The sequence below is a fragment of the Mercenaria mercenaria genome, chromosome 1 (genome assembly GCF_021730395.1).
Source record: "Mercenaria mercenaria strain notata chromosome 1, MADL_Memer_1, whole genome shotgun sequence".
Lineage (NCBI taxonomy): Eukaryota > Metazoa > Mollusca > Bivalvia > Venerida > Veneridae > Mercenaria > Mercenaria mercenaria.
This window is the reverse complement of record NC_069361.1, coordinates 47,750,888-47,811,330: the sequence shown is the minus strand read 5'-3', so window position 1 is coordinate 47,811,330 and position 60,443 is coordinate 47,750,888. Positions and strand designations below refer to the sequence as shown.

General features: G+C 35.1%; 4 protein-coding genes across 4 annotated transcripts; all 4 read right to left on the bottom strand.

Moving 5' to 3' along the window:
* Window positions 1-20,926: 20,926 nt before the first annotated feature.
* On the bottom strand, window positions 20,927-52,002 carry LOC123539466 (zinc finger protein 836-like). Its single transcript, XM_053545266.1, has 3 exons — window positions 51,765-52,002; window positions 27,955-29,231; window positions 20,927-23,842 (listed from the first exon to the last, which is right to left on the bottom strand). Exons 2-3 carry the CDS (start codon window positions 29,092-29,094, stop codon window positions 23,249-23,251), a joined length of 1,734 nt encoding a protein of 577 aa, XP_053401241.1. The 5' UTR covers window positions 29,095-29,231; window positions 51,765-52,002; the 3' UTR covers window positions 20,927-23,248.
* Window positions 22,687-23,031, bottom strand: LOC128557636 (early growth response protein 1-like). Its single transcript, XM_053545344.1, has one exon. The coding sequence runs from the start codon at window positions 23,029-23,031 to the stop codon at window positions 22,687-22,689; it is 345 nt and encodes a 114-aa protein (XP_053401319.1).
* Window positions 40,800-41,378, bottom strand: LOC123522938 (zinc finger protein 64-like). The gene has a single exon (XM_045300477.2). It carries the CDS (start codon window positions 41,376-41,378, stop codon window positions 40,800-40,802), a length of 579 nt encoding a protein of 192 aa, XP_045156412.2.
* A 4,088-nt stretch (window positions 52,003-56,090) lies between the features above and the next one.
* LOC128558010 (uncharacterized) lies at window positions 56,091-57,854 on the bottom strand. The gene is made up of 2 exons (XM_053546749.1): window positions 57,663-57,854; window positions 56,091-57,473 (listed from the first exon to the last, which is right to left on the bottom strand). Exons 1-2 carry the CDS (start codon window positions 57,830-57,832, stop codon window positions 57,104-57,106), a joined length of 540 nt encoding a protein of 179 aa, XP_053402724.1. The 5' UTR covers window positions 57,833-57,854; the 3' UTR covers window positions 56,091-57,103.
* Window positions 57,855-60,443: the final 2,589 nt, after the last annotated feature.

The following is a 60,443-nucleotide window of genomic DNA, read 5'->3' as shown; positions in this document are numbered from 1 at the left end:
AGGTCAAAATCGAGGTCAAATTTCATTTTGGTACACAACACTGTGCATGTTATCCATGCATATGGTCCAAATTTGAAATGTGAAAGTAGGTCACTAGATCAATTTCAAGGTCAAAATTCATTTCGGTACACAAATTTGAAGGCTGTAGCTTGAGGAATCAAATTTGAAGGCTGTAGCTTGAGAAATGTGAAAGCAGGTACTATAGTGGTAAAAATCAATGTCAAATTTCAATTCAGAACACAAAACTATGCATGTGGTCCAAATTTGAAGCCTGTAGCTTCAGAAATGTGAAAGTAGGCCACTAGGGTAATCTCAAGGTCAAAGTTCATTTCGGTATACCAAACTATGCATGTGGTCCAGATTTGAAGGCTGTAGCTTGAGAAATGTGAAAGCAGGTACTATAGTGGTAAAATTCAATGTCAAATTTCAATTCAGAACACAAAACTATGCCTGTGGTCCAAATTTGAAGGCTGTACCTTCAAAAATGTGAAAGTAGGTTACTAGGTCAATGTCAAGGTCAAAGTTTGTTTCGGTACACAGACCTATGCATGTGGTCCAAATTTGAAGGCTGTAGCTACAGAAATGTGAAAGTAAGTCACCAGGTCAAGATCAAGGTCAACTCGTGTCAAGGTTCATCTTGCCACTCAAAACTATACATGTGGTCCAAATTTGAATGTTGTAGGTAATGGACAAGAAGATTTAAAAAGTTTTTCCCTATACAAGTCTATATGAACCATGTGACCCCCAGGGCGGGACCATATTTGATCCTAGGGGAATAATTTGAACAATTTTAGTAGAGGACCACTAGATGATGTCGCATACAAAATATCAAAGCCCTAGGCCCTATGGTTTTGGACAAGAGGTTTTTCAAAGTTTTCCCTATACCGGTATAAGTCTATATAAACCATGTGACCGCCGGGGCGGGTCACATTTGACCCCCAGGAAAATAATTTGAACAATCTTGCTAGCGGACCACTAGATGATGCTACATACCAAATATCAAAGCCCTAGGCCTTGTGGTTTTGGACAAAAAGATTTTCAAAATTTTTCCCTATATAAATCTATGTAAATTATAAAAATAAACAAAGGGCCATAACTCACTCAAAAATTATTGAACCAGTCTGATTTTCAGGGAAACACAATTAGGGTACCAATATATCATTCTAACAAAGTTTGTAGATGTAACCCGTGACCATTCCTCATCTTCAGACATCACCTGACCTCAGTTTGACCTTGACCTTGACGTCATTTTGGACTTCCGTTGCTTTATATGGGCCATCTCAGTCTTTGTTAACCAAATGGGACCGTTTCGTCTAGCATCAGTACCCCTTACTAGAATTACTTGATACTAATGCAGATGTAACCTGTGACCATTCCTCATCTTCAGATATCACCTGACCTCAGTTTGACCTTAACCTTGAACTTGACCTCGTTTTGGACTTAGGTTGCTTTGTATCGACAAGGATGCCACCAGGGGGCATCAAGCGTTTATTGAACGCAACTTCTTCTTGTTTCTACTGGATGTAGTGTCATATGATTTTTTTCAGATTACTGCTTGGCCTACATGCATAACCACAAACATCACATTTAAAGAGTTTCTCTCCTGTTTTATTTCTCGTATGTACCTTTAAACACTACTTGAACGACATTCACAAACATCACATTTAACGGGTTTCTATCCTGTGTCTATTCCCATATATGTCTTTAGATTACTGCTGCTACAACATTTATATTTGCAAAAACTACATTTAAATAACTTCTTTCCTATCTGATTTATTCAATGTTTCTCGGTGTCACGGTTATTAAACGTACAAGGAATGTCGTTCTGATACATAAGTAGTTACGTTTTAATTTTCTGTATCTGTTCTGAACTAATCGCCCCTATTGGATGTACGCACGTATCGAGTGTACTTTATACTGACTATGGGTTAGGGTTAGGTTTAACATAGGTTTAATAGTGTACATTTAATGCGTGCGTACACTAAATGCGGGAGATTTAATGCCTATCACTGAACTTGTCACTGAAGTGTCCTAATGCTGACCGATTTCAAAGCAACTATTTACAAATGGACTTGGCCTGTCATCAGCATAGACCTATAATAGAAAAAAATGCTACAGAAAATGACTCAATGGGCAATTATATTTTTCAATTCTATCGCCAACATTAAATCGCCCCTATTGGATGTACGCATGTGTCGAGTGACAATATACTGACTAATGGTTAGGTTTAGGTTTAACATAAGTTTTAATAGTGTACATTTATTAAAATAAATGCATGCGTACACTCAATCTGGAAGATTTAATGCCGAACTCATTTCTATACAATTTTGGACAATAAATGTGATTCAGTTCTCAAGTTTTTGCTGAACATAATTGTATACATGAATGGCCTGAAAAATTGTTTTGGTCATCACTCAAAAATGACAAAATCATGTTATATTTCCTTGAACATTTAGCCTGCTGCAAGTGATTCTGCCTTTGCAGACATCGGTGCAGACTGACCTTGGTCTACACTGTTCGCTATTATACCAGTAAATTGTTATTGAACACCCTTTAGAGTAATAAATGGTACTGCTGAAATCCAATGAAATTTTAGAAATTTAGCAGGCTAAAGGTACAAAGGCAATACTTATTTACATGTTCCTGTTCGTACTATGTACTACGTTTTAACAAAAGCACCGCCTATACGGGTGCCGTCGCTCGTCTGCAAGTGTTGGTCAGAATGTAAGAAGTGTTATAATTCAGAATTTTTAAGTACAAAAAGGGCCATTATTCCGATAAAATGCAGGTGACAGTTGGTCTTCTTAGTCATCTAATGATGATAAACAAGTGTGCAATGTTTCAAAGATGTAGCTGTCACAGTTTCAAAGAAAAGACAGACGGATATATTTGTAAAAATCTGTTTATAACAAAGTTAATGCCAAACTATTAAAGTACATTTATGAGAAACAAATACAAATGCGGCTCAATTCTAAGATTAATACTGCGTAATCTAACATGAAGTTATCAAAATGGCTAACTAAAAAGCAGTGATGCTTGATCATTGTTGTTCATCCGCAAAGTTCATGAATGGAACTATTTTGTGAAGTGCAGGAACATCTTTTTGATGTGATTAGAAATAAAATAAAGAGTTTATAATTGTAATAAGTACACTTTTAACTTAGTTGGTAGTGGGTAAACACACCGACAAAAACTCTTTTCAGTTAAGATTTTTTTTCTTTTGATTGGTAGTTGTTTGCTTTAAACTGGGCAATGCCGAGCCTACTTGGCATTAGACAGGTATAAAAAGTTCTAAAAAAAGTTACTTTAAAGAACATTTTTGAAACTTTGGTAATTTTACTTTAGTAATCATTCTGCCATCTGTCACACTCCGATCTTTTCTAGTTGAAATACAGGATACGTTCAAGATTGAGATCATGGTTTGAATTCAGCCAGTATTTGTTGGCAAGTAAATATTGCTATCTTGAGCTAACAAAAATGTAAAAAAAAAGACAAACAGACGACTAGAAAACCCCTAGAGAACAGGCTAGGCATCCGGTTAAAGGACTGCTAGAAGCGGACTGAGCATCTGAGTATCTGACAGGTAGACACTTCAAAACTTGTTGGCTTTGCGGATTCTCAAAGAGTTTTCTTCACTCGGTAGTTAACATGGTCATATTGGAATAGCTTCTATCAATTGCTAGAATTACTTGTTCCGCTTATTGATAAGGCTTATTCTATGATCTGACATTTCATAGTTACAATACTTCTAAATTCAAAAGTTGTCAAATTATAAAGAGAAGTTTTACTCTGAATTAAAATCTTGGGAAAGATCAGCTGATAAGAATAAAAGATAGCTATAATTCAAAGTGTGCTCATAGAACACGAATGCCCACACATAGAATGTCATCGAGCAAGTGAGTGCGTGTGCCCATAGGACACGAATGCCCCCACATAGCGCCAGCAAGCAGGGCGTGTGTATGTGATAGGATACTGAAGGCTAAGAAACTAAATAAATTGTGTGTGTGTGGTGGTGTTGGGGGGGGGGGGGGGGGGGGGGGAAAGGGGGGTTAATGGGGGGGGGGGGGGTCTGGCGGTGGATGGCTATAATGTACATTGTTTCAAAGACAGAATATAAAAGGGCAAGAAAATAAATGTTTTTTTTATATGATGGACAGTTTTTTAAACCTATTTTTTTACCTTGACCTTTGAGCTACAGAGCCGGTTCAAGGGTTCTGCACATCGTTTCATTGCCATCTAACTGAACGCCTAGTTTAAAGTCAATATCTTTATTGGTTATAAAATTAATAGTTATAATGCTTATAAAGTTGTGACTGATGGACTGAGATACTGAAAACAGATTCACACGCTATCACATAATAAATACTGCTTTTTCAAAACGGACATATAAAAACACAAAAAGAAAACTAAACAAAGGAAAGAACAGAAAAGCTAGAGTACCTGAAAATCTGCAAAAAAAAAGCCCAAACAAATAACAGAATGCAAATGTGTTATGTTCCTGTAGCTTACCAAGACAGCTGGTACCCAGGTTATGTTGAATAAAATCTGTAAAATATTTGTGAAAACACTGTCAGTGGAAACAAAGATGTGGTGCAATTCATGGCGCCATACAATAAAAGTGAGTTTTATCAATGGCCCATGCGCGAAGATAAACATAGTGTAGATAGGCATGCAGTTTATCCTTTATCAGAACTTTGTACCAGACTGTGTCAGTTCTCGACGAGAATGGTTTGAGAAGGAACATGGAAACATTGACAAAGTTTACAGCAGGTTTCATGCCATGTACCTTTAATAAAGTTTATAGCAACTTTCATTCCATGTACTTTTAATAAAGTCCACAGCAAGTGTCATTCCATGTACTTTTAATACAGTCATACTAAGTGTATTACATAAAACAAGAGCTGTCAGTAAGACCGCGCGCTCCACTATTTGGCGATTTGACCGTAAAATGAATTTATATCTCAATAAGAGACCTCTAGTTTGAAAAGAAGATACACATAGATGATGATAGTAAAACTATATTCTGAGTTTCAAGTCATTATCTTGTATAGTACCGAAGTTATGTCCAAAAAACAAAGTTTGTAAAAATGTTTAAGTATGAAAGGGGCATAATTTGCTCAAAATACAAATCAGAGTTATGGGGATTGTTACCACACATGCAGATGATGATGACAGAGATACATTTTAAGTTTCAAGTCATCATCTTATATTGTACTAAAGTTATATCCAAAAAGCGAAAACTGCCGAAAAACTTTAAGTATGGAAGGGGCATAACTCCGTCAAAAATACAATTAGAGTTATGTGGATTGTAACCACACAAGCAGATGATGATTATAAAGAAACACTTTCAATTTCAAATTATTATCTTTTAAAGCACCAAAGATATGTCTATTAACGAAGCTTTCGAAAAAATTTAACAGGAAAATAATTCAAAGTATAACAACTTAGTTACCTTGACCTTAAATATAACGGGCCCAGCCCCTGCACATACATTGTTTTTATGCTGGATGATGTTTTTATGAACTTAAAGTAACATATAAGCGATAGTAACAAAGATTTGACAGAAAAGCAAAGGTTGCCGAAAAACTAACCTAAAAAACAACCTAAGTGTAACAACTTGGTGACCTTGACCTTGGGTATAATGGGCCCAGTCCCTACACATACTTTGTTTGTATGCTGGACAATGTTTATGTGAAGTAACAGTAAGATATAAGCTTAAAGCAATAGCAAAAAAGACATGACAGAAAAACAAAGGTTGCCAAAAACTTTTAACCAAGAAAGGGCACGCCGACACCGACGCCGGGGCGAGTAGAACAGCACCCCTATTCTCCGAATAGTTGAGCTAATAACTGTGATGCTGTAAAGCAAAATGTCTTGACTATTTTACTATTTATTAAAACATTTTGTTATGTTTACATGTATATGATGATAAATTTTTATAAAATCAAACTTTATTCCAATTATATTATTCCAATTATAGTAAAGTTTTAAACTAAATGATATGTTTGTTATTTACATAGCGCGCATAGGCGCTTTTAACCAACCAGCGTTTAACCCAAGGAATTCATATAACAGATACTGTCCTTATACTTCGGGGCCCGACATACATATAAGAGTTTTTGCTTGTGGTGTAGTAATTATCACTCAACTTCTAGTGAGTTATATGCTTCTCGCTTCTATTAAGTGCATACAAAATAGTTTTGTTACCACTTTTTCTACAACTGTGCGTTATTCACTGCACCTTCGGGCTACAGTGAGCCCTATAGTGGAACTATTATACAAAACTGTCCGATCAGTTATATAATATATCAGACATACACCAGTCGGTTGCAGTTGTTATCATCAGACATAGAGTTAAATCCAGGTCCAACAGAGGATACCAAATAAATACTTTATGCAGTTAAACAAGGTAATGAGAAAACAGCTAGTCAAATACAAGGTGATAAAAGTGATATACATGTGTTATAACATGATCTTCCTGAAATGAAATATGACATTGGTAACATTAAATCCCAACTGCGTATGATTGAAAGCAAACAAAATAGTTTTGATGAAGAATTGCGGAAGCTAGAAAATAAGATGGATAATCTTGATTACAAAACTGAAATTCTTGAATCTGATGTAGCTGCCATTTCACTTCATGATGAATCGCGGGATGATATCATAAACAAATTGAATCAACAAATACATTTCTTAGAAAAGAATAATAAAAGATGTAACCTTAGAATTTTTGGAATACCTGATAACGAGGGCGAATCCGAGGAAGTGACAAAGCGCAAAGTTATTGATCTACTGTTAACACCTACTTTTGATAATCTTAACACTGAGGAGAAAGAAAAACTGAATGACAGCCTAGAGTTTGCAAAAAGAGTGGGTTCTACATCATGGGAATTTCCTAGAATGGTTTTAGTCAAATTTAAAAGACAAGAAAACAAGTTTCGTTTGTTTAGTTTTCGAGATACCCTTCGAGAATCAGGAATAAAATGTCTAATGATTTAACGAGTCTGGAGAGACAAAAACTTGCTGAACTGAAATCAAAAGGTCAGAAAGGCTACATAAAAGGTGGAAAAGTTATCATTAACAGTGACGAATCAAACACAAACTCCAGAGTCTTTAAACGAGGTACTAGGGCTCTAAATAGAAGCAACAGAGAGCAAACTGCAGATAATCTTCCGTTAGAAATGGATTCAACCAATAACCGTAACGAAGGACCATCTAAATGGTATACTTGATAAACTTAAAAACTTAGACTTTATACAATATATCTCAACATTCGATGTTATAAGTTTACAGGAAACTTGGTTAATTGATTGTCCTAATTTATGATTTTTTTCCAGACTATACGCTATTTATATGTAAAGCTAAATCGTCTATAAGAGGTGGTAGAAATTTAGGTGGTGTTGTTGTATTATTAAGAAACTGTTTTCAAGCTTATGTGGAGAGGCTTTTTGATTCATTTGAATTCGGTATTGTACTTAAATTAAAAAAAAAAACACTTGTTTGAATATGATAAAGACATTTATTTGTTTCACTTTATATTCCTCCTGATGGCTCACCTTTTTATACAGATGGTGGTCGAAATGGTTTAACAGTACTAGACAATTATCTTTATAGAACCGATTATGACTTAAGTAGCAGCTTTATCTTATTGTGTGGAGATTTTAATGCACTTTGGAATTTTTTTTTTTTTAATATTTGATGAATATGTACCTGAATTACAAGACTATGAAAATTTGTTTAGTAATGATATCTGTATAAACAGAAAATCATGCAATACTCGCGTGAATACATTTGGTAAAGACCTAATTTCATTTTGTCAGACAAATACCCTAACTATTGTTAACGGTAGGTGTCGTGAAGACCTAGATGTTGGGGAATTTACATATTGTGATGCAAGTGTTATAGACTATTTTATATGCAGTAATAATCTATTCCAGAAAATTAGTAATTTTGCAGTTGATGCTAATGTGTTATGCGATAACATGCCACTAAATCTATCATTGTTAAGTAAAAATATTGTGAAACGAGATAAAACTGATGAAACTTTCGATTTCGATGTAATCAATGCTGAACAGAGTTCACAGTATCATGATATACTTTATAATTTTATTGTAAATTAGTTTTTTTTGTCCTAGATGAAAAGCTTAATAGTCCTGATACGAATGTTGATGACGTTCTAGAAACCTTTACAAATTGTTTGCTTAGGTTAAGTGATAGTTTTGTAATAAAATCTAAAAAGGACCGTAAACATTATTTTAAACAAGAGGGCCATGATGGCCCTATATCGCTCACCTGAGCACCATTGCTTTAACCAAAAACAAAAAGAAAAAATTCTTACAAGGTACAGATATGCCAAAATACCATCCATGTTGTACCACAGAAAAGTGGTCTCGGTTTTTCCCTACGGCCAATAATAAAAAAGTTACTAAATAAGCTATTTATATTAACATAAAAGGGAAATAATTAAAAAACTTATTGTTAGCGAACAAAAGAAAGATCTGCCAAATAAAAACAAGAGCACTGCAATGCAACGCAGATGCAGAGCAATATTCACACAAAACAAAGTCATATGACCTTTGACCCCTAAGTGTGACCTTGACATTGAAGTGAGCCATCCGAAACATTCGCTCTGCATGTTGTTTCAATGAGGTGAACATTTGTGTCAGGTTTCTCTGAAATCCATCAAGGGGTTCAAGAGTTACAGAGCGGAAGGAAAATTGCTTACCAACACACAGACAGACAGACGGACACCGAGGCGATAACATAATACGTCCCTGCGGGCGTATAAAAAGGAATCGAGATCTTATGGTGATACAAGTTGTGTGCAAGTTTGGTTAAAATCAAATCATAAATGAAGCTGCTATTGTGCAGACAAGGTCAAAATAGACAATTTTGGCCCTTTCGGAGACCATAACTCTGGAACCCATTATGGGATCTGGCCGGTTCAACAAAAGAACCAAGATCTTATGGTGATACAAGTTGTGTGCAAGTTTGGTAAAAATCAAATCATAAACAAAGCTGCTATTGTGCAGACAAGGTCAAAATAGCTAGTTTTGGCCCTTTCAGGGGTCGTAACTCTGGAACCCATAATGGAATCTGGCAAGTTCAAGAAAAGAACCAAGATCTTATGGTGATACAAGTTGTGTGCAAGTTTGGTAAAAATCAAATCATAAATAAAGCTGCTATTGTGCAGACAAGGTCAAAATAGCTAATTTTGGCCCTTTCAGGGACCGTAACTCTGGAACTCATGATGGAATCTGGTAAGTTCAAGAAAAGAACCAAGATCTTACGGTGATACAAGTTGTATGCAAGTTTGGTAAAAATCAAATCATAAATGAAGCTGCTATTGTGCAGACAAAGTGAAACTAGCTAATTTTGGGCCTTTCAGGAGCCATAACTCTGGAACCCATAATGCGATCTGGCCAGTTCAAGAAAGGAACTAAGATCTTATGGAGATACAAGTTTTGTGCAAGTTTGATTAAATTCAAATCATAAATGAAGCTGCTGTTGTGCAGACAAGGTCAAAATAGCTAATTCCAGCCCTATCAGGGGCCATAACTCTGGAACCCATTATGGGATCTGGCCGGTTCAACAAAGGAACCAAGATCTTATGGTGACGCAAGTTGTGTGCAAGTTTGGTAAAAATCAAATCATAAACAAAGCTGCTGTTGTGCAGACAAGGTCAAAATAGCTAATTTTGGCTCTTTCAGGGGCCGTAACTCTGGAACCCATGATGGAATCTGGCAAGTTCAAGAAAGGAACTAAGATCTTATGGTGATACAAGTTGTGTGCAAGTTTGGTAAAAATAAAATCATAAATAAAGCTGCTGTTGTGCAGACAGGGTTAAAATAGCTAATTTTGGGCCTTTCAGGGGCCATAACTCTGGAACCCATAATGGGATCTGGCCAGTTCAAGAAAGGAACCGAGATCTTATGGTGATACAAGTTGTGTGCAAGTTTGGTTAAAATGAAATCATAAATGAAACCACTATCGTGCAGACAAGAAATTGTTGACAGGCGGACATACGGACGAAGGGTGATCACAAAAGCTCACCTTGTCACTATGTGACAGCTGAGCTAAAAATGAATGGTATGATACTGAGTGCCGAAAACTGAAGCGTGATGCCAATAGCGCTTTGCGTAAATATCGTAAAAGTAGGTCTAATAGGAATTTTGAGGAATACGCTTTACTTAAGTCGAAATATAGGTGTTTATGTAGGGCTAAAAAGATTCGATGTAACTCATTGCAGAGTTGGAGCGGTCTTCTGCGCATGCCCGAAAGTGATTATCAATTGTAGTGCATATTTTTGCATGTCCGCACGCATTTAGTGTACAATATGCATAAAATACTGACTAAAGGTTAGGGTTAGCATCACCACGGTTACAAAATATATACATTAAATATAGTTTTTTGTTCAAATTTTGTTAATCCGGTATACTAGTATACCGAGTCTGTAATTTATACCGGCGCTCCAAGTCTGCATTGAGTCACAGTCAAAAAGATTAAGCATGAGAAAAGCATTGCAAATTCCCTTGAAAGTACATTGTCGAATCCTCGGTTATTTTGGCAAAAGGTAAAAGAATTATCAGGTAGTTCAATTAGTAATCCCGACATATATGATGATGCTTGGCTGCTCCATTTTAAAAATCTTTTCGGTGATAAACGTACTGGAAATGAGTTCTCTGATGATGCATCATATACTAATATGGATAGAGAGTTTGGTGACATTAAAATACTGACTAAAGGTTAGGGTTAGTATCACCACGGTTATATACATTAAAGATAGTTTTCGTTCAAATTTCGTTAATCCGGTATACCGGAGTCTGTAATTTATACCGGCGCTCCACGTCTGCATTGAGTCACAGTCAAAAAGATTAAGCATGAGAAAAACATTGCAAAATCCCTTGAAAGTACATTGTCGAATCCTTGGTTATTTTGACAAAAGGTAAAAGAATTATCAGGTAGTTCAATTAGTAATCCCGACATATATGATGATGCTTGGCTGCTCCATTTTAAAACTCTTTTCGGTGATAAACGTACTGGAAATGAGTTCTCTGATGATGCATCATATACTTATATGGATAGAGAGTTTGGTGACATTGAAAATGATATTCTCAATAACGAAATAACTTCGTATGAAATAAGTTCTGCTGTTAAAAGTTTAAAACTTAACAAATCAACTTGCGGAAAACTTGTACCGGCACACTTTGTTTATGGACTTAACTTTTTGTTACCATATTTAGATTTTTCAATAAGATATTTTTGTCAGGCAGCTTTCCGACGGCCTGGTCTCATTCAATACTCGTACCTGTCCATAAACAAGAGGGCCATGAAGGCCCAGTATCACCCACCTGACCTATTGACCTAAAGATTATCAAGATAGTTTCATTAAGATATGGTCATAAATGTGGCCTCTAAAGTGTTAACTAACTTTTTCTTTGATTTGACCTGGTGGCCTAATTTTTGACCCCACATGATCCAGATTCGAACTTGACCTACAGATCATCAAGATTAACATTCTGACTATGTTTCATGAAGATACAGTCATAAATGTGGCCTCTAGAGTGTTAACAAGCTTTTCCTTTAATTTGACCTGCTGACCTAGTTTTTGTTTCCACCTGACCCAGATTTGAACTTAAACTATAGATCATCAAGATTAACATTCTGACCAAGTTTCATTAAGATATTATTATAAATGTGGCCTCTAGAGTGTTAACTATATTTTCCTTTGATTTCACCTTATGGCCTAGTTTTTGACCCTAAATGACCCAGATTCAAACTGGACTTTTAAATCATCATGATTAACATTTGACCAAGTTCCATGAAGATATATTCATAAATGTGGCCTCTACAGTGTTAACAAGCTTTTCCTTTGATTTGACCTGGTGACCTAGTTTTTGACCCCAGATGACCCAATATCAAACTCGTCCAAGATGTTATTCAGGGTAACATTCTGACCAAGTTTTATTAAGATTGGGCCAAAATTGTGACCTCTAGAGTGTTAACAATCTTTTCCTTTGATTTGATCTGGTGACCTAGTTTTTAACCCCAGATGATCTAATATCGAACTTTTCCAAGATTTCATTGAGGGTAACATTCTGACCAAGTTTCATTATGATTGGGACAAAATTGTGACCTCTAGAGTGTTAACAAGCTTTTCCTTTGATTTACCCGTTGAACTAGTTTTTGACCCCAGATGACCCAATATCGAACTCATCCAAGATTTTATTGAGGGCAACATTCTAGACAAGTTTCATTAAGATCGGGCCAAAATTGTGACCTCTAGAGTGTTAACAAGCTTTTCCTTTGATTTGACCTGGTGACCTAGTTTTTGAACCCAGTTGACCCAATATCGAATTCATCCAAAATTTTATTGGGGGTAATATTCTGACCAAGTTTCATTAAGATTGGGTCAAAATTGTTACCTCTAGAATGTTAACAGTCAAATTGTTGACGACGGACGGACGGACGACGGACACAGGGCGATCACAAAAGCTCACCGTGAGCACTTTGTGCTCAGTTGAGCTAAAAAGGTAGTTTTAACAGTCCCGATAATTACAGAGGAATAGCTCTGCTATATGTCTTTAGTAAAATATATATCAGTATATTAAACTAGAAAATGCTTTTGTAAAAAAGCGCATGTCTCCCCCAATGCAAAGTCCTATAGGCAAGAAGTCAATAGGGGTCAGGAGCTAAAGTCAAAGAGACACTAATGGTTGGCTGCAATAGGGATCATCTACTTGGCATGTCCAGTCATCCCGCTAAATTTCAACACTCTTGGCCTAGCGGTTCTCAAGTCACTGTTCAGGCTCCTGTGGCCTTGACCTTTGATCAACTGACCCCAAAATCAATAGGGGTCATCTACTCTGCATGTTTAATCATCCTATGAAGTTTCAACATTCTGGGTCAAGTGGTTCTCAAGTTGTTGATCGGAACTGGTTATCAATGTTCAGGCCCCTGTGACCTTGACCTTTAACGGAGTGACCCCAAAAACAATAGGGGTCATTTACTCTGCATGAACAATCATCCTATGAAGTTTCAACATTCTGGGTCGAGAGGTTCTCAAGTTATTGATTGAAAATTGTTTTCCATGTTCAGGCCCATGTGGCCTTGACCTTTAACAGAGTGACCCCAAAATCATTAGGGGTCATCTACTCTGCATGACCAATCATCCTGTGAAGTTTCATCATTCTGGGTCAAGTGGTTCTCAAGTTACTGACCGGAAATGGTTTTCAATGTTCAGGCCACTGTGACCTTGACCTTTAATGGAGAGACCCCAATATCGATAGGGATCATCTACTTTGCATGTACAATCATCCTATGAAGTTTAAACATACTGGGTCAAGTGGTTCTCTAGTTATTGATCGGAAATGGTTTTCCATGTTCAGGCCCCTGTGACCTTGACCTTTGATGGAGTGACCCCAAAATCAATAGGGGTCATCTACTCTTTATGACCAATCATCCTATGAAGTTTCAACATTCTGGGTCAAGTGGTTTTCTAGTTATTGATCGGAAATGGTTTTCAATGTTCAGGCCCCTGTGACCTTGACCTTTGACTGAGTGACCCCAAAATCAATAGGGGTCATCTACTCTTCATGACCAATCATCGTATGAAGTTTCAACATTCTGGGTCAAGTGGTTCTCTAGTTATTGATCGGAAATGGTTTTCAATGTTCAGGCCCCTGTGACCTTGACCTTTGACAGAGTGACCCCAAAAACAATAGGGGTCGTCTACTCCAGCAGCCCTACAACCCTACAAAGTTTGAAGGTTCTAGGTCAAATGGTTCTCCAGTTATTGCTCGGAAATTAAGTGTGACGTACGTACGGACGGACGGACGGACGGACAGGGCAAAAACAATATGTCTCCTGGGGGAGACATAATAAACGCATAACATATAAACGCGTAACATGTTTCCCTGAAATATTTGATAAAATCTCAGAGTCTCAATCAAGATTTCGAGAGGGATATAGCATTATAGATAATGCGTTCATTTTAAAGTCTGTTGCAAGTAAATTTTCAAGTATGAAGAGAAGAAAACTTTACATCGCTTTTGTGGGCTTCCATAAAGCTTTTGATTCAGTTGATAGACCTTTCTTGTAAACGTTTTCTAAATGCATTTAATAACGCTTGCAATGCGGCAATTATGGGAGGTTTAGGTCGTTACCCTTTTTTGCATGTTTACAGCATCGGTACGATGTATTAAGTACTGGTTTAGAATTCTGGAATGCAATAAAGATCGTTACATATACCTTTGTTATTTAATGCTTAAAATGTATGATGAACTTGGTTACGAAAATTGGGTAACAAAATTACGTACACATCTTTACAGAAACGGTTTTGGCTTTGTATGGGAAGCACAGTCTGTCGGTGATAAAAATATATTTCTAAATGAGTACACTCAGCGTTTAAGGGATGAATATAGGCAATTATGGAGGAGTCTGGAATGTGAAAGTAATACTGAACTTAACAGCTCCTATAAACACTATAAAACAAATTTTGGTCTGGAACCATATGTTAATTGTATTGATTTTATAAAATATAAACGGTCACTTGCTAATTTTAGAGCATCATCCCATTGCCTTATGATAGAAGTTGGTAGACATGAAGGAATACCACGTGAAGAGAGATTTTGTAAATATTGTCAAAACGAAATCGGAAACGAATTCCACTTCTTATTTATTTGTCCTTTGTATTCAGAAATAAGGGATAAATACATTCCACGCAAATTCACGTTTCACCCCATTATGTTCGAAGTTTAATATACTTTTAGCTAGTAAAAAATGAAACATTAATCATAAATGTTTCCATGTACTTGTTTCATTCATTTCAACATAGACAACAGTTTTATACAGAACACTGATATATTATTATGCACCAATATAAATACTTTGTGTGTGTAACCATTTTGTATTATCGTTGTATATTGTGAATGTATACTATAGTGAGTAAACTACTGTTGGTTTATGTCTTGTAACTGTGTTGTAAATATGTACGTGGGCCGGAGACCTTTTGTACAATAAATTCTGAATCTGAATGTATGTTGTATACTGAGTATATGCAATATATTGCTACTAAAATACTATAATTGATGAACATTCACAACATTGTTTTATTATATTGTATTTTGAAAATTACTATATTATGCTGAGACAGACCAAAGAAAAATAAAATGTAAATGCTTTTTAACTTAATTTTCTTGAGTTTTCTTGTATTATGGCAGTGCCCGTTTGCACTACACTAAAACTGATGACACAGGAAAAAAACTATCTGACAGAGAAGTTAGATCAGTGTAACGTAAAAAATAAAATAGTTATGAAGATCTGGTTAAAAATTTCCCTTTCTTTGGTCTGCGAACGCAAGTCAATTTCCTATATGATATACTAAGAAAAATGTCCAGAAAAATGCAGCTTAGTTCAAACTTCAATTCTTCAAAACATTCTTAACTTTAAGATATTTAAAACATTCAAACTCATCTGGGTTGGGAAAACATAGCCCTTTATAAGGTTTACTTATTAAATTTGCAATATTTAGCTGGGGTAGCTAGAAATGTCACATTTTAAACTATTTTCTTGCATGTTTTCTCAAATGTCTGTCCAGATTTCTACTCGTTTCATATGCATAATCACAAGCATAGCATAAAATATCTTACAGAAGTCTAAATAGATCTGATGCATAATCACTATGTTAGAAAAACACTACTTTCAATACTGCACACAAATCTATACAGTCAGAGACATAAGGAAAGACTATCAAGTAAAAAAAGGTTCAATTAAACTTTTCTACTATGTTTATTAACAAATGTCAGAGAAAACAATTTCTGAAAAATAGCAAGAAATTAATATACATTTTATGTTCGTACAAAATCTGTTTCAGCCACATTTTAAACGAAGGCATTATGTGCCTTTCAAGCATTTCTCTCCTGTATGAATAATCCTCGTATGTGACTGCAGACGATTATTTGAATCACATGCATAATCACAAAAACCACATTTAAAGGGTTTCTGTCCTTTATGTTTTCTGATATGTATTTTCATTTTACCGCTTGAATTACATACATAATTTAAAAGGTTTCTCTCCTGTATGGTTCCTCATATGTCTCTTAAGATAATAACGTGAATTACATGAATAATCACAACCATCTCATTTAAAACATTTCTCTACTGAATGTATTGTCATATGTCTTTTGAGATTACTGCTTGACTTACATGCATAACCACAAACATCACATTTAAAGGGTTTCTCTCCTGTATGGTTCCTCATATGTACCTTTAGAACACTACTTGAACGACATGCATAATCACAAACATCACATTTAACGGGTTTCTCTCCTGTATGCATTCCCACATGTGTCTTTAGATTACCACTGCTATTACATTTATAGCTGCAAAAACTACATTCAAAGATCTTCTTTCCTATTTGTTTCGCTCCATGTTTCACAGTGTTACTACAATTAAAAGTACAAGGAATGTCATTCTGGTACATAATTCCTTCTGCAGCGTAGTTAAGTTTTAATGTTCTGTATCTGTACTGAACTTGTCGCTGATTTGTCCTAATGCTGGCTGATTTCAAAGCAACTATTTACAAATGGACTTGGCTCAGAAACATAAACCTACAATAGATAAAATGGTACAGAAAATGACTCAAGGGACAACTAGATTGTTCAATTCTATGCATTTTAGGCAATAACTGTTATTCACACTTCATAATTTTATAAAAGAATGTCCTGAAATATTGATTTTGGTCATGATTCAAATTTGACCAAATCATCAAACACTTCCTTGAACTTTTTTGCCTTCGGCAGAAGATTCTGCCTTTGCAGACATCGGTGCAGAATGACCATGGTCTACACTGTTCGCTATCATATCAGTAATTTTCATTGAACACCCTTTTGAGTAATAAATGGTACTGCCCAAATCCAATGATGGAACAGTCCATTTTAGAAATTTAGCAGGTACAAAGGCAATACTTATTTACATATTCCTGTTCGTGATGTGTACTATATTTTAACAAAAGCACCGCCTACGGGTGCCATCGCTTGTCTGCAAGTGCTGGTCAGTATGTAAGAAGCTTTATAGTTAATAATTATTTTTTAAGTACAAAAAGGGCCATAATTATGACAAAATACAGGTTAGAGTTAGAGTTCTTGGTCTTCATACTTATGATGATAAACAAGTGTGCAATTTTTCAAAGATGTCGCTCTCATAGTTTTAAAGAAAAAAACGGATATATTTTGTAAAAAGGTATTGATTACATAGCTTATGCCAAACTACTAAAAGTACATTTATGAGAAACAAATAATATTGTGGGTCAATTGTAAGACTATTACTGCGTAATCTAACATGAAGTTATCTAAATGGCAAGCTAGAAAGCAGTAAATTGTTATTCATCCGCAAAGTTCATGAATGGAACTATTTTGTGAAGTGCAGGAACATCTCTTTGATGTGATTAGAAATGAAATAAAGATTCTATGATTGTCAGAAGTACACTTTTAACTTTGGCAATAGGCAAACAATTATTTTCTGTTATGAATTTTTTCTTTGGATTGGGAGTTGTTTGCTTTAAACTGGACAATGCCAAGCCTACTTAGACAGGTATGAAAAAATCTATAAAATTTACTTTAAGGAACATTTTTTAAAATTTTGGTATTTTTACTTTAATAATCGTTCCGCAATTTGTCACACTCCCGTCTTTACTAGTTGAAAAAAGTAATTCAGTATTACGATTACAGTTTGAATTCAGCCAGTATTTGTAGGCAAGTAAATATTGCTTCCTTGAGCAAACAAAAATCATAAATTTGATCAATACATTACACTATTCATAAACAAATTGATAAACAGACGCTTAGAAAACCCCTAAAGAACAGGCTTGGCATCCAGTTCCAGGACTGCTAGAATGAAGACTTAGCATTTAAATATATGACAGCATGACATTTAAAAACTTAATGGCTCTGCGGATGCTCCAAGCATATTCTTTACACACTATTTACATGGTGATATTGGAATTGCTTCTGTCAAATGGCGGTGGATGGCTTTACATTTGAAGATTGAATACTGCTTAAGCCGGTGCTAGGGGGCGTGGGCGGTGTTGCATTTTCCATTACTGCTCATGAACAGACTCAATCAAACCGAGTCTGCAATTTTCAGTTTGCCTTGTTTTCGGTGTTTCCGAGGGATCTACTTTCCAGATTTTATTTATGCACATTGTTGCAGTGAAGGGATACAAAAGGGAAAGAAACTAAATGTTTTCTTGTCAAGCCCGATTGCGGAAGCGAAGACATAGTTGTCCAAGTTGTCCAAATGGCTATTTGGTGTATTTGTGCGTCCATCAGTGCGCGATTTGTTTGACTGGACGATAACTTTGACCTGCATAGAGTAATCTGATTTATATTTGGAATAAATGTAAACCTCAGTGAGATGGAGTGTCATGCGAAAACCCAAGGTTTCTATCTCAAAGGTCATTTCAGATCTTGTCCAGTCCATAACATTAACCTGCACTGAGGAACTTTGACTTGTGTTGAGGGATCTTGTTTACATTTGGTACCAATGTTTAACTCAATGAGACGGCGTGTCAGGTGCAACCCGAGTCTCCTATCTCAAAGGTCAAGGTCACATTTACGGATCAAAAGTAATGTTAGAGCTTGAACAGGCCATAACATCGGTAAGTATCTTAAAGGTCAAGATCACACTTGGAGGTCAAAGATCATTTTAGAACTTGTCCAGGCTGTAACTTTGCCACGCATAAGGCAATCCTTTTTTCTTTTGCATAAATATTGCCTTAATCAGACAAGAGTCACTTGCAACTCCCAGGCCCTTCAAGGATATACTTAGAGGTCAAATGTCAAAAATTGATACATTTTCTCTTCTCTGGACTACAACTAAGCCATGGATGGAGATGTTGTTAAATAACTTGGCAAAAATGTTTGCCGCAATTAGTATCATAAATGTTAGTCCTTCTGTTGGCTGGTGGGCTCGACATGTTGCCTTCGGGCATCTAATTTTAAATCTGATGGACATTTTTGACCTTTATACATTTTAGCTTCATTTCTGACCTTGACCTTTGACCTATAGAGCCGTTTCACGGGCTCTGCACATCGTGTCTTCACCATCTACCTATACGCCAATTATAAAGTCAATACCTTTATGGTTTTAAAATTATGTTCCTGACACAAATTATGATTGATTGTCTTTTATTTCTATTTTGTTGGCTTTAAAGTCGCACCGACACAGTAACAGGTCATATGGCAACTTTCCAGCTTTGATGGTGAAAGAATGCGTGCCTTATTTCATCACAAGCGTGCACCTGGTTAGAACCACCGACCTTCCGTAAGCCAGTTGGACAGCTTCCTCACATGACTGATGGATGGACAAACTGACAGACAGACTAACGCACATGTCATACTAGCTGTTTCTTTCAAAACGGGTTTATGAAAATGCAAGGAAAGAAAAAAAACTTTAAAAAAGGTAAGAAAAGAAAAGCTAAAGCACCTGAAACTCTTTCTACAAAAACAAGAGGGCCATGAAGGCCCTGTATCGCTCATTTGACCTACTGACCTAATAAAATGATCATCAAGATCATGTTTCATTAAGATATGGTCATAAATGTGGCCTCTAAAATGTTAACTACCTTTTCCTTTGATCTGACCTGGTGATCTAGTTTTTGACCCCATATGACTCAGATTCGAACTTGACCTAAAGATCAAGACTAACATTCTGACTAAGTTTCATGAAGATCCAGTCATAAATGTGGCTTCCGGAGTGTTAACAAGCTTTTCCTTTGATCTGACCCATTGACCTAGTTTTTGACCCCACATGGCCCAGATTCAAACTTGACCTAAAGATCATCAAGATTAACATTCTGACTAAGTTCGATAAAAATACAGTCATAAATGTGGCCTCTAGGGTGTTAACACACTTCTCCTTTGATTTGACCCAGTGACCTAGTTTTTGACCAAACCTGACCCAAATTTGAACATGACCTACAAATCATCAAAATTAACATTCTGACCAAGTTTCATTAAGATATGGTCATAGATGTGGCCTCTAGAGTGTTAACTAGCTTTCCCTTTGATTTGACCTGGTGACCTAGTTTTTGATCCTACATGACCTAGATTCAAACTGGACTTTCAGATCACCATGAGTAACATTCCGACCAAGTTTCATGAAGATACAGTCTTAAATGTGGCTTCTACAGTGTTAACAAGCTTTTCCTTTGATTTGACATGGTAACCTAGTTTTTGACCCCAGATGACCAAATATCAAACTCATCTAAGATTTTATTGAGGGTAACATCCTAACCAAGTTTCATTAAGATTGGGTCAAAAGTGTGACCTCTAGAGTGTTGACAAGCTTTTCCTTTGATTTGACCTGGTGACCTAGTTTTTAATCCAAGATGACCCAATATCAAACTCGTCCAAGATTTTATTAAGGGTAACATTCTGACTAAGTTTCGTTAAGATTGGGTCAAAATTGTAGAGTGTTAACAAGCTTTTCCTTTGATTTGACCCGGTGACCTAGTTTTTGACCCTAGTTTCATTAAGATTAGGCCAAAATTGTGACCTCTAGAGTGTTAACAGTCAAATTGTTGACTACGGACGGATGACGGACACAGGGCGATCACAAAAGCTCACCTTGAGCACTTTGTCCTTAGGCGAGCTAAAAACCAACAAATAACAGAATGCATTTTTTATGTTCCTGTAATTTACCAAGGCAGCTAGTACCCAGGCTATGTTGAAAACAGTAAGTGAAAATAAAGCTGTGGTGCAATTCGTGGCGCCATACAATAAAAAGTTTTATCAATGGCCTATGAGGATGATAAACAATGTGTAGATAGGGAGTAATCCTTTGTCAGAACTTTATACCAGATTTTGTAAGTTATCGACGAGAATGGTTTTTGAAGGAACAAGGAAACAAATAACAAAGTTTACAGTAAATTTCATTCCATGCACCTTTAATAAAGTTCATACCAAGTTTCATTCGATGTACTTTTAATACAGTCATACTAAGTGCAGTGCATGACATGAAGTAACTGTGATGCTGTAAAGCAACGCAATAAGGGCGTATCTACATGTACATATAATAATTATATGTAGATACTCCCTTATTGCGTTGAACCCTCGATATGTCTTGACCATTTTACTATTAATTACAACAATTTGTTACGATAACATGTATATTATAATAATGTTTTATAAAATAAAAATTTATCCCAAACATATTAGCCCAATTATAGTAAAGGTTTAACAAAATAGTATGTTTTATACTGAGTATATGCAATACATTGCTACTAAAACATTATACTATGATTGACGAACATTCAAAACATTGTTTTATTATTATACTGTATTCTGAAAATTACTATACTATGCTGAGACAAGACCAAAGAAAAATAAAATGTAAATGCTTTTCAACTTGATTTCTTGAGTTTTCTTGTATTATAGCAGTGCCTGTTTGCTCCACACTAAACTGATGACAGAAATAGATTCTACATGAAAAACCTATCTGACGTGAAGTTTCATTACTATGACAAGAAAAATAAAATAGTTATGAAAATCTGGTTAAAAAGTTGACTTTCTACGGCCAGCAAACGAAAGGCAATTTCCTATATGATATATAGTAAAAATTTCCAGAAAATGCAACTTAGTTCAAACTTTAATTGTTCCGAACTTTCTTTTAACTTTTAAGATACTTCGAACATTCAAACTCATCTGGGTCGGGAAAACATAACCCTTTATAAGGTTTACTTAATCAATTTGCAATATATGGCTTATGAACATTTAACTGTGGTAGCTAGAAATGTCTCGTTTAAACTATTTTCTTGCATGTTTTCTCAAAAGTCTGTTCAGATTTCTACTGGTTTCGTATGATTAATCACAAACCTTAAGTAAGTCTAAATAGATCTGATGCATAATCACCAGGCCCGGTTGTTCGAAACTTTAACAGGCGATTAAGCGAACAGCTGATTAATTTTTAAAGTTGTTTTTCTGCATTTCTGGAAATTTTGTAAAACAAATGAATGAGGTAAGCATTTTGATCCATGAAACTCTTTACAATATAATCAAAACATCATACTAGTGTTTCCCACCAAGTCTAGTATTTTGAATAAATATTTAACTGGCGGTTAGTTCAACAGCTGGTTAAAGTTTCGAACAACCAACCCCTGGTTAGAAAAACTCTACTTTCAATTCTGCAAATAAATTTATACAGTTAGAGCCATAAAGATAGGTTATCCAGAAAAAAAAATATTCAATAAAATTTTCTACTTTGTTTATCAATATTCCAACCTTTAACGAGTATTAAAGAAAACAATTATTGAAATAGGATTTAGTTTGCACAATCTGGTCAGGATCCATGTTGTTCGCTTTCAAGGCCTATTGCAATCATAGAAACCATTAGCAAACAGCGTGGATCCTGACCAGACGGCGTGGATGCACTATGTTGGTTTTCTCATGGTGTGGCTCATTTTAAGTTTGTAACAAAAACATTTTCAGTCACAGGCAATATGTGCCTTTCAAGCACATCTCTCCTAAATGAATCCTTATATGTATCTTACAACTGATGCATAACTAAAGCATAACATTTAAAGTGTATCTCTCTTGAATGTTTTCACACAATATTTTTATATTACTGCATCATTACTTGCATAATCACAAACATAATTTTTTAAATATTCCTCTTTTGGATGTGTTCTCATATTTCTGTTGAGATAACAGCTTGAATAACCTGCATATTTACAGGTTTCTCACTTAAATGTTTCTCTCTTGAATGCGTCCTCACATGGCTCTTTAGATTACTGCTTGAAATAAATGCATAACCACAAACATCACATTTAAATGGTTTCTCTCCTGTATGTCTTCTGTAATGTACCTGTAGATTACCTCTTGCATTACATGTAAAATCACAAACATCGCATTTAAAGGGTTTTTCTCCTGTATGAACACTCATATGTCTCTTAAGCTGACTATTTGACTTCGCTGCATAATCACAATCATTGCATTTAAATGGTTTATCTCCTGTATGAATCCTAATATGCATCTGCAAACGACTATTTGAATCACATGCATAATCACAAACGCCACATTTAAAGCGTTTCTCTCCTGTATGAATAGCCCTCGTATGTGACTGCAAACGATTATTTGAATCACATGCATAATCACAAAAACCACATTTAAAGGGTTTTTCTCCTTTATGTTTTCTAATATGTATCTTCATATTACTGCTTGAATTACATGCATAATTACAAACATTACATTTAAAGGGGTTTCTCCCTATATGGTTCCTCATATGTCTCTAAGATAATAGCGTGAATTACATGAATAATCACAATCTCACATTTAAAGCATTTCTCTACTGAATGTATTGCCATATGTCTTTTCATAATACTGCTAGACTTACATGCATAACCACAAACATCACATTTAAAAGGTTTCTCTCCTGTATGATTCCTCATATGAACCTTTAGAGCACTATTTGAACGACAGGTGTAATCACATTTAAAACATTTCTGTACTGAATGTATTGTCATATGTGTTTTGAGATTACTGCTTGAAATACATGCATAATCACAAACATCACATTTAAAGGGTTTCTCTCCTGTATGGCTCCTCATATGTACCTTTAGAACACTACTTGAACGACATGCATAATCGCAAACATCACATTTAACGGGTTTCTCTCCTGTATGAATTCTCACATGTGTCTTAACATTAAAGCTGCTACTACTTTTATAGCTGCAAAAACTACATTTAAAGATCTTCTTTCCTATCTGTGTCCCTCCATGTTTCACAGCGTCAGTATTATTAGAAGTACAAGGAATGTCATTCTGGTACATATTTCCTTCCATTATCTGTAGCGTAGTTAAGTTTTAATGTTCTGTATCTGTACTGAACTGGTCGCTGATTTGTCCTAATGCTGACTGATTTCAAAGTAACAGTCTACAAATGGACTAGGTCTGCCAGCAACATAGACCTACAAAAGATAAAATGGTACAGAAAATGACTCAACTGAGAAACAGTTTGTTCCATTCTATACATTTTAGGCAATAACTGTTATTCACACTTCATAATTTTATATTAAAGAAATGTCCTGAAATATTGATTTTGATCAAGATTCAAATTTGACCAAATAAGATCTAACATTTCCTTGAACTTTTAGCCTTCGGCAAGTGATTCTGCATTTGCAAACATCGGAGCAGACTGACCATAGTCTACACTATTATATCAGTAATTTTCATTGAACACCCTTTGAGTAATAAATGGTACTGCCCAAATCCAATGATGGAACAGTCCATTTCAGAAATTTAGCAGGCTAAAGGTACAAAGGCAATACTTATTTACAAATACTGTTCGTGCTGTGTACTATATTTTAACAAAAGCACCGCCTACGGGTGTCATCGCTCGTCTGCAAGTGCTGGTCAGTATGTAAGAAATTTTATAGTTCAGAATTTCTAAGTACAAAAAGGGCCATAGTTCTGATAAAATGCCGGTTAAGACTTCTTGGTCTTCATAATCATCTAATGATGATAAACAAGTGTGCGATTTTCAAAGATGTAGCTCTAAAAGACAGACATATTTTGTAAAACTCTATTCATAACAAAGCTAATGCCGAACTATGAAAAGTACATTTATGAGAAACAAAGATTAATGCGGTTCAATTCTAAGACTAATACTGCGTAATCTAACATGAAGTTACCTAAATGGCCAGCTAGAAAGCAGTGATGCTTGATCATTGTTATTCATCCGCAAAGTTCATGAATGGAACTACTTTGTGAAGTGCAGGAACATCATTTTGATGTGGTTAGAAATGAAGTAAAAATTCTGTCATTGTCAGAAGTACACTTTTTACTTTGGCAGTAGGCAAAAAGTTTTTTTCTGTTAAGATTTTTTCTTTGGATTGCGAGTTTGCTTTAAATTGGGCAATGCCAAGCCTACTTGGCATTAGACAGGTATGAAAAATTCGATAAAATTTACTTTAAGGAACATTTTTTAAATTTTGGTATTTTTACTTTAATAATCGTTCTGCAATTTGTCACACTCCCGTCTTTACTAGTTGAAAAAAGTAATTCAGTATTACGATTACAGTTTGAATTCAGCCAGTATTTGTAGGCAAGTAAATATTGCTTCCTTGAGCAAACAAAAATCATAAATTTGATCAATACATTACACTATTCATAAACAAATTGATAAACAGACGCTTAGAAAACCCCTAAAGAACAGGCTTGGCATCCGGTTCCAGGACTGCTAGAACGAGGACTTTGCATTTAAATATATGACAGCATGATATTTAAAAACTTAATGGCTCTGCGGATGCTCCAAGAATATTCTTTACACACTATTTTACATGATGATATTGGAATTGCTTCTGTCAAATGGCAGTAGATGGCTATGCACATTGCTGCAGTGGAAGGATACAAAAGGGAAAGAAACTAAATGTTTCTTGTGAAGCCCAATTGCGGAAGCGAAGACAAAGTTGTCCAAATGGCTATTCGGTGTATTTGTGTGTCCGTCAGTGCGCGAGTGCATCCGGATTTGTTTGACCAGACGATTACTTTGACTTGCATAGAGTAATCTGGTTTATATTTTGAATGAATGTTAACCTCTGTGAGATGGAGTGTCATGCGAAAACCCAAGGTTTCTATCTCAAAGGTCATGTCAGATCTTGTCCAGTCCATAACATAACTTGCATTGAGGAACTTTTGACTTAAATTGTGTTGAGGGATCTTGTTTATATTTGGTACAAGTGTTTAACTCAATTTAAAATTATGCTCCTGACACAAATTATGACTGACGGATCTTTTATTTTTATTTTGTTGGCTTTAAAGTCGCACCGACACAATTACAGGTTATATGGCAACTTTCCAGCTTTGATGGTGAAAGAATGCATGCCTTATTTCATCACAAGCGTGCACCTGGGTAGAACCACCGACCTTCCGTAAGCCAGCTGGACAGCTTTCTCACATGACTGATGGACGGACAAACTGACAGACAGACTGATGCACATGCCATACTTACTGTTTCTTTCGAAACGGGTGTATAAAAATGCAAGAAGAAAAACTTTTAAAGAAAAGAAAAGAAAAGCTAAAGCAGCTGAAAATCTGTCTACAAATAACAACAACAAAGAACAGAATACCTATTTTGTTCCTGTAATTTACCAAGGCAGCTAGTACCCTGGCTGTGTTGAAAACAATAAGAGAAAATAAAGCTGTGGTGCAATTCGTGGCGCCATACAATAAAAGTTATTTTTATCAATGGGCTATGAGCGAAGATAAACAATGTGTTGATAGTGAGTTAATCCTTTGTCAGAACTTTGTACCAGATTTTGTAAGTTATCGACGAGAATGGTTTTTGAAGGAACATGGAAACATTGACGAAGTTTACAGCAAATTTCATTCCATGCACCTTTAATAAAGTTTATAGCAAGTTTCATTTCATATTCTTTTAATACAGTCATACTAACATACATAACATGAAGTAACTGTGATGCTGTAAAGCAATATGTCTTGACCATTTTACTATTTATTACAACAATTTGTTATGATAAGATGTATATTATAATAATCTTTTATAAAAAAAATTCCAAATATATTAGCCCAATTATAGATCTAGTAAAGTTTTAACAAAATAGTATGTTTTATACTGAGTATATGCAATACATTACTACAAAAATATCATACTATGATTGACGAACATTCAAAACATTGTTTTAATATATTGTATTTTGAAAATTACTATACTATGCTGAGACAGACCAATAAAAAATAAAATGTAAATGCTTTTCAACTTGATTTTCTTGAGTTTTCTTGTATTATAGCAGTGCCTGTTTGCTCCACACTAAACTGATGACAGAAATAGATTCTACATGAAAAACCTATCTGACGTGAAGTTTCATTTGTATGACAAGAAAAATAAAATAGTTATGAAGATCTGGTTAAAAAGTTGCCTTTCTTCGGCCAGCAAACGAGAGTCAATTTCCTATATGGTAAATAGTAAAAATGTCCAGAAAAAATGCAACTTAGTTCAAACTTCAATTGTTCCTAACTTTCTTTTAACTTTTAAGATACTTCAAACATTCAAACCAATCTGGGTCGGGAAAACATAGCCCTTTATAAGGTTTACTTAATCAATTTCCAACATATGGCTTATGAACATTTAGCTGTGGTAGCTAGAAATGTCTCGTTTAAACTATTTTCTTGCATGTTTTCTCAAAAGTCTGTTCAGATTTCTACTGGTTTCATATGATTAATCACAAACCTTAAGTAAGTCTAAATAGATCTGATGCATTATCACCAGGGCCCAGTTGTTCGAAACTTTAACAGGCGATTAAGCGAACAGCTGATTAATCTTTAAAGCTGTTTTTCTGCATTTCAGAAAACGTTGAAAAACAAATGAATGAGGTAAGCACTTTGATCAATGAAACTCTTTACAATATAATCAAAACATCATACTAGTGTTTCCCACCAAGTCTAGTATTTTGAACAAAAATTTAACTGGTGGTTAGTTCAACAGCTGGTTAAAGTTTCGAACAACCAACCCCTGGTTAGAACAACACTACTTTCAATTCTGCAAATAAATTGATACAGTTAGAGCCATAAAGATAGGTTATTAAGAAAAAACTACTCAAAAAAACTTTCTACTTTGTTTATCAATATTCCAACCTTTAACAAATATTAGAGAAAACAATTATTGAAAACAGGATTTAGAATATGCACAATCTTATTTTAAGTTTGTAACAAATAAAATTTCAGTCACAGGCAATATATGCCTTTCAAGCACATCTCTCCTAATGAATCCTTATATATGTATCTTAAAACTGATAGTTAACATGCATAACTAAAGCATCACATTTAAAGTGTATCTCTCCCTTGAATGTTTTCACACAATATTTTTATATTACTGCATCGATGACTTGCATAATCACAAACATAATTTTTAAAATATTCCTCTTTTGGATGTGTTCTCATATTTCTGTTGAGATAACAGCTTGAATAACATGCATATTCACAGGTTTCTCACTTAAATGTTTCTCTCTTGAATGCGTCCTCACATGGCTCTTTAGATTACTGCTTGAAATAAATGCATAACCGCAAACATCACATTTAAAGGGTTTCTCTCCTGTATGTCTTCTGTAATGTACCTGTAGATTACCTTTTGCATTACATGCAAAACCACAAACATCGCATTTAAAGGGTTTCTCTCCTGTGTGAACACTCATATGTCTCTTTAGCTGACCATTTGACTTCGCTGCATAATCACAATCATTGCATTTAAAGGGCTTATCTCCTGTATGAATCCTAATATGCATCTGCAAACGACTATTTGAATCACATGCATAATCACAAACGCCACATTTAAAGCGTTTCTCCAATGTATGAATAGCCCTTGTATGTGACTGCAGACGATTATTTGAATCACATGCATAATCACAAAAACCACATTTAAAGGGTTTTTCTCCTTTATGTTTTCTAATATGTATCTTCATATTACTGCTTGAATTACATGCATAATTACAAACATTACATTTAAAGGGTTTCTCTCCTGTATGGTTCCTCATATGTCTCTTAAGATAATAGCGTGAATTACATGAATAATCACAATCATCACATTTAAAGCATTTCTCTACTGAATGTATTGCCATATGTCTTTTCATAATACTGCTAGACTTACATGCATAACCACAAACATCACATTTAAAAGGTTTCTCTCCTGTATGATTCCTCATATGAACCTTTAGAGCACTATTTGAACGACATGTATAATCACATTTAAAACATTTCTGTACTGAATGTATTGTCATATGTATTTTGAGCTTACTGCTTGAAGTACATGCATAATCACAAACATCACATTTAAAGGGTTTCTCTCCTGTATGGCTCCTAATATGTACCTTTAGAACACTACTTGAACGACATGCATAATCACAAAAATCACATTTAACGGGTTTCTCTCCTGTATGAATTCCCACATGTGTCTTAAGATTAAAGCTGCTACTACTTTTATAGCTGCAAAAATTACATTTAAAGATCTTCTTTCCTATCTGCTTCGCTCCATGTTTCACAGTGTCACTATTATTAAAAGTACAAGGAATGTCATTCTGGTACATAATTCCTTCAATTGTCTGTAGCGTAGTTATGTTTTAATGTTCTGTATCTGTACTGAACTTGTCACTGGTTTGTCCTAATGCTGACTGATTTCAAAGTAACAGTCTATGAATGGACTAGGTCTGCCATCAATAGAGACCTACAAAAGATAAAATGGTACAGAAAATGACTCAATGGACAAACAGTTTGTTCCATTCTATACATTTTAGGCAATAAGTATTATTCACACTTCATAATTTTATTATAATAAATGAATGTCCTGAAATATTGATTTTGGTCATCATTCAAATTTGACTAAATCATGTAACATTTTCTTGAACCTTTAGCCTTCCGGTGGCAACTGATTCTGCCTTTGCAGCCATCAGTGCAGACCATAGTCTACACTGTTCGCTATTATATCAGTAATTTTTAACACCGTTTCGAATAGTAAATGGTACTGCCCAAATTCAATGATTGACCAGTCCACTTTAAAACTTTAGCAGGCTATTATGTTCAAAGGAAATACTTATTTACATTTTCCTGTTCGTGCTGTGTACTTTATTCTAAAAATAAAATTCTATTACAGGACTCGACTCTTGCTTGCTATTGGGCCACAGTCACCTGAACCTCGACTTCTTACTTCCATGTAACAGCGGATATCATTTTCACCCCAGATTTCCAGCTTCAATGAAAAGGGTCTGTAAATCACAGGTAACTTTGCTTCCTGTAGTTTCTTTCTTGGCATCAATATACACGGCCTGACATAAAGCAGAGTTTCAGCAATATCATGTTCAGAGCCAAGGAGTCACCGATTCAATCGGGCTACTATGTTTACAGCATGCTTGCTAGGCTACCTTGACACTAGATTTGTGAAGCCGTTAATAAAAAGGTTGTTCAAACAAATCTCTATTATAGGTCTCTCAACCCCTGAAAGTGGCCCCATCTGACACAAAATTTTGAAAGGACAGTATAATGATGTTATTGACAAAACCTGTTGAAGACTCATCGGGCAATTCTTGAGAAGTTGTTTACACGTATTGCTACTTTCCACCATTTAGATACAATTAGGAAAGGACCATACAATAATGCTACGGATCATGTTTAATAAAGATCCATCAAACGTGTCATGGCAGAAAGTTGTTTAAATGTATTTCTATATTTAGCGTTTGGCCGAATGGCCTCACGAATATATTTTGGAGGGAACGTTCAGATAACAGAATCAAGCTCTTGAGACCTCTCTCTTATAAATTGTACCATTAATAATACACTTCCGATCTATTTGTAACAATCTATCTATAACAAAGCAAATGGTTAACTATTAAAGTATATTGATGAGAAACAAAAACAAATGTGCCTAGAATCTATGACCATCACAGATTCACTGCGTGACCTTGCATTAAGTTATCTAAACTGTCTGCTAAAAGCACAGGCTGAAATACCTTGCCACTGATAGACCTTATATAATCTTAATGGGCTATGTGAATAGAGACCAGTTAATTAAGGACTGCTTGACCATTGTTAACTCATCCGCAATGTTCATGAATGGAATTATTTTGTAAAGCGCTGGAACATCTTTTTGATGTGATTAGAAATAGAATAAAGATTCTATGATTTTCAGAAGTGCTCTTATAACTTTGGCAGTGGGTTAACACTTTTTTGTTGATTTTTTTTACTTTGGAATGGGAGTTGTTTCCTTTAAATTTGGAAATGTGTCTAATTGGCATTAGTCAGGTGAGAAAAGTTTAAAATATTTACTTTGCAGAACACATTTTTAAACTTCGGTATTTTTTCACTTTAATAATCATTCCGCAATTTGTCACACTCCTGTCTTGACTAGCTAAAATGCAAGTTGTTCTACATTGAGATTATGGTTTGAATTCAGCCAGTATTTGTTGGCAAGTAATAACTGCCATCTTGAGCAAACAAAAACGATAAATTTGATCAATTCATTACACTATTCATAAACAAACTCATTAACAGACGCCTAGAAAAGCCCTAGGGAACAGGCTAGTCATCCAGTTACAGGACTGCTACAATGCAGCCGCAAACGAAGTATCTGAGTATCTGACAGCTAGACACTTCAAAACTTGTTGACTATGCGGATTCTCGAAGAGTATTCCTTACACACTATTTTACATGGTGATATTGGAATTGCTTCTGTCAATTGCTAGTATTACTTGCTCAGCTTATTGTGATGGCTTATTCTATCATCTGACATTTCATAGTTACCATCCCTCTAAAGTCAAATTATTTAATTGAACTGGTAACTGAAAATAATTGTAGAATGAAACCTTTATAAGTAAGGTACTGTTAAGACATTTTCATCTCTTAATTAAAACTTTAGAAACAAAATACAGCTGATAAGAATAAGATAGTTATAACTAGAATTATATGATGATAATTTTATAAAATTTATTCGAAACATACAAATCCAATTATAGTAAAGTTTTATACTAAATTGTATGTTTTATATAGAGTATATGCAATACAGTGCTAATAAAACATTATACTATGACTGATGAACATTCACAACATTGTTTTATTATGTTGAAAATTGCTACATTATGCCGAGACTGACCAAATAAAAATAAAATGTAATTTTTTAAAAACTTAATCTGTATTATGGAAGTGTCTGTTTGCTCAATACAAAAACTGATGACAGATTTTGACTCTACAGGGAATAATCTATCTGACTGTAAGGTCTCATGAATACAGCATAAAAACAAGAGCTGTCACAGGAGACAGCACGCTCGACTATTCGATGCTGGATAGTGAAACTAGGCACATTTGAGGAAACTGGAGCTGTCACTGGAGTGACTCCAATGGTGGATGAAGATATTGCACAATAGCCCGAGTAAAAAAAAATAAGTAATAAAAGAGGTAAAGATAAAGTGTATCAAAACACTATACAAGGATATTCTAAGCAAAAAGGGGGCATAATTCATTAAATATTGGTGCAAAAGTTATGCAACGTGTGTCATATGATGTGGGTAACAATGTGAAACAACTACTTCAACAATTATTGAGTTTGAATCAGATCTATTCAGTAATAACAGAGATAGAGTGGAAGTGCATCAAAACTTTAACATGAAATTCTAAGTAAAAAGGGGGAACAATTCATGAAATATTTGTGCCAGAGTTATGCACCTTGTGTCATATGATGTGGGTGATGATGTTGAACAAGTATCTTAAGTTTGAATCAAATCAATTCAGTAATAACAGAGATAGAGTGAAAGTGCATCAAAACTTTAACCTGAAATTCTAAGTAAAAAGGGGGAATAATTCATAAAAGATTGTGCCAGAGTTATGCACCTTGTGTCATATGATGTGGGTGATGATGTTGAACAAGTTTTTTAAGTTTGAATCAAATCCATTTAGTAATAACAGAGTTAGAGTGAAAGTGCATCAAAACTTTAACCTGAAATTCTAAGTAAAAAGGGGGAATAATTCATGAAAAAAATGTTCCAGAGTTATCCACCTTGCTTCATATGATGAGGGTGATGATGTTGAACAAGTATTTTAAGTTTGAATCAAATCCATTCAGTAATAACAGAGACAGAGTTAAAGTGCATCAAAACTTTAACCAGAAAATCTAAGTGAAAAGGGGGGATAAATAATGAAATATTGGTACCAGAGATATGGCCCTTAGGTCAGATGATGTGGGTGATGATGAGGAATAACTATATATAGTTTTAATCAAATTCATCAAGTTATTACAGAGATAAGTAGAAAAAAGAGAAAGTGTAAAAAAAAACTTTAACCAAGGTGGGGACGCGGAAAGACGCCGATGCCGGATCGAGTAGGATAGCTCTCCTTATACTTTGTATAGTTGAGCTATATAACATAGTTATGAAGATCTGAAGTTACAAATTTCTCTGTCTTCGGTTTAAACCACAAGTCTATTTCCTATATGATATACTAGTAAAATTTTCGAGAAAAAAAACGCAACTTGGCCCAAATTTCAATTCTTCATACGTTTGTTTCATTCTTAAGGTATGTTCTGAGTTGGGAAAACATAGCCCTTTATAAGGTTTATTAAAATAATTTTGCAATGTTTGGATGATGCAAATTAAGCTGGGGTGGCTAGAAAAGTCACATTTAATCTATTTTCTTGCATGTTTTCAACTGTATGTTAAGATTACTACTTGTTTCATATACACTTATAGCATAAAGCCCCGTAAGAAAGTCCAAGTAGATCTGATGCATAATCACCAGGTTAGAAAAATGCTACTTTCCAATTCTGCACATGAATTTAATATACATTTAGAGCCAAAAAGATAGGTTATCAAGAAAAAAATCCAATAAAACTTTCTACTATGTTTATCAATATTCCAACCTTTAAAAAACATTACAGAGAACAATTATTGAAAATAGGATTTCATAAGAAATTAATGTATTTTATGTTTGTAATAAAAATGCTTCAGCCACATTTTAAACGAAGGCATTATGTGCCTTCCAAGCATTTCCTTCCTAAATGAATCCTTATATGAATCTTAAGCAGGGGCCCCCTGTCCGTCGTCAATGGCGCTAATTATACGACAAAAAGTAAATTTTGGTGCTAAAAACTTTATTTGGCTAATTTCAGTGGCGCCAACAGAAGAATGCAACAAAAATCAGCGATCAGATTTTTCTCACTGTCGTAAATTTCTTACACTGTGCACCGGAAATAAATGCAAGGTACAGGTCGTACGTAATCGATTATACATGATGTGATGTTTATTTCACCACCTGTAGGTTTTGAGTCGCTAGTGACATTTAGGGGAACAATTTATTAAATAACTGGATGAACTGATGAGGTAACCCAGCTGATTAGATGATTACCCACGCAGTGACAATTCTCTGGTATCTAAATAATTGAAATACATCTGTGTTTGTTACGGAATGACTGTAATAAGATTTTTATCTTCACACAAGTGGTATGTTGCCTTTCACAGACTATTGGCTCCAACTTTGGAACAACTGGCCTAAACTTTTTCTGATTAACGAATATGTTGGGGCAAAGTGAAAGTGTCCAGGAGGAATCCCTGCTAAAGATTAAACAACAGGCATAAAATATCAGTTCACCTTCAACGTGTTTCTCTCCTGAATGTTTTCTCACATTATTTCTATATAACAGCATTGATAACTTGCATAATCACAAACATCACATCTTAAATATTTCTCTTTTGGATGTATTCTCTTATGTCTGTTGACATCACGGCTTGACTAACATTCTAGTACATATTCACATTTCACGTCTGAAGGGTTCTCTCTTGTATGTGTTCTCATATGCATGTTTAGATTACTCATTGAATTACATGCATAACCACAAACATCACATTTAAAGGGTTTCTCTCCTGTATGTCTTCTGTAATGTACCTTTAGATTATCTTTTGCATTACAAGCAAAATCACAAACATCACATTTAAAGTGTTTCCCTCCTGTATGTCTTCTGTAAATTCCCACTACCGTCTTTACTAGTTGAAATACAGTTATTAGTCCCCAAAACTATAGGAATGCGCTTTTCCGTCCGTCATTCCATCCTTCTTGAATTTCATGTCCAGTCCATAACTCTGTCATTCATTATTATTACTTGGCACAAATGTTCCCCTTGATGAGACGTGTTACATGCAAAATCCAGAATCCGGCTTAAAAGTCAAGGTCACACTTCGCAGTCAAATGTTAACATGGCATGAACAGGGTCTGTTTCAAGTCTGGTCAATTACTCTTGTCATTCATAAAGGGAATTTAATATTATTTGGCACAAATGTTCCCCGTGATGAGACGACTTGTCACGTGTAAAATCCAGACACCTAGCTTAAAAGTCAAGGTCACAATTCGAGGTCAAAGGTCAACAGGGTATTTTCCTGTCTGGTCCAGAACTCTTGGAATCCATCAAGGGATTTAAGTATTACTTGGCACAAATGTTTCACATGATAAGACGTCTTGTCATGTGTAACACCCAGAACCCTAGCTCAAAGGTCAAGTTCAGACTTGGAGATCACTATCCTTCAAGGGATTTCAATATTACTTGGCACTAATGTTCACCACCAGGAGATGAAATGTCATGCGCAAGAACCAGGTCCCTAGGTCTAAGGTCAAAGTCACAAAGGCCAAAGGTCAGATACAAGAATGACATAATCTGGAGCATTTCTTCTTCATGCATAGAGGGATTTTGATGTATCTTGGCACAAATGTTCATCACCATGAGACGCATTGTTATGCGCAAGAACCAGGTCCCTAGGTCTAGGGTCAAGGTCACACTTAAAGGTCTAAAAGTCAAATTCAAGAATGGCTTTGTCCGAAGCATTTCTTCTTCATGAATGGATGGATTTTGATGTGACTTGGCACAAATGTTCAACAACATGAGACGGATTGTCATGTGCAAGAACCAGGTCCCTAGGTCTAAGGTCAAGGTCACACATAGAGGTCAAAGGTCAAATTCAAGAATGACTTTATCCGAAGCATTTCTTTTCATGCATGGAGGGATTTTGATGTAACTTGGCACAAATGTTCATCACCATGAGGCATCCTTGTTTTTAGAATTATTTCCCTTTGTTATTACTATAAATAGCTCATATTGTAAATTTTTATTACTGACCGTAGGGAAAGCTCGAGACAATTTTTCTGTGGTATAACATGCATGTTACATCAAATATTAAGTGTTTTTTTACCTATCTCTACCTGGTCAAGTGTTTTATGGACTTTCATTACATAGAATTTTTAATAAGGATCAACTTTTCTTTGTCCTTTTGTTGTTACTATAAATAACATATTTTTTTATAATTGGCCAAACAATCCATACGAAAATACAGGTGCTAGTGTAAAGAAAGAGCTATGACGGGCATTACAGTCTGTAGCTGATAACTTCGGAGTGACTATTTGGACAAGTCCAAGTCAGGAGGGTAATCGATAATTATCATTATCGAAGTACACACTTCTATATTATACTACAAACTGGAATGCTTACTTTGTAGTAGAAGATTAGTACTGGCCGTAGAGTGTTAGCCTTACATGCCCGATTCTTTTTATTTCCATTGTCGCATTGGTTCGAATCCCATCGTGATTTATAGTTTTTTAAATCTTTGTTTTTTTTTATTTATGTTTTAATTACATTTTTTTCAAAGATGAATTTTCTTTCTTTTTTTCTTTTTCTCTTTTCATTTATATATTTCTTTTTTATATCATACAAATGTATCAAACAAATACAAAAATATCATAACAGTACATGTCAAGCACAAGAGGCTGATTCGGATTCGGATGCAGTGTCCGTCTCAGAATAATATCCACATTCTGATGCAGTGTCACCTTTAAACCCTTTAAACAGAAATTAATTTAATAATATTTCTATCTAAATATATTAATAAATTCCAGGAAAAATGAATGATTATGGTGGTTACCCTGAAAGAGAAACTCAGAAGAAAAAAACACAACTGGATTCGAACCTACGGCCCGCAAAATTCGACATTTCAAACATCAATGCTTACCCTGTGTGAGTGTTCATTCTAGGCCTCGCCATGGGGCCATTGGCGCGTATTTTACCGTATTGGCGCATAAATGTTTTCCATATAGCACCCATTGGGGGCGCACTTTTTCAGAAAACAAAATATTCAATCCGTTTACGAGTAGCCGTATCATGCGCCGACTTCCAGCTGTGAATCGAATATGACTCTTCCGATGACGTAACGCACATTTTCATTGGTCGGTGTTTAAATAGTAGCCAGTCTCCGGTCGCCTAACAACAGATAGTTTTCAATGTTGCTATGCAATGGCGGAAAAACATGTAGTAAATGTTGCAATTTGAAGAAAAAAGAAATCCAATGACATGTCCCAGACCGCTAGATTGCTCAATAGTGTAACCACTATGCAAGAATCAGGCGACAAACATTCATTCCATAGTAAATAGCTGTCGCCAGTGTCGGAACTGTGGTTAGGTTTAAATAAAGATAAAAATATTATGACTTGTAATTATGTTTTAAGAACGGTGAAAGTAATACTTTGAACACTGATGTAAGAAAAGTGTTAAAAATATAGCCTTTCATTTCAAGTAAATCAAGTTTTTCTTTCACGGCCCCTGTTTTTTTTCAAATGTCCCCAACTTTTTGCCTCAATGGGGCCCTTTGACCCCACTTAAAAAATTTCTGGAATGAACACTGCTTACCACTGAGCTACTGGGACTAACAGACGTGTTGCCATAAAATATACCCTATATTATTGTTTATGTAAGCTGCTTTACCTTTTTTGTTAGTTTTATAAGTCCAGAAAACATAAACAAACATGACGTCACTCCGAAGTTATCAGACACGGACTGTACATTGTGACATTCTGGCACTCTTGTTTATATTAATAGATGTTATGAAATAAACAACAACTGTAGGTTTTTGTATATGCAAATTTTAATCTAAGTGTTTTGTTATAACATATTGTATATATATATATTATATATAAGTACAGTATTGTTTTTACATTATTGACAGATATTGATTCATTATGTTATATTGCAGTAGAGACAATTTAGGTGCCTTCCAGTAAGTTTTGATTGTTTGTTTTGCGTTTAACGCAGTTTTTCAACAGTATTTCAGTTACGTAACGGTGGGCAGTTAACCTAACCAGTGTTCCTGGATTCTATACCAGTTCAAACCTGTTCTCCACAAGTAATTGCCAACTTCCACACATGAATTATCAGAGGTGGAGGACGAATGATTTCAGACACAATGTCTTTTATCAAACTGTCATGGAGAACATACGCCCGGCACAGGAATCGAACGTGCGACCCGGCGATCCCGATCCGTACACCAACGCTCTCCCTACTGAGCTAAGCAGGTGGGCTACCTTCCAGTACTTTGTATTGCATGGCAATACTTCATTCACTCGTTAAATACTGAGATTATGGTTTGAATTCAGCCATTTTTTCTTGGCAAATAAGTATCGCTATACTGAGCATGTTGAGCAAACGAAAATGATACATTTTATCATTTCATTAGAAGAAAAGGCTAAGATGATGATATGGTTACAGGACTGCTAGAGGCTCAGCTACCAATTATCTGACAGCTAGAAACTTCCAAACATACTATGCCATCAAGCAGAGTGCACGTGGGTGAGCGAGGTAATGGCAGGGGGGAGGGGGTCTATATGTACATTGTTGTAGTGACAGGATACAAAAGGGCAAGAAAATAAATGATTTTTTAAGTATGATGGACAGTTGTGACCTTTTAGCTCAATTTGTGACCTTGACCTTTGATCTTGAGTTGATTTACGGGCTCTGCATGTCGTCTCCTCGCCATCTACTTATTTATAAGCCAAATTTAAAGCCAATACCTTTAATGGTTATACAGCTATGCTCTGGACACAAATTATTACAGATGGACAGACTGACGGACAGATGCAAGCACCGTCACATATGTTCTGTTTTTTCAAAACAGGCTTATAAACATACAAGAAGAAAAACTTCACAAAGGAAAGAAAAGAAAAGCTAAACCAGCTGAAAATGTGTCTGCAACACCCCCCTCCCCCCAAAGAACAGACTGCAAATGTTGAAAGCACTGTAAGTGAAAAAAAGCAAATTTGATATTGTTATCCCATACCAAATGGGTTTGTGGTGAGGAATGGCAAAGAAATATATCTGACAAAGGAACGAATGGGGGTGTCCAGGTGAATATTGATCGGAAAAAAAGTGGGGGGTGCATGATGAGGATGGTGGGGGTGACTTGGTGAGAAGCGAGGAAGTTTGATTTGATTTTGTTGTGTTTAACGTCACATCAACACAATGATAGATCTTATGGCAACTTTCCAGCTTTTATGGTGGTGGAAGACCTCAGATGCCCCTCCGTGCATTATTTCATCACGGAAAAGTGGGGGGGGATGGGGGTTTCCTGGGTAGAACCATATGCCAGTTGGATACCTTCCCCGCATGAAGAATTCAACGTCCAGAGTGAGGCTCGAACCCACATCAGTAAGGGGAAAGTGATTTTAATCAGAGACCTTAACCACTTGGCCACTGAGGTAGGATACAACTTTGCATGTTGATTAATGTTCATGGAAAGGTTAAAGGTGTGATAAAAAAAAGAAACAAGAGCTGTCTCCATAGGATGACACATGCCCCCGATGGCACTTTGAATGAATAGTTATGGCTAATGTTAGAGTTTAGGACCTTTGACCTACGGACCTGGGTCTTGCGCGCGACACGTCGTCTTACTGTGGTACACATCCATGCCCAATAGTGTTAAAATCCAAGCATGAATGACAAAGATATGGACCGGACACGCCCATCAATGCACTATGTTGAAATATGACCTTTAACGTCTAAGTGTGACCTTGACCTTTGAGCTACGGACCTGGGTCTTGCACGCGACACGTCGTCTTACTGTGGTACACATTTATGCCAAGTTATTTGAAAATCCATCCATGGATGACAAAGATATGGACCGGACACGAATGCACTATCATGAAAAATGACCTTTAACGTCTAAGTGTGACCTTGACCTTTGAGCTACGGACCTGGGTCTTGCACGCGACACGTGTCGTCTTACTGTGGTACACATTCATGCAAGTTATTGAAAATCCATCCATGGATGACAAAGATATGGACCGGACACGCCCAACTTTCATGAAAAATGACCTTTAACGGTCTAAGGTGACCTTGACCTTTGAGCTACGGACTGGGTCTTTCGCACCGACACGTCGTCTTACTGTGGTACACATTATGCCAAGTTATTTGAAAATCCATCCATGGATGACAAAAGATATGGACCGGACACGAATGCACTATCATGAAAAATGACCTTTAACGTCTAAGTGTGACCTTGACCTTTGAGCTACGGACCTGGGTCTTGCGCGCGACACGTCGTCTTACTGTGGTACACATTCATGCCAAGTTATTTGAAAATCCATCCATCGATGACAAAGATATGGACCGGACACGACAACTTTCATGAAAAATGACCTTTAACGTCTAAGTGTGACCTTGACCTTTGAGCTACGGACCTGGGTCTTTCGCACGACACGTCGTCTTACTGTGGTACACATTCATGCCAAGTTATTTGAAAATCCATCCATCGATGACAAAGATATGGACCGGACACGAAAATTGCGGACAGACCGACAGACTGACAGATGGTTCAAAAACTATATGCCTCCCTTCGGGGGCATAAAAATAACTACAGCTTCATAAACCATTGCCTGCTTGTTGTGCATGAACCGCTGGCAACTGAGCTTTGATTCAGAAATAAAAATTTTCTCAAAGGTTATTCAATTGCCTAAAAGACAGCCAATCATTGATAAGGATTTTTTTTTTAAAAATGCCATCCTAGAAGCAATGCACAAGTCATGTCAAAATGCTGTTTATGACCTTGTTAACAGCTCTTTGTCACATGGGCAAAACATTTTCAAAATGACTTTCTGGCAACGTTTTCCCAAGAAAACATTATCATTGTAATATATTTAGGTGTATACAGCTCATGGACTAATACTGTATTCTAGATACGTTACTTGTGTAATGTGATGCCAAAAACATTTTTTCTGATTGGCGAATTGTTAGCACAAAGTGAAATTGACCCAAAGGAAATCCTGCTAAAGACAACTGACCATACAACATGCATAACTACAAATATCACCTTCAAAGTGTTTCTCTCCTGAATGTTTTCTCACATTATTTCAATATAATTGCATTGATAACTTGCTGCAATGCATAATCACAAACATCACATTTTAAGTATTTCTCTAATAGATGTGTTTCATATGTCTATTAACATCACGGCTTGACTAACATACTAGTACTAATCACAGGTTTCATGTCTGAAGGGTTCCCTCTTGAATGTGTTCTCACATGTTTGCATAGATTACTCATTGAATTACATGCATAACTACAAACATCACATTTAAAGGGTTTCTCTCCTGTATGTCTTCTGTAATGTACCGTTAGATTAGCTTTTGCATTACAAGCAAAATCACAAAGATCACATTTAAAGCGTTTCTCTCCTGTATGTATTCTGTAATGTGCCTTTAGATTACCTCTCACATTACATGCAAAATTACAAACATCACATTTAAAGGGTTTCTCTCCTGTATGAACAATCATATTATGTCTCTTCAGCTGCTCATTTGACTTACATGCATAATCACAAACATCACATTTAAACGGTACCTCTCCAGTATGAATCCTGATATGCGTCTGCAAACGACTATTTGAATCAGATGAATATTCACAAATGCCGCATTTAAAGCGTTTCACTCCTAAATGAACAATCCTCGTATGTGACCGCAGACGATGATTTGTAGCACATGCATAATCACAAACATCACATTTAAAGGGTTTCACATGCTTCCTCATATGTTTTTTTAGAACACTACTTGAATGACATCCATAATCACAAATGTCACATTTTACATGCGTCTCTCCTGTATGTATTCCAACATGTGTCTTTAGATTAGTGCTTATATTACTTTTATAGCTGCAAAAATTACACTTAAAAATCTTCTGACCTATCTGTTTTATTCTGGGTTTCATAGTGTCACCGTTATTAAAAGTACAAGGAATATCGTTCTGGTACATAATTCCTCCTGCAGTGTAGTTAAGTTTTAATGTTCTGTATCTGTACTAAAACTTGTCAATGATTTTTCCTAACACTGTCTGATTTCAAAATAACCATTTACAAATGGGACTTGGTCTGCCATCAACATAGACCTACAAAAGATAAAAAATAACCTTTAGAGAATGAACCAGATTGTTCAATTCCTGGGCTTTTCATCCTTATATAACAGAGGCCTGTATAAGGCCACTTCCCGATTCCAAAAATATACTATTTTTTCCCAACTGTGGCAGAGATATTTCCCAGAATACAAGGTAAGATTTCCCAAAGTCATGCCAACAGATGGTTAAGATTTTGTTTACACTTTAGTATTTCCAGAGGAAGCGTTTGGTATTGATTTTTTGTTGCACTATAGCGTAACTGCCCAGAACCACGTGTGACATATAACAAGTCTAATCCATTATGTTCCATGGCCTGGATTTTAGTCCGTGTTTCAGGGGAGATAAATTTAATTCGTCTTTCTGTGTTTACTTCCTGATGATTATTTTTCCCAAAATAGACAACTGTCGCGCATAAATTTCCCAATTTGAAAGGCCTAGGCCTCTTCCCAATTTCCTGACGAAAAGCCCTGAATTCCTTTCATTTTAGGGCAACTTATCCACAGTTCTCATTTGAACTGGAAATAATTTTTTATGTTCTGAAAGATTGTTTTTGATCATCATTCAAAACTGACCAAATCCTGTAACAATGAGTTTCTTGAACCTTCAGCCTGCAGGCGGCAACCGATTCTGCCAGTCTGCAGGCTGATCATGGTCTTCACTGTTTGCTATTATGCCAGTATATTTTCACTAAACACCCTTTCAAATAATAAATGGTATTTCCCAAATTCCATAATGAACCAGTCCATCTTTAGAAATTTAGCCGGCTAAAAGTTAAAGGCTAAGATAAAGGCAATACTTCTTTACATTTTCTTGTCCATGCTGTGTACAATATTTTAATAGAAACATACCCTATTTCTGGACGTTTGCTAATAGGGAACACGCATTTTTATTTTTATGCGACAGCTATCTAAACATTCTTGTCTATGTCATACTTTCATTTCAAAGCGAAAAATTCTTCAACCCAGATTTCCAGCTTCAATGAAAACTATCCTGTCAATCACATGTTACTCTGCTTCTTGTAATTTCTTACTTGCAAAATATACACCGCCTGACAGGAAGTATAAGTTTAAGAAATACCATCTCAGCCCAGGGGCTGCCAATTCTGTCAGGCTACTAAAATTTACAAGCATGCTTGTTGCGCTACCTTGATACTAGAATTATGAAGCAATTACTAAAACAAGAGGGCCACGATGACCCTGGATCGCTCACCTGAGTAATATGAGCTACATGTTTCAAATATCAAACTGATGCTAAAATATTAAGAAAGTACATCAGTAGGTCACATTCATGGTCATTGAAAGTCATTTTTAAAATTGGTGTGCAAAACTACATGTCAACTAAATTTCAAGACTGTATCTGAAAAAAAACCCAGTATATGTAAGTAGGCCAGTAGGTCAAGGTCACAGTCAGGTGACCCCCTAATCATTTTGGGTCATCAGGTAATTACAACTAAAACAATCTAGGAAATATGACCTGATAATTGTTGAAGTATTATTCCTATATAACTAATATAATAAGTGACCCCCGGGGCAGGTCCTCTTTTCAACCCAGGACTACAATTTGAACAATCTTGTTAGAGATCCACTAGGCAATGCTACATATCATATATCAAAGGATTCAGGCCTTAGACTTTCAGACAAGAAGATTTTGCTTTTTTTTCCTCTATGTCTATGTTTAATTTGGGACCGCCAGGACATGGCCTCCCTTCACCCCAGGGGCATAATTTGAACAATTCTGGTAGAGGAACACTAGGCAATGTAACATACCAAATACTAGTATCAAAAACCTATGCCTTGCAGTTTTAGGCAAGAAGAGTTTAAAGTTTTTTCCTATATATGTATATGTAAAACTAGAGCACCCCCACCCACTTCCCCCCGGGCAGGGCCTCTTTTCATCCCAGGGTAATAATTTGAACAATCTTGGTAGAGGACCACAATGCAATGCTTCATGCCAAATATCAAAGGCCTAGATTGTGCGGTTTCAGACAAGAAGATTTTCAAAGCTTTTTTCCTATACAAGTCTATGTAAAACTTTGGACTCCAAGGGCGGGGCCTCTTTTCACCCCAATTTGAACAATCTTTATAGAGGACCATAGGATGATGCCACATGCCAAATATCAAGGCTCTAAAATTTAATGTAGATAAATTCTTGATAAGAAGCTGTTTTTAACATATTTCTACTTTCCCCCTTTTTGATACAATTTGGAGAGAACTTTATACTAATGCTGTATATTATATACCATTCTCAAATACGCTCATTTGATTGGTTGAAACGGGTGCAGGCGCGAGTCCGCAAAAAGCGATATTGACCCGCAAACGTGATAATGACTTGCGATACCACTTTTTCTTATACGTATGAAATATGGGCCTGTCAAGCAAGTGCATTTGAGAAGGGCATATAATATAACAATAATAGACTTATGTTTCGGTCATTATGTGTTTTACGGACCTGTAAAAATGATACTGACCGAGGACACATATCATTTTTATAGGTCCGTAAACACACATATTAACATCAACATAAGTCAATAACTATATTACAAATCACATTCAATGATTATTGAAGATACATCAAACATTTCATGGGAAGAAGTTGTTTAAACATGTTAAAGATATGTCTATTTTTAGCTACAGACTGAGTGCCCAAATTGGAATAACATTTTGAGAGAACCTTCGAATAACAAGTGAACAATTTATTTGTTTTGGGTTTAACAAAGTTTTTCAACAGCATTTTAGTTATGTAAAGGAGGACAGTTAACCTAACCAGTGTTCCTTGATTCTGTACCTGTACAAACCTGTTCTCCGCAAGTAACTGCCAACTTACCCACATGAATCAGAGGTGGAGGACAAATGATTTCAGACACAATGTTTTTCATCAAGTCATCAGGGAAATACGCCCGCCCGGAAATCAAACTCAAGACAACACTATCCGTTGACCAATGCTCTCCCTATTGAGCTAAGCAGGTGGGCAACAAGTGAATAAAGTATTGCCATGCAATGCAAAGTCCTCTATTGGAAGGCAACTTATTTTCTCTACTGCAGTATAACATACATGTAATGAACCGATATCATTCTGTCAATGATATTAAGCAATATTATACAATATGTTGTAACAAAACACTTGGGTTAAAATTTGCTTATATAAAAACCTACAGTTGTTTTCATATGGATTTTTTTAACGATAATAAAAAATTATCATAATTATAAGTTATTTATAGTAACAACAAAGGAAAATAAATCCTAAAATATCTATATAATACAAGTCCACAAGAAACTCTTTACCAGGTAGAGGTAAGTCAAAATAAACTGAAAAATTGAATGAAACATGCATGTTGTACCAAAGAAAAGTTGTCTCGCTTTTTCCTTACCGCCAGTAATAAACAAGATGGCCAAGATGGCCCTAGGTCGCTCACCTGTGTAACACACCATAACAGTGTAAACATGTTTTACCTAGTGATTTCGTGGAGACAAATATTCTGACCAATTTTCATTAAGATTGGACCAAAAAACATGGCCTATTGAGTGTTAACAAGCTGTTTTTTATTTGACCTAGTTACCTAGTTTTTTGCCCCACATGACCCAGATTCTATCTTGTCCATAATTTCAAGAAAACAAACATTCTGACAAAGTTTCGGGAAGATTGGAGCAAATAATTGGCCTCTATAGTGTATACAAGCTTTTCCTATGATTTGACCTAGTGACCTAGTTTTTGACCTTACATGATCCAGATTTGAAATAGTCCAAGACTTCATGATAATCAAAATTCTGACCAAATTTTATGAAGATAGACTAAAAAATGTACCCCCTAGGATGTAAACAAGCTTATTCTTTTATTTGACCTGGTGATCTAGTTTTTGACCCCACATGACCTACATTGTAGATTAAAATTAATTCGATATTTCATGCAGACAAACATTCTGACCAAGTTTCATTCACATCAAATGAACAAGAGCGTTAACAAGTTTTTCCTTTGATTTGACTGGGTGACCTAGCTTTTTACCCCACATGACCCAGTTTCAAACTTGGCCTAGGAATCATCAAGATAAACATCCTGACCAAGTTTCATGAAGATAGGGCCATAAATGTGGCCTGAAGAGTGTTAAAAAGCTTTTCCTCTGATCCGACCTTATGACCCAGTTTCAAACTTAGCCTAGAAATCATCAAGATAAACATTTTGACAAAGTTTCATGAAGATAGGGTCATAAATGTAGCCTCTAGGTTGTTAGCAAGCGTTTCCTTTGATTTGAAAAACGTGTAGACTTTGACAGAAAATGACTATGTTTTAGGTTTCAAGTAAAGAGCTTTGATTGTAACAGAGATATTTGACTTCATTAAAATCTTTAAAAAAATTTTTGTTAAAAAGGTGCAAAACTTTGTCAAAATTCAAACCAGAGTTATGGGGATTGTTCTCCTTGTGTAGATTTTGATAGTACCGTAAATAACTATTTTTAAATTTCAAGACAATAGTAACAGAGATATATTTGACTTTATCGAAGACTTTAACCAACGCTGCTGCTGACAATGGGGCAAGTGCAATAGCTCTACTTTTTTTCCCTTTTTCTTCTTTAAACAAGAGGACCATGATGGTCCTGAATCGCTCACCTGTCCCCACATGACCCAGTTTTTAACTGAGTATGATGTCGTTTTTTCTACTATTTGACATAGTGACCTAGTTTTTGAGCTCATGTGACACAGTTTTGAATTTGACCTAGATATTATCAAGATAAAAATTCTGACCAATTTTCATGAAGATCCATTGAAAAATATGGCCTCTAGAGAGGTCATAAGGTTTTTCTATTATCTGACCTAATGACCTAGTTTTTGAAGGCACGTGACCCAGTTTTGATCTTGACCTAGATATCATCAAGGTGAACATACTCACCAATTTTCATGAAGATCTCATGAAAAATATGGCCTCTAGAGAGGACACAAGGTTTTTCTATTATTTGACCTACTGACCTAGTTTTTGACCGCACATGACCCAGTTTCGAACTTTATCTAGATATCATCAAGGTGAACATTCCGACCAATTTTCACGAAGATCCACTTAAAAGTATGGCCTCTAGAGAGGTCACAAGGTTATTCTATTTTTAGACCTACTGACCTAGTTTTTGACTGCAGTTGACCCAGTTTCTAATCTGACCTAGATATCAAGATGAACATTTAGACCAACTTTCATACAGATCCTATGAAAAATATGGCCTCTAGAGAGGTCACAAGGTTTTGATATCATTTGACCTACTGACCTAGTTTTTGAAGGCACGTGACCCAGTTTCAAACTTGACCTCTAGATATCAATTCATCAATGTGAACATTCTGACTAACTTTCATGAAGATCCATCGAAATGTATAGCCTCTAGAGAGGTCGCAAGGTTTTTCTATTTTTAGACCTACGGACCTAGTTTTGGACCGCACGTGATCCAGTTTCGACTTTGACCTAGATATCATCAAGACAATTGTTTTACACCCTTAAACTTTCAGTTTCAATATGCTAAATACATGTAGGCATTCAATGATAATGGTTCACACAGTATGCACTGGATGATAAAATTTGATGAATCAAGAGACATAACTCTGCTGAAAATCATGGAACATGCCCACACTATGCACACATGAGTGCCAGATTTTCACAATATTAGTCTGTCAAAGCAAATTTATTTACTCTAGCATAGATCTGAATTTGCATATGGAATTTTAATTCTGTGGTTGTGTTGTATTCTTGGACAGCATCATTTCAGAATGGCTGCTTTGGAAAACAAGATGCCCACTGGCAAAATGTTGACCCCGCCCTCTGGCCCTTAACTGTGACCTTGACCTTTTAGATAGAGTCTGTCTCATTGAGTTAAACATTCATATCATATATAAACAAGATTTCTCAATGCATGTCAAAGTTATGGGCCGGACAAAATCTAACATGACATTTGACTTCTGTGACCTTGACCTTTGAGATTGGAACCTAATGTTTGTGCATGACACTCTGTCTCACTGCTCAAGGTTAACATTCATGCCAAATATCAACAAGATTTCTCAAAATAATGGATGAGGGAATGGGGAGCGGGGGGACAGGGAAAAAGCACCTCCTCTTTTATGTGGCTTGAACGCGACATGAAATTATTTTACACTGTCTCAATGTCCTTGTGGTTTAATCATCACTATCAATACATTTTATCCATTCATATCAAAATTTATCCTGTCATAAGTGAACACTCTGTTCCGTTAATACAACGTCTACTTACAATTACTTATAGACATATTGCTAGCTATTACTTATCAGAATACTAGTTTACTACAGGTACATGTACTAATGTAACCAACACAGCCTAACCATTTCCATTAATTTTAATACTGGTGGCTATATTTCAGCTCGCTCTGATGCTGACAATAATTTCTGCATTCATTTGTACTAGTTTATATCATTACAATTTGGCTGACAATATGCGGCGAGTACACTCTTGGAGACACAGTAAATACAGATAAATGCAAGGGTGTGGCTTGATGAAATGGGTAAAATAATTTAGATAGTAACATGATACTAACCTCAAGAAACAATGTAAATTTGGGCAGCTTTATGCTTAGAAATAAAATTCTGGTTCCCTAGGCTATGCAGGTACTTTGGCTAGAGAACCGATTCCGGATGAATAAGTTCGCTGTCTCAGGAACATGTTCCGGTTCTCTAGCCACCAGCAAAAAATTAGGAAGTGGCTTGGGATCCAGTAATCAACATTATATGTACTATTATATACTATATTTTAGTGTATAAGGTAATTGCTGGTAAAAGGTATGATTAGTTGTCATAAAGTTGCGGTTACAATTTTTTGTAAATATGTCAGTTATAATCTATCTCACTCTGGTTTGAGGCATATCTATTGAAATTTTAACAGATTTTCAGTAGTCACCATTATTTTTTACCCAAGCAAAGTGTTTCAGATTAGCAATCGCCCAGTGCCTTAAAAAACTGGACTGCGAGCAAAAAGCATAATCTCGAGCCCAGCTTGCAAGCAATTTTCTGAGCCGTCATGTTTTGTTTATGCCGGAAATAATGCATGAGGATGCGCACCTGATCGCATTAAATGCCACCTTTTCCAATTCAAGGTACCCAGAAATCTGTTTCAGACCTTTCAGCTTTTTGCTATACTTTCCCTTTCTTAAAAATCATAAAGTATATAGAATACCTTATATGCAACAGAATAAGCTATGTTTAAAAAGTCTTTTAAAAAGTTTAATTTTTGGGGGGTCACATCATTTGGAAATTGTGCATCAGCTGTTTGCAAGAGTTATCTTTCCTGTGGTAGCAGCTCTTTCCTGCGGTTGCTGCTATCATCGCACCACGAAATTTTACGAACACATATTTCGATGCCATTTTTGTTTAATATATGCTTTTGCATAATCAAATTGTTTTCGATTAACTTGGGGTTTCCGATGACGTAATTACTTGGTGTAATGACAGAAAACATCATGGTTAATTTTACCGGTAAAAAGGTGGAAAGTTCAGGATTTGAAAATATTTATCAACTAACATTTACACGATTTTTAATGTTTTTCCTAATGCAAATTTTCATCCATTATAAAAACGTTCTTGTGGATGCTTACATTAAAAAAAAATACTGGAAATTTTGTTGTACGTCTGCAGTCGACTTTGGTGCTATCAAGGTCACTTCACTGCCATTGACATATGTAGTCGTACTATTTTATGCACACTTTTGGAAGGTGTACGCATTATATATCAATGCAATCATTACTACACACTTCAATTTTTTTCTCTAGTCAAGCAGGCTGCGAACACTGGATCCATCTAAAGTTTTGTATAGACTGACTGGACCAGTCCTCGCCCAGAAAAGGCATTAAAATTGCAATATTTTTATTGTAATACTATATATCAACTTCTTTGCCTCGTTAGTTCTACCCAGGCATTGCCCCATTCAAATGACCCAATTTTTAGTAAACACTTACATCCGGGACTTTGAAAATCGGGCATAACACCACTATACTGTTTCCATCCTTTTTCCAGGTGGACAGGACCCATGCTCGCCCAGTGGTATATTTTTAAAAGAAAACCATTTATGTATTAAATGACAAGATAAACATTTAGTCTAATCTATCAGTATTCTCAACAACATATTTACTCCCGCAAAAAGCATGATAGTTATCAGGGATCGAATTTAACTTTTTTTCCAACTAGCAAATTTTTGCTAGTGCCAATTTTTTTCCACTAGCAAAATGATGGGTTCCACTAGCAATTATTTAAAAGCTGTTTACGTGCTAAATTCAAGTTGTTTTGTTGTTGTTTGGTTTCATATAAAAGTTCACAGTCCGGACAGGCTTGGGACTTTCTGGTTTTGAAAGTACGATACAAACCAAAGTACTTTAATGATTCTTTGGACTTTTGGCTGACGTTGATCTTTTAAGTTTTTCTCAGGTCACAGTTGGTAGTGTTGCTAGCATTTTCGAGTCCGCGGGCTTTTTGCACCAAGAAACATGTTATTTCCTCTCCAATTTTCACAGAATTTTGCAAATTACAGACGTCCAAAATGAAAACAAATATTGCCTACACGCTTACTTACATATCCGATAATTACTTTTGTATAAAGCGACAAGCGTCTATAAGCAGTCACGTGATTATCGGTAAATTAACTGCCCGAAAGGAGTTTTTAAAGAGAAAAGGACAGTTTGAGCGAATTCCCCGATTTTCGAACGTGATCGCAAAAATATTCGAGTGCCATGATTTTCTACTCGCATTTTTTTATTCTTACTCGAATTTTGCGAGTTAGCGACCGTTAAATTCGATCCCTGGTTATATAATAAAAGTTATCAAAACGTATTTACTGTAAAAACTAATGATGCAGCATTCTTGCCTAGAAGTTATGGGTAGGGTGGAGACGAATCACAAAACTGCATAAACAACATATTTTTAATTACCTTTAAATAAACTAGATGTGAAAGATGATGGTAAAATTGTCTGTAATTGTTTTTGCCCTGGAAGCAGCATTTCGAAAACAATTTTGACAGCCCGGAGTCGACGAATATTTGCTGATATAAAATCATTATTTGGTCTGATAGTTTGAAATAAACTGCATAAAAAGTTCATACTATGTTTAACCTTTAGTTTTGCAACAGTTTTTAACCAGTGTTTTTGAAAATATTTATTTTAAGTCATGTTTCTTTTTGGCCACTTTCACTTTTGGTTTCACTTTCACTTTTATTTTCGTCTGCTGTCGACCTTGACCGGAACTGGAAACTCTTCAAAAGTGAGGACAGAAAGTGGGACACAAAGGGTACAAAAAATAAACAACACATCTGATAAAAGTTTGCATCTTTATTACACAATCTGGCATCAAATTAAAAAATGGGCGAGCATATGCCTGGGCGAGCATAGGTCCAGTGACTCTAAAACAAAATGTGCCAACTTCTTCTGTAAACACTGCAGTCCAGAAGAATGAAAGAAAAAACATCAAACAGTGCGTATTAAAAAAGCAGAGTGACTATTTATGTTCTTGACCTCTTATGTTCATGAATGTTTAAACGTTTTGAGATTTATTTATATCATTATTGATTAACTATTGCATCTGCTTTTGTGTCAAGTTTTGTTACAGCATCCCTGACAGTTATGGCGTAGCACATTACTTGCAGTGATTGCACAAATATTTAAGCCAATCAAAAGCTTCATTACAAGTATCATGTAAGATGCGTCGAAAAAGGTGTGTATGGCCCACCACACTAGTTGTTGTTTACCTTTTGATTTCTGGCAGTCAGTTGTTTAGAATAAGATGTTATTGGTATGATTCAATGCATAAAAGGTTAGTGCACATGCAACATCTAATAATCATGTATGTTACTGAATGAAAAAGCGCGACCAAGTTGCCTGTTATGTGCGTCGAATCTGGTGAGTCTGGGATATCACAGGCAATTGCAAAAAAATCATACAAGCTAACGTCTACGCCCTTTAGGTCCGGGTAAACAAAATCATACAAAGTTTAGTTTAAAGCATCCATTACTCCAGCTAATTAATCACTAAATAGGTACTAATTACCTTTAAAAAGATGAAATCTTCGAAATTTCAGCACCAACCTCAAAAATAATCTACGTGTGCCACCATCTTAGATAAACGCCGCTTACGAATATCAATGTCGTCTCCATCCTGCCTGCAGGCCTATTTCATACGAGTTAAGAATTAATGCGTTTACTCATTAGGATCATAATTAGGAAAATAATGAATATTCGGCAATATCCAGTAATAGTTCCCGCTATATACGGGATGAAAATTCGTCCAAAAATTTGATTAATTTACAGAAAGGAAATATCTAGGGGTACGGGTCCGGCGGCGCGAAATACCCAAATCTACCCAAATCTTACCCAAATCTACCCAAATCTTGCCCAGATCTACCCAAATCTTTGTAGATTATGCATTTATTTAACATATTTTAACATAAATATATCATTTTGATGGACTATAATGAATACTAACTACAAAAATCGGCGCTGAATTGAAATTGCTCAATATTTGCAAATATCACGGTCAATTATTCTTACATAGGTGGTGATCGTAAGAATAATTCACTGTGAAATTTACTAATTACCCTAAATTCATCATAAAAATTTCGATTTGATAATGTCCATAACAGTAAGAGCTGTGATATTTCTAAAATATGCCTTTCTTTGATTGCTATAAACTTTTAACCTTACAGAAAATATATACGTGCTATATTTATCTTTGAATCCATGTACAGTATCTAAATAAATAAATGACATAAAAATATTATAACTGGTTGGGCCACAATTAAAAAAAATCTTTTTTGCTGTCTCCCAAACCTACTCTGTGAAGGTAAGTAGGTAGGTAGGCAGACAGGCAGATAGGCCAGTTATTTTTTTATGTATTCCAGTGCTACTTTTAACTAATCATTTAATATTTCTCATAGAGATAAATGAATAAAATATGAAAAGATATCTTGCGTCATTTTATACCTGATATGTTGATATTTTTGCAAACATTTGTATAAAAGAAATACATTTCAAACAAATTATGTAATACCGCCAAGTTTACTGTAAGTTATCCCATATAGGAGAAGACCTTTATAAGCTTAGCTTTCGGATCTAATCCTTTTTCAACATGTATAATATTGATATTGTAGTAAAATGTAATATGCACATATGTTTGAAATAAAATATGTTTAAATAAAAAAAAATGATAAATTGACCAAGTTAAGATTCTTGCGAGAATAACTAGAAAATCTAAATTGTTATCATCATTTAAGCATGTTGTTTAGATCTATGTGGGACAGGTGGACCTCAGTCTGGGTATGTGTGGTTGTGTAAAACATATTTCATTTTCGTAGTGTTTAGATGTGTTATTCTTTTTTTAACTTAATTTTTTATGTAGGATAGAGAGTGATATGGGTCCATGTTGTAAAAGCATTCACCTAACAATCCCCGGACGTCGAGCTAAACATTTCCTTTCATAAATAGAAATCTAATGTGTGCTAAGGTAGTCTACGTTTCTGAAAAATTACTTAAAGTAATTAATATAAGCCTCTAGATTTCGAAATCAATTTGCATATGTTACCAGGAAAATATGCACACATCTAATAATGCGTTATTCAACAACAAAAAACTTACATCATGAAACGCGCATGTATTGTTTTCACGCCCCTGCTTCAAGCTAAATATAATATGGAGAACATCAGCAGCAAATGCATTTTCAGGAGTTCAGGATTTTGGTTTACTATCTGTAATTCAAGTCTTACACTATGAAATTTTGAGCTCATAAAACATACGATTTTGCGGCGGCATTGAAGCTATAACGTTACGGTGGTAGCGTCTACGAGTTTTATCGGAAGATCTGTATAAAATGAAAGAAAAAGGTTGCCCTCAAAGTATTATTATTCTCAGGGCCAGAAATGGACAAGAAATATTAGTTCCGCTGTTTATCTACATTACCTGAAAAGAGACTGTAGTGGCCATTCCGCAAACACAATGTCGGTCATGAAATGCGCGTGATGGTTTCCCGCCAAAATTGTGATAAAGTGACCACGATGTAATTGTTTTCAAAAGCCTTCACAATCAATCTCATTTAAAATTTATAAAAAAATATCCTTAGCTTAGATGCTGAAGAAGAGGTTCTTACTGTTTTATATATAGTTTTTTTGTGGTTCAGTATGGTTCAATGTGGTTTTGTTTTCTTTAGAATGGATATCAATCTGCAGCAGACGGCTTTGTGCACGTGAATAGTTTTTTTACGACGTTTTCTATAAGTATACAGAAGGTGCGATTAGCTAGTGGGTCTGGAGGCTTGTATCCCATAAAAATAACGTAAATGTTGATTAAAAGAGAAAAATATACTTGATTTTTATTATCTTTTTAAATTGCTAAATATTTCAGCAAAAACTTCGTTTAAAGTTTATTTTAAGGAATTTTTGTTGCTGACATAAGAACCTGTGTATTTTGCGATGGTACGAAATGTCATGTGATTGTATATTCCCCACATGTCATAGCAAGGCGTCGGAGAGGTGCTCCAGGAGCCACCTGGGTGTCAGGATGGTCTCATTGACCCCAGTTAACAGTTTTGGCACTTTGAAACCATATGAAACCATAAAGGTGTTAATGTAAGGGGATATATAAATCGCACACTCCTAATGGTCATCCTCATTGTCTTTGCTTTATGCTTAGTACATCCAAATTTGCTTCGATCTCTTCGTGATATCTGTTCACTTTGTGCTTATTCGTTCTTAAATATATTCTAAATATGGAATTTAAGAGTCGTGCTGTGAGATATCCTTGTGGTCTATGTAAGATTAAATGTGCAAATGACTGTGTAAAATGCGCTACGTGCAAACTGTGGTTCCACAGTAAATGTCAATCTGTGTCCGAGAACGAGCTATCTCTGTGGGGCAATCTTGACGTGGACTACATTTGTGTCCATTGCCGAACAGTCGACGGCTCGAGATTTGATTACTTCATGGGAATGGAACGGTTACGCAAGGTATGTATTTATTTTATTATATATAGATATTTTTAAACCGTTATCTGTTCAAATATAGGTATGACATGGTTATATTTCACTAAATCAGTAAAAAGAATATTTCCCATAATCTAAATCAGCTAAATTAGATTCTCGTGCATAGTGCATTAGAATTGTATTTTAAACATCCAATGAAATATGCGTGTCTTTAGAAGTTGGTACGGTGTTAAAATCTTTTGAGAAAAAATGTGTCAGCTTGTATCAATTTAGTAACAATTATGTCATGTCATGACATTAAGTCTTTCCAGTGTGTATCAAATGCAAGTCGGTATATTCTTATTGAAATGCGTTTTTTTTCTGTAAAGGTTAATTGCAACAGGCACGTGCAATATCAATTCCTTATTTTTTTTTTAAACACGTAAATTTCACATATATTATTCCGTATTACACGTTTTAACTAATAAAGAATCTTCAATTTCAAGATATATATCCTGTAATTGTAATGTAATCAAACTCTCCTAGGTAACATACTAAAAATGTTTTTAATATTTTATTAATTTAACATTCCATTTATTTTGAGGGGTTGTATGCCATGTTTCAGAAGCATTTCAGTTACTTAAAGACTGATATAATAGAGTCAATGAAATTAAAAATACCCCTACTTTTATCATTTGCTACATTTCTTTAATATTTGAAACGTAATATAAATGATTTTAGAATGCTTTGAACTTTTCAAAGGATATTCCTTGAATCGGTCCGATATCCAATATCAATGCATGGTAAGGTATATGACGGGTATTTAAAATATGTCAAAATAAAGCCGAATGGACAAGATAATTGTGATAGAAAAATAAATGTTTATTTCTTGGAGATATCTACACTTCTTTTGGCCATTCACATAAGCAAAGAATATTTTCGTAAGATCGCAAAGCTATAACCTTGTGTACAGAGGTAACATTAATAGACTAATTTATGTTAAGTTTGATTTAACAGGGTTGTACATCATACAAAAATGATAAAAAGTTGTTTATAAATGGTTTAGCTCATGGAAATTCATTCATGAATGCGCAAATTCCCCGTGCGCTCGCCAAAAGACAAATTTTGCGCGTGCGCATTTTATTTTCCTTGAATTAATTGTGTATGTTACATACTAGTACGAATGAAATCTGCCATAACCATACAAGAAATCATTTTCTTAAAACAGACGGCTGCATTTCGGTTATGATACGAAAATCCGCGTGCTCACCAAATTTCAATTTCGCATGTAAACCGTTTTGCGCGAAAGTATTCTATTTCCATTTGTATGCTAAATATCGGTGTTATATATGATTGAATTCTGTGGGGGAAAAAATAGAAAAATACCAACGATTAAAGAAATACAGGTATATTCAGGTTATGGAAAGTTCGGTTTGTAGGTGGATTCTGGTCATACACACGTGACCTTGTTTAATTAAACTAATAAGCATTATTATAATGTATAATTGGTTGGCAAATTAATCCATATTTTAATACATGTTAAGTCTATTTGTCAATCAAAAGGTGTTGATTAAATCAAAACACCTGTGAATAGTTTAAAATAAAACAACAAAATTATGACATTTTTTCAGATAGTAATATAATAAACAAAATTCAAATTTAGAAAAAAGTCACAGAACAAACTGGGTTTGTTAATTCGGAGTTAAAATGTATTTGGAAGAAAAGTCTTGGGATGAAAAGTCTGGAAGTCATACTTAATGCTGGTCACTTTTAACATTTGCTGGTCACTTTCAATATTTTTTCCTATGTATAACATTTTCGTGGCAAAGAAATGGTCTTACCTTTTTTGATAGTGACTTTAGTAACAATTTTATCTGTATTTCATTCGGGTCAATTTTCTACAACATGAACTGTTGTCTACTCTTATAAGTTATAACTGAGCCGCGCCATGAGATAAACCAACATAGTAGCTTTGCGACCAGCATGGCTCAAGACCAGCCTGCGTATGCTGTTCTCTCTCACAGTCTATTGTAATTTTAGAAGCTGTTAGCCAGCAGAATGAATCCTGACTCCGCGCAGGCTGGTCTGGATCCATGCCGGTCGCAAAGCCACTTTGATGGTTTCCTCATCGCGCGGCTCAGATAGTAAATTTAAAAAAGTAAAATTTCTTTTTTGTACAAGCTTGTTTAATTTTTTTTTTTATTTTGCATGAAAAGGTTCATTTCGTCTTCATAAATGTTAAAATCGAACAAAATTATAAAAAGTAAGAAATATCTAGTTTAAAGTCTTATCTGTCATATTTATTGAAGACAATACTGATATCATAAATTGGACAATGAACGATAATGTTTATCAGAAAGATTTCGCAATTGAAATAACATGTACAAGACCAAGTATGTAACAACTGATTTATTGCACGTATATTTCAAATGAATACTTCAAGTGCACTTTGAAAAGCACGTCTTTATAATATATCCCAACACTTTCATGCCACCTTCACTGTAACCCGGATGCACTAAATCTTTGTCATAGTGTTTCGGAAATTTAAGTTTCTTTTCTAAATTTACAAAGTCTCCCTTGTACACCATAAACAGTTTTCCGTTAATGGCCCTGCGCACCTTGTCGAACCTCGTTTTTTCAAGTCTAGTCCAAGCCGGAAATGCACCACGTGCAGCAATACTGGAAACAAATACTCTTTCTACGCCATTATTTTTCAGTCTTTTCACAATATGTTCAATGTTATTTACTATTTCTATAACTTCACATTCTCTGTTGATGTCATTTCCTCCTAATAACAAAAATACGTACCTGAAAATATTAAGGAAAATAATTATGAATTTCAGTAATCCTACAATTGAATGCTGCTGTATAATAATAAGTTCATTACACAAGCAAATATAACATTTTCGACAAAATTTACGGCACATATGCACGTACAGTCTTATGAAATATGTAAGTTACAAGTAGCATATACATGATTGTACTAATCTTACTTACTTCGGCTTATCCATCATCATTTTTTGGAACTCTGGTTCGAACTTTCTCTGCGTAGACATGCCCGGTACTCCATAAAATTTACACTTCTTATTAAAGTCGTAAAGTACACCGTGATTAAATTTATTCAGCCTTGATATGTAGCTATCGCCGAAAATTGCATACATTTTCATTTGTTTAACCTTCGTATAGATTCACCAGGTTTTTTATTTGTGTCTATATCCCCTTGAATAAATTTATTTATTACCATTGTCATACTTTGTTGTGAACGATTGATCCATGTCAGCAAACAAACCTGATAATAATCAATTAGTAGCAATTATAAAATTAAAGCTTTAAAATTTCTGTGCTTTGTACATAGCGGTAACTAAAAGACGGTATTTCAATCGTGCAAAAAACACTTTTTGTTATGATTATTCAATAATGATCTGTTACAGACTAGCTGATTAATAACTTATGACACCAATTGTATTCTATTGTATTTGAAAAGTAAAAAAAAAAAAAATACAAAAGTAAAAAAAAAAAAATACAGTTTAGTTTAATAGTTTATTTATGTCTCATCCATGCATATTTACATATTACAAAACATATAATAAATACATCAATAAAAAGCATGACCAATCCACTACAGATGTATAGGAGACTATCATTACATAACTTAAAATTACTTATTAAAAACAGTTGATCCATGTTATTGTCAGTGTATATTACTATGTTTATATTTATATCTACAAAAGTCTAATCATATATTCCATCCACAATTACAGTTGATCATGGACATTGCTTATTAACAGAGCATATTGCACTAAAATCTATTGTTGTTTTCAATGAATGTATGAATAAATGTGAACGAACAAATGAATGAATGAATGAATGGTTGAATGGATGGATGGATGGATGGATGAATGAATGAATGAATAACAAGACTCATGAATATCTTAAAACAATTAAGGATTAAGATATGTAACCAATTCTAACATAGAAACCATGATAAATTGTGATATTGTAATATATGATGTATGAATAATAATAATTACCAGCAAAGCAAAGTATTCTGTAAATTGCATGAAGGCATGTCTTGGAGAGCCAAACAATGAAAATAAATATTCATATGTTTTATTGACATGGGACAACTCCAGTGATAAATGGGACAATTTTGTCCGTTTTTCCCTTTATAAACAGCATAGTATGTTTTTATTTATGATCGCGAAATAAATGGGACCACCAAAAATATATTTCATCGCTTCAAGAAAAAGTAATAGGCTAATGGTAGAAACGTTCTCATTTTATCTATTGATTTGATGACCCATGACCATGATATCACCTAACAAATAGGTCATACAATTTATTCTATGATTGTTTATGTTTGTACGTATTATATCAGTAAAGGCTATTCTAGAACAATGTGCGAGCTTAATAAATCTACCGTGGGCAAAAAGAACGTTTAATGTTTAAGATCTTCTGTCAAGACAGGTACTTGTTTTGTATAAATGGCATGTCATTATAGATAAAAGGCATCTATTGAGGAATGGAATCGATATTTATTCATATTTATGTGTGTTTCATCTCTTAAGATAACTTCGATCTCAAGCAACTTTGTACATTTTAAGATTATTCCAGCATTTGACTTGGTCAAAATAGAATGTGATCATGCAGCGAGCATCAGGTTAGGTTATAATATTAGGTTATATAACACTGGTCTATTCAATACGGCTATATATTTGAATGAGTACCCAGCTAAGAAATGGACGAGCCGCTAGACACGATGGTTAAGAGTCCAAATATATTTCGTATTGTACAGAACAATGTTTGATAACCTTTCTATTCTATATCTATTGGATTTTAGTTTGAGTTGAAAATGATTAACTGAATATTATATTTCTGCCTTTCTGTAATATTTTCCAACTTGGTTATAATGCAAATATGTATCATACAGAACAGTGTTAATTAAGCCCTTAAAAAACATTTTATTCTATATTTATTTTGATAATTGCATTAAAAATATACGTGATTCACTGAGACGCACTTCATGCGTTTTACATTTGGAACATTTTCACGCGTTCCGAGCTTTGTCGTTTATTTATTTATGGAACTGTTAAATCGTCTAAATACGGGAAATAATACAGGTTTTTGTGCGCATTATCGTCTAATATATTGTACGGCTGCGTTTTGCTAATAAACGTTCACGATTGGATTGATAAATTAAGATGTAACATAATGAAGTATATCATTTATTCCACAAGAGCTACTCTTTATAGAACACTAGAGTGGAGATCATAAAACATATAGTGAGGATTGGGCAGATGAAGACCAGCATTTGTATAATATTCGTTTCTGTATATATATATATATTTGAATAAAACATATTGTATAATGAAGTGGTGCCCCTTAGCTGTTAGTACACGTTGTGAACCAGGCTAGACCGAGATATATATGCCTTTTTGAAATATAGCAAAATACCCGGTAAAATTTGTAGATAGTCATGCTTTCATTCAGTAGGAAGAATGTTTCACATTATCAGTCTTTATTCTATATCTTCTTTATTTATCCAACCGTGAAGGTTTATTTGCAATACGTGACCATACAATATATTACCATATTGGATGCACATGCGTTCAAAGAACTGTACTTTTCCGTATTTGGACGGTTCAGCAGTCTAGTGTTAAACATACAATAAAGCCCGAAACGAGACGAAATGTTCCGAACGTTCAGAAAAATGTTAAATGACCTAATATTATTCTTGAAATCAGGTAAGTGTGGACAGGGACTAAAATCATAGTTGTA

Excerpts from the sequence above, each read along its gene's own strand:
- LOC128557636 (XM_053545344.1), bottom strand. The coding sequence starts at position 23,031 with ATGCATATTAGGATTCATACAGGAGATAAACCATTTAAATGCAATGAT.
- LOC123539466 (XM_053545266.1), bottom strand. The coding sequence starts at position 29,094 with ATGTACCAGAATGACATTCCTTGTACTTTTAATAATAGTGACACTGTG. Across the intron at positions 23,843-27,954 it reads CTGTTATCTCAACAGAAATA|ATAATGGAAGGAAATATGTA; the intron begins TGAGAACACATC and ends ACTACGCTACAG.
- LOC123522938 (XM_045300477.2), bottom strand. The coding sequence starts at position 41,378 with ATGAGGAAGCATGTGAAACCCTTTAAATGTGATGTTTGTGATTATGCA.
- LOC128558010 (XM_053546749.1), bottom strand. The coding sequence starts at position 57,832 with ATGAAAATGTATGCAATTTTCGGCGATAGCTACATATCAAGGCTGAAT. Across the intron at positions 57,474-57,662 it reads ATGATGATGGATAAGCCGAA|GTACGTATTTTTGTTATTAG; the intron begins GTAAGTAAGATT and ends TAATATTTTCAG.